Consider the following 72089-nt stretch of genomic DNA (forward strand, 5'->3'; position numbering starts at 1 on the left):
AGATATTAATAATAAATAAGAAAATAAAACTGTTATCATTGTCCCCGTCTCATGTAATTTAAAAATTATATGACTTACTTCCTTCTGCGGAACATAAACGTTTTTTAATTAAATGTTTATTAGGATGTTCTGGTTGCTCTTTTTCATGCATTTGCACTGAATGTTGACTTTAAAAAGGACACAAAAGCATCATAAAAGTAGTTTATACAACTGCCTCTATTAAAAAGAATTTCTCTTTGTGTTTCACAGAAGATAGAAAGTCATACAGCTTTGGAACGTAAAAGGGACGAAAAAATCCTTTATGAGTGAACAATTCCTTTAACACGAACAGAACTATTTCCTCATAATGGGCACCCTCATAAACGAACACACACAAACAGAAAGACATACACACTCACGCTATGGTACTGTAGACATGATCCCACATTGTGTTTTGGCTGTATGACATTTTCCTCTGTGCAGTTCCTCAACTCTCTCAAGTTCTCCAGACACCCTCGCTTTTAGTCGTAGTGCTGTTTAAACATCCAGTCAGCACTGTCTCTGGTCTGGCGCATTGTCATGCTCAGCTTGTTTGCTGCTGTAAACGTTTATGTCGTGGTCTGAAGGATGCCAGACGTGTGTTTTGAGCGTGTTTCAGCATCGCATACTCTTGGTGGGCTCACATATCCACGTCCCCATCATACGCCAGAGCCAGTGCCTTCTGTGGACTGCTGCTGGGACTGTCCTCCGGGTTTTTACTGAAACGCAAAAAACATACAAACATATGTGTAAACTCACAACAACCACCTTATAACTTGTTGCAGTTTAAACTATCACCACTAGAGTGCAGAACATACGTAGCCATGCTTCATATATGGGATTTGCTAATTAGGGAGATTTTTTTAGCCTTAAAAACATGCCAGTTTTAGAGATAATGTTCAGTCAGGCAGTCATTATGGCAAAATAAACTGACGGGATGGTGATTAGGACCCTGATTGTTTGATTATGTGAGACAAAAAGAGAATGATAGAGTCATATGAAGAACATTAAACTAGTACAGCCATGTAAAAATCAGCCTCACCACAGGAGGAAGGACATAATGATGAGGAGGAGGATCACGACAAACCCGGCCGCCATCAGCCCATATACCCACAACTTGACACGGCCATCTGTCAATCAAATAAACATTAATGCTTACAAAGTACAGCTTTTGTAAACCATTCTTGATTCTGGTTGAGAAAACTCACTCTTGACCACTAGCTGTCAATCAAACAATAGAAAAATAAAGTGCTGCAAGGATGACACACATTTTGTAGGCTAAAACCCGGAATCGAGTTAGCATTTTAGCATCGTCCTGACGTCAATGTTTTTTTTTTAAAGAGTTTTTGGTTAAATGTCGGAAATAAGCTCATTTACACATCTTATTCCACAACATAAAATACATCAGTAATACCGCATTATGATTTATTAGAAGCTTAACTGTGGTTGATAACAATTGTGGAAAACAACTGAGGTTGTCGGGACATTAAATAGGTTAACTCATAAGTCTGCTTTTACAGCCTGATTGTGTTTCTAATCCCGTTCTTGCAAACTATTCCAAGTCAAACTTTAAGGGAAAAGGATTTTTAAAGGTTACATATCATGAAAATCTGTCTTCTTTCGTGTTTAAGTGCTATAATCGGGTCCTTGGCGCATCTACCAACCCAGAAAACGTGAAGAAGAAAAACAGTAATTTTTTTTGGTAATCCTTTCTCTGCAAGTGTGAAAAACACTCCCCGTGACGCAGAAAGGGGATTTTATTATAATATTACCAACCCTTAATATGCAAGTTTTCACCCACGGCGTCGCCATTTTGTTATATTACCAATATTATACCATTTCTAACGCCATGGCAAAAGTTCGAGCAAAACATGCTAACTGTTCTGTCTTTGGCTGAACTGATGAGCACAGAACACTATTTAGAGTCCCAGCCTCAGAGGAGACAAGAGAGCAGTGATTTATTGATTTATTAACTGTATATTATGCTGCTGCCACACAGATGTGATATAAACATGCAATTTATTTTCCAGCTGTTTACCTTCACAGACATAACCGACTGTTTTTGTAACGTGTTTTTAATACACTTGTATGTATTTGACAGTTTAAGCGCAACAAGATATTAAAGAGAACTTAGTTTAGTACTCACATGTTATAATGATGTGTGGGATATTTTGAGCTGAAACTTCACAGACATTCTAGGGACACCTGAGAATATTACATAGTGTAAAATGGGGCATAATGGTGCCCTTTAAATAAAGACTCGTTTATTGAAAGAGGCTGAAAGAGTTGTCGGAAGATTAAAGGCGGTAAGGTTGAAATCATGCAACCATGGTGTAGTTTGTTTATCTTTCGTTTAGCTTTTTACTTCAAAATCCTATTGGGTGTGCTACTACATGCTAATGCATAATAATAGACTTTTGTTGGTCACAGAGTTTATTTTCTGCAACTATCCAAAAGCTAATAGAAAGGGTGATGGGTGATGCTAATTCCCTGGGTTGGCCTGAAAAAAACATTGTAGCACTCTGTAGGAAAGCATATGGGTGTTGGTAGTACCTGGTCCAAGAGGCTGCAGCGCCCAGTCCTTAATGTGGTTCTTGTTCTGGGCGTGCTCTGGTCTAAGATGGCCTGCGGTGGTCTTCACATCTGCCTTCTTATGGTCCAGCCCTGGGGTTCTGGTACAGTAGTCAAGGAACCCATGAGAGGTCATGACCTCTGTGAAGCCCTTCTCACAACCACAGACTCCATTCTGACAGAAAGACGGATAGAGTTTATGAGAAACATCATCAGAGTGATGGGGCGGCATGGTGACAGCTGGATAGTGAGATGTGCTACGTTCCACATATGCAGACATACAGTTGTTAATTGCATGGCGTTAGAGGATGTGATGAAATTGTGATATGTGATAATGATGGTATTTGAATGTCACCATAATAGACTGCCAAATGATACCACACTTTATAAACTCTCAGCACCTGTCATAGCTCATCATCCATATAAAAATAGGATTCACTTCTGGTAAATGTTACATTATTGTAATTAAGGCACTGAGTGATGTTACCATTATCCAAAGCCATGGTTTAACAGCAGCTGTATTATCAAAAGTGTGACTCTCAAGAACATGTCCTTATAATATTTCATTGTCCCCATTTCATAATTCCTGAGACATTTTTTCTATTAAATTGTTAACCATATTAACATAATGTAATGTTACTGTAATGAAGAAATATTCTGATTCATGTAAGAAAAAAAGTTAAATGGTTAGTATTACATTTATGCATTATAGCAATGCATCTAACCAAATGAGAATCAAAATGACCAAAATATCCATACACAGAGTATGGAAGGCAGTGTTATTTTAGTATTATTTATATTATACTGTCATAGTATTTATTAATAATTTGAATTGGCTTTTATTTTTATGTTCCATTTTTATTTTAATTTAGTTTAAGTTTTAGTAATTTTGTTATGGTTTTGTCATTTTTATTAGTTTTTTGCAGATATTTCTATAGCTTGAATTAATTTTCATTCATTTTATATTTACAACTTATTTCAGTCAGTTGCAAAGGCAACATTTATGAATTTCATACATTTATAAATTTCATTTAATACATTTATTTCAGCTTTATTTCAATTATGACAATGATTTTTAATCACTTTAGTTTTAATTAATAACTATACTGGGAGGAAGGAGAGGAAAATGTGCTTCATTTTCATAAAAAATTTAATTGGTCACAAATAATAATTAATTAATAAATGATATTTGACATTCTTTGTGAGATTCACTCAATAATGAATGAGATTGTGTGTTGCCAGTGTTCTGGGTGTCACCTGTGTGCAGAAGGAGAAGGGTTTGGTGCATGGAGGGTGACACTGTCGTATGGCAGAGGGCTGGTTCTGAGCAATGCAGCCTCCTAATGTAGAAAAACACTGATTAAAATCTGACGTTATGTTTTCCCAAGTCCTTTACATGCCTATATAAAAAGCTATGAAATAAGATATGATGTTGATTTCTAATGATACTATTTTGAGAATTAATGCATTCTTAATGCAATAGTGCAGACCTGTGACGTTGACGCCATCAGAGCGCTGGCACCACACCAGTCTACGGTTATGCCTCCAATCACCGGTCATCCATTCATAACTAAGACATGTTCCTCCTGGAAAAACAGACACAATTTTTTTTTCAAAAACAGTGCTTTTCTGGTTTAGTGGCTGAACAACACTTCCTGTCTATCACTTCTCTATCTTGGAGCTATTTTCTCAAACAGCTAGAGAGAAAATAACAGTATAGCATTTGGACCAATCAGACACACATTTATTCATTATATTTAATGAATAATCCAGCAAACCCTCTCATTCAACAAACAATCTGTGAGGGTCTATGGACCCTTCCCCCCGAAAGAGCACCCTAAAGGGCTCAGTTACCAGGGCAACCATCTGATAAGACTGTTTTATTGCTCAAAAGTATGTGAGATGTGACATGCCATAAGAACGGACCCTTCTGAAACCCACGCAATGCCCATACAAACAAAACTTTCCTCCTTGTCACTCATAGACAAACCTTTCTACAGATAAACATGCATCCCAGGACATTGGGTGTATGATTTTAACTATCTTGTATAGTGTCTCTTGCATTGTATTTTGTTTTATGCATGCTTTATGAGTGAAGTACTAGTTAATGTAACCCTACCTATATCGTGTCTCCTACCAAATTAATGCTCATTTGATGATGCACACTTTGGTGTACACCACCTTCTCATTGAATTTAAACCTTAAACAACTTTAAACCTTAAATTTCACTTTATTTCACCTTGAAAATGCATTTAACTGTTCATTTGTACTTATCTACTTTTTTTTAACCAAAAAAAAAAAAATAAGAATCCTATTTTTTATTTATAAATATATACGTTTTACAACAAAAAAAAAGAAGATTTTTTTTTTTTTTCAGGGGTTAGGGTCGGTAAGATTTTTTAATGAAGTCTCTATTTAATGAAGTCCATTATCTCCAAGGATTAAGCATTTATTTGCTTAAAACTAAAGTAAAAATTTAATACTGTGAAATATTATTACAATTATTAATACTGTGAAATATTATTACAAACAATTATTACCGTTTAAAACATCAATTTTTTTTATTTGATATTTTAAAATAATTTATTACAACTTTAATTTATTTTAAATAATTGATATATTATTTAGCAGTAGTTTATTTATGTGATGACAAAGCTGAATTTTTAGCAGTCATTACTTCAATTTTCAGTGTCATACGGCTTGGCATTTTTCTGCTGTATGGCTTCCTACAAACCTCGGCATGGCCGTGTTTCATACATCTGTCTGGGACAGGTGTCCTGGTTCTCAGGGACCTGTGTGACTACGGCTCTAGAACGAGCCTGTCGACCCCACGTCTCAAAACTCCGCCCATCCAAACACAGCAGCTGACACGAACTCCATGGTGACCATTTGCTTAGGTGACATTCTCCTGACATGAGACAGAAATTACAGCCAATGAGCAGTTGCCTAAAGCTCCTCAAGAAATATGTGAAAAAATGAAAAGCGATTAACCCCGTCCTCGTCACTAATTAACCCTTCATTTAGATAAAGGTCACCATATCACTGTGTAATTATTTAGCTTTGTGTTTTGTGAGATGCAGACCTGGACAAGGAATTGTGCATGGCTGCAGTAACTCAATCTCGCTGACTTTGCTCTGTGAATTTCCCACACACATTTTATCCTCTGCTGGAACGGGCTGAGGAGGACCTAAAAGAGAACCCCAGTGCACTACACAGGATATTTCCCTCCGACTTGCTCCCTCGCCACAGTCGGCCCCCTGCAAACAGAGAGAGAGCGATTACAGACAGAGCGGAAGAGGATTTCAGCTGTCTGTCACCTTCATGATTAGAAGATCGAAAGATCAAGATAGTGATGTTATTTTGGGCTATTGAGATGTATTATTCATTTTCTGTGCGCTGTTGAAATATATCAAGACATTTTTCTAGATTCTGTTATTTAGAAAGTGTAAATCTGGTGGGTAGAAAGAAACCGCTCCAGATTTAACCATAATATAATTGGCTCATAACACTGTGCTGAGGCCCCCGCATGGGCTTGTGTCCAACACAGCAAATGATTCACAGCCAGAGAGTGTTCTGCTGCTCTGATTGGCTAAGAAAGTGTGTTGCTCCCCTGTCTAATTTTTTTTTTGTAATTATAAACTTTACAGTTGCATATTTTACACCCAAACAATTATATTAATTTGTACTTATTACATTTTTTTATTCATAGTTTTCATTTATAATGATATACTTTTTATGAATATTTTTACTTATTTACTTTTTTTTTCTGCTGACATACACTATCATTGAATAGTTTGAGATTGGTACGTTTTTTTAATGTCTTTGAAAGAAGTCTCTTAACAATTTAAAATGATTTTCTATTTGAATATTTTTTAAATGTAATTAATTCTATGATGCAAAGCTGAATTGTCAGCAGCAATTTCTCCAGTCTTCAGTGCCACATGATCTTTCAGAAATCATGCTGATTTGCTGTTCAAGAAACATTTCTTTTTATTATCAATACTGAAAATGGTTGTGCTGTTTAATATTTTTGTGGAAACCATAATACATTTTTGTCAGGATTCTTTGATGAATAGAAAGTTCAAAAGGACATTTCTATGAAATATAAATATTTACTGTCACTTTTGATCAATTTAATGCATGTTTTTATTTATTTAAATGTTTTAGTTTCTTAATTTGCCCCCCTATACTGTATGCTTTCAGTTGTGAAATGAATCAGTAAGGGACAAATACATCTGTGAATAGGGTTTTGCCATTACTTACTTTAATGTGATGCTGCACCTACATAAAGATCTGAGATTGAGAAAGAGAACTCTATCAGGGCTGTTCATAACGGCATAGTATGGATGATTTTATCTCATATGAGCTCAGGGGAAACCCTGACATGATGCATTCGCTTTGACAGTTTAATGGAAAGCAGTAGCCTTTAGCTATGTGAATTTCTTCAGTCTGTTCATTTGTGCATATAAAGGACAACGTCTCAGCGGCAGCGGCTATTGTTTGAGTTTAACTCAATCAGGTGTACTGCATCCATACTACCTCCACCCTGCATGGTCTCCAGTCCCCCAGTATCCAGCTGTAGCAGGGCCTGATGGGACAAGGGCGAGTTTGGGAGAGCTGAAATGGACAGGGACGACCTCCTTCACCGGCAGGCTGCAAAACGACCCTGGATCGTGTCATTTGACCTGAACATTTACATACAACAAGACAAAAACACATAGGATCAGAAGATAAAGTTCAGTGTGAGAACTGTTTGCATGCTGGAATTTAATAAGCGCTTTGGGAAGAGTTTACTTGTGGGACTGGCAGAGCCTTGAATTGAGATAAATGAGACTGATAAAAGCTTTTAATTAAGCCCCTAACAACAGCCAAGTTCAAGTAAGCATGACTGAACTCTCAAGGGTGTAAACAGCTGTGTGCTATCTTTGCAAAAATACTACATTCATTTTTACAGGCCAGTGTTGAAATGGTAAGCACCACTTATGTTTTCATCAAGTTATATAAATATTATATAAATATTATAAAATAATATTGCAAATGTATTTATTAATATTAAATAACAAAATGTATTATTATTATTATTATTAATTTAGTTTTTCTTTGTGCCAGTATTGAAAAGGAAAGCACCACTTATGTTTATCAAAAAAATAAATAAATTATAAAATAATATTACATATTTATTTATTTTAAATATCCTTATTTATTTATTATTTGTTTGTTTTTGTTTGTCAGTGTTGAGAAGGACCACTTATGATTCTAATAAAAAATAAAAAAGTAAATAAATATTTATCATCATCATCATCTTATTATTATTTTATTATCCAGTTTTAAGAAGAAAAGCACAACTTATGTTTTCTTCAAAAAATACAAATAGTAACAAATAGTTTATTCTTATGCTTCATATAATTATATCAATTGGAGATCATACTTTGGCTTCCACAGGTGTGTGAACATTCTGACCAGGTGGACCACTCTGTAATCAGGCAATTAACAGGGCAGGCCACTTCACAGGGGGCAGAGAGCTTTCCACGCGAAGGACCCAACTAAAAAAAGAGAAGAAAACAATAAAATAACTGGATTCCTATTAGAGCTTTTGTTGAGAAAGAATCCATTGAGAAAAGAACAGTCACCTCTTTGCACATGCTCAGTTCCACCAGCTTCCCATCACTGCGGACACAGTTCAGGAGTCTGGTCTTGATCCCACGGCCACATACTGCATTTTCACTGAGCTGACAGCTGCTCCAGTCTTCACAAAATATACACATAATTCACTTCACTCCATAACGTGGACAGAACACATTATACGTTCTTTAAATTGTGCAAGGGTAAATGATTGTAGCAGCACCTGAGTAAACATAGGAGTATTTGAGACAGGTCGTATTGATACAGGCTTGAGTCTGGTTTAGATCAGGGCAGGTATGATCTCCTTCTGGCCACCTCAAAACACTTCTACTCCTCCACCTCAAATCACCCTCATTACAATCCTGGAGGAATACAGGCATAAATCACACATGCAAATACACCAATACACAATCCTGCGTGTGGATATATAATGTATATATACTGTATATATATATATATATATATGCATATTCTAATCGGGGCTTTCCATTCATCGTTCTTAACAGTAATGCATTTAAATCATAAGTCTAAGGAACAAGAGATTCTGGAGGATTTTAAAGCAGAAATTCATAACTGATTTTGGTAAAGCACTTCTATTAATTGTGTTATTTCAGCTGTAAAGAAACATTCCCTTAATATAAGCTGATTATAATTACTACAGAAAAATCAATGCAGCATTTGGCATTTTTAGATATGAATTAAAATTATTCAATCATTGATGAAGTCCTTTCTTGTAGGGACTCTCAATCATCTAACAGGAAGATGAGGTTTTTCTATGCTCCTGTGGACGATTTTATGAAGTTCAGATTCATAAGTATATTAAAGCTTTGATTTTGTTACCTGTCCTGTATTTTAGCACTACTGTGAATCATTTTGGTAAATCCACTGCAATCTCGTATATTTACTAAGGCAATAAATGCTTCGTTTTAATCATCTCATCATGACAAGCTTCCCTCCATCCTGACATTTTATTATCCATTCATCCATCAGCCAAACTGACCACGGTACATTTGGTCCACTGGCTCCACTCTGATGTCACACAGTGGGCGGGGCACGGCAGTAGACAGGTCTTGACTGTGATTGGCTTTTCCTCCTGGTCACACAGTGAGTCATCCACAACCTCATCCTGGTTTTCTCCTCCTTTTTTCAAGCAGCTTCAGGTCAGAGACAAACAAATGTTCTCTTTTAAACTGAACCATTACGAGGCTAAAATGCAGACGTCTAGGCACCTCTTAAGCAAAGAAAATTCAACCAGAAAACATTGTTATTCAGTTATACCATTACCCGTGGTTTCCCATCATCCCCCCTGACCTCACTTTAGTCTGAAGGGCAGAGTTACGACCTCACTCATCTTTAAGAAGCAGAGTTATGACCCCCATGAATCTGTTTGGCACTGTTGTGACCTCTCCTCGGTTTTGAACGCTGACTTATGAGACAATTTTGCTGTGTGACGCACACAGGATCTGTTTTATCATTGTACCACGGAGGTAAAACACAATATATTGTGCTGCTGTTCTCTGGCATTTTAAAAGACATTCTTTTGAACAGTTTTTGATGACTTCTGAGATTATTTGCTTATTTAAAGGCTCACCGGATTTTGGCGGTCCGGAAGCCCTCTCCGCACACAGGCTGGGGCGGTTCAGCGTTCGTGAGATTGTTTGGTGGGTTTAGGACACACATGGACCAGGACTCCACTTCCCACACATACTGACTGCAGTCAGAGTAACAGGGCAGTACCTCAGACACCTGCTCACAGACAAGATAGCTATGTTTTTATTTACGGCAGCATGCACACAAGTGTGTGTTTTGTGTGTCTCTGTGTATACAAGAATATACAGAAAAAATACAGCATGCAAATGATTATACAAGCAGACACATATACACTTAAAGACAATATATTATAAACACATTCACACACAAAAACATAATTCTCTAGTGTACTCACCTGAGCCTTTGTAGATATTCATATCAGCAGAACATGATCAGCAGCAAAACAACAAAAGGGTTGGAAAGAAGTGGAAAGGAAAAGTAAAGCAAATGAATGAAAATAGAGGAAATTAAAATAATGGGGAAAGGCCAAGGAAAGAAAAGGAATTGGAAAATGAGAAGGAAAGAAATGAGGAATAAAATGGAACAAACATAAAAAGAAAATGACATGAAAAGCACAGGAAATTAATCGGGAAAGAAAAGGAAAACAACAAAAAAGAAAGGGGTGGAAAGAAAAAGTAAAGCAATAGAGACAGGGAAAGTAAAGCAATAATGAAACATGAAAAAAGGAAATAAAATAACAAGGAATTCAAAGAATTTGGAAAGGAAAAGAAGCAGAAATTGAAAATTAAAGGAATGGAATGGGAAAAGGAAAGGAAAAGCAAAGAAAAGGGAAAATGGAACGGATTCAGGAAGAAAATGATATAAAAGGAAGAGGAAAATTAATGGGGAAAAGAAAAGAGGAAAAAAAAGGGAAAGCGAAAGGACATCGGAAAGGAAATGAAAATAAACAGGGAAATGAAAGGAGTGGAAAGGGGAAGAGGAAATAGAGAGGAAACATTCAAAGGGAAATAAAAATTAAATTAATAGGGAAGAAAAGAAAACAAAGATGGAACAGGAAAAAAAGGGGAATGAAAGGGCAAATGAAAAAGGGGAGGGAAAGTAAAGCAAAGCAAATGAATATGGAATATAAAGAAAAAAGGAAAGGAAAAGGAAATAAATTGATTAAGTAAAGAAATGGAAAGGAAATTAAAAGAAAGAAAGGAGGAAGAGGAAGAGGAAGAGGAAAGTAAAAGCAATGTAAAGGAAAGTAAACAAAGATGGAATAGGAAAGGGGGAAAAGAAAAGGAGAAAGGGACAGAAAAAGAAAGGAAAGATTTTTCCATTAGCTTCTATTAGTGAAAGTGAAGTGACATACTGCCAAGTAAGGTGACCCATACTCAGAATTTGTCCTCTGCATTTAACCCATCCAAAGTGCACGCACACACAGAGCAATGAACACACACACACAGAGCAGTGAACACACACACACAGAGCAGTGAACACACACACCGTGAACACACACCCGGAGCAGTGGGCAGCCATCTATGCTGCGGCGCCCGGGGAGCAGTTCGGGGTTCGGTGCCTTGCTCAAGGGCACCTCAGTCGTGGTATTGAGGGTGGAGAGAGCGCTGGATATTCACTCCCCCCACCTACAATCCCTGCCAGCTTGAGACTCAAACCCGCTACCTTTGGATTATGAGTCCAACTCTCTAACCATTAGGCCACGATGTTCACCCCAATCGTAGATTTGTTATTTATTGGTTCATTTATATGAGAGAAACTGAGCTGAAGGAAATGCTTGCAGACTCCACTTCAAATCAATGAAACTTTAATGTTTCTTGACCTGCCCTGATGGAATATAACATTGTGGAAACAGCTCAAAGTGGGAAGCCTGGGGAAGACCCTCAAAGCCAGGCCAAATGAATAATAAATTATACAGTAGGTTTACACACACACTGCTTGTCCTCTGTGACTCCAAAACACAGATGAAGATACAGTACTTATGAATTTATGAACACATATAATTTAAGCATGCAAGTGTGGGCATGTATAATTTCACAGCAGGCAATTTTTCCTCGAGGCTAATTTAAATAGACTGGACAGCTCTATTATCAATAATAGCTAAAGGCCTCTGGATATTTTAAGTTCTCAGAACAACTCATGTCTTATTTGGACTAATTAGTTTCTTCAATTCTTACAAGATCAATGAAGTAGAAGTCGAAGTGAACAATCATTCTCACCTGATTTTTGTAATTAAGTTTTGGGCAGGGTCGGCCTCCATTGAAAGGCTTCTCTCGTAGCCATTGAGAGCGAACTTTCACACCCCCACCACAGGAGGTGCTGCAGGCAGACCAATTCGACCACTCACTCAGCTTACAGTCCGTAGAACAGGGTACATGACACGATTCCTCTTCAAATCCTGTAACAGCATACACGTCCTTAGAGATACAGTAAATGTACTATACAATATAAATGATAAAACTACAAAACAAAACAAAAAATGAAGTTCAAAAGAACAGCATTTATTCAAAATAATTTGTTTTTTTTTACAATATAAGTCTTTACTATCACTCTCTATTCATTTCATTAATAAAAAATTACTGACTCCAAACTTTTGAATAGTAGTGTATAACACAAAATTTATATTTTGAATAAACACTGTTCTTTTTAACTTTTTATTTATGAAAGAATCCTGAAAAAAAGTATCACGGGTCCCAAGAAATATTAAGCAGCACGACTGTTTCCAAAACTTATTATAAATCAGCATATTAGAATGATTTCTGAAGGATCATATGACACTGAAGACTGGAATAATGATGCTGAAAATTCAGCTTTGCGTCACGGGAATTAATTATAAATATATTAAAACAGAAAACTTTAAATTGCAATGATATTTCCCCAAATTAAGTTTTTTTTCCTGTATTTATATATATATATATATATATATATATATATATATATATATATATATATATATATATATATATATTTATTTATTTATTTTTTTGAAAGAGTGCATCACCAGGGCTGCTGCAGACAGCTGGCTCCACCAATCGTCCCATGTGATCCAGACAGGCAAGAGCTCTGAAACGCTTTCCGTGCCCACACTCGCTGTTCTTCCTCTGAGCTCGCCAGCCCTGGACTCCCTTTTGGCTTTTGTGGGAAACTCCTTGGATGAAAGGATGGCCAGCAATGTTCTTTGCTGGTGAGAGCAAACAAGGAGACCAGGGACCCTGAGGCTGGGTATGAAATTCAGAACAAATACAGGCTTCTTTCTCCAGCAGAGGAAAGGACTCCTCCTGTTGGCATCTCCAGCGCTTCTTACTGCGACCTGAGAATTTGAATGGAAGATGGCCTTGGATGGTGCGTGTGCTTTCGGCAAACATTTTGATAATCAGAATAGTTTATGATTGAACATGTTACCTATAAGAGATCGGGAACGAGTGCGCCAACTTCCACAGCCTTGACACTGGCTGAATCTGCTCCAGGACGTGAAGCTACATTCATCTCTGCAGGGCACATGACATTCCCTCACCGGGACGGGCATCAGTCCAGCCCACCTCACACAGTCTGTCATATCTGCCGGAGAATCATCCGCACCAACACACGTTACCTCTGAAAACATGACAGAGAGGGAAAACATGTTAAATAATAGCTATAGTGTTCTAAGCAGAATGCCATTTTTGGACACTTTTGACAGATTTTCTTTTTTGGCTGAACTATCCCTTAAATATGGTGGCTCAGCAGTGCACAACACAACGAAATCTCCACAACCCAATGAAATCGCCACTACACCATGGATAGGAATAATTTTGATGTGTTGCTGGTTTCTGTTGTGTTGCAATTTGTTTCTGTTGTGTTGTGGCTTGTTTCTGTTGTGTTGCAACTTGTTTCTGTTGTGTTGTGACTTGTTTCTGTTGTGTTGTGGCTTGTTTCTGTTGTATTGCAGCTTTTTTCTGTTGTGTTGCGACTTGTTTCTGTTGTGTTGTGGCTTGTTTCTGTTGTGTTGCAACTTGTTTCTGTTGTGTTGTGACTTGTTTCTGTTGTGTTGTGGCTTGTTTCTGTTGTGTTGCAACTTGTTTCTGTTGTGTTGCGACTTGTTTCTGTTGTGTTGTGGCTTGTTTCTGTTGTGTTGCAACTTGTTTCTGTTGTGTTGTGACTTGTTTCTGTTGTGTTGTGGCTTGTTTCTGTTGTGTTGCAACTTGTTTCTGTTGTGTTGTGGCTTGTTTCTGTTGTGTTGCAACTTGTTTCTGTTGTGTTGCGACTTGTTTCTGTTGTGTTGCAGCTTGTTTCTGTTGTGTTGCGACTAATTTCTGTTGTGTTGCAGCTTGTTTCTGTTGTGTTTTGCTAATTTCGTTGTGTTGCAACTTGTTTCTGTAGTGTTGTGACTTGTTTCTGTTGTATTGCAGCTTGTTTCCGTTGTGTTGCAACTTGTTTCTGTTGTATTGCAGCTTGTTTCTGTTGTGTTGAGACTTGTTTCTGTTTTGCTGCAGCTTGTTTCTGTTGTGTTGCGACTTGTTTCTGTTGTGTTGTGGCTTGTTTCTGTTGTGTTGCAACTTGTTTCTGTTGTGTTGCAGCTTGTTTCTGTTGTGTTGCGACTTGTTTCTGTTGTATTGCAGCTTGTTTCCATTGTGTTGCAACTTGTTTCTGTTGTGTTGTGACTTGTTTCTGTTGTGTTGTGGCTTGTTTCTGTTGTGTTGCAACTTGTTTCTGTCGTGTTGTGACTTGTTTCTGTTGTATTGCAGCTTGTTTCCGTTGTGTTGCAACTTGTTTCTGTTGTATTGCAGCTTGTTTCCGTTGTGTTGCAACTTGTTTCTGTTGTGTTGTGCTAATTTAGTTGTGTTGCAACTTGTTTCTGTAGTGTTGTGACTTGTTTCTGTTGTGTTGCAACTTGTTTCTGTTGTGTTGTGACTTGTTTCTGTTGTGTTGTGACTTGTTTCTGTTGTGTTGTGACTTGTTTCTGTTGTGTTGCAGCTTGTTTCTGTTGTGTTGTGGCTTGTTTCTGTTGTATTGCAGCTTGTTTCCGTTGTGTTGCAACTTGTTTCTGTTGTGTTGTGACTTGTTTCTGTTGTGTTGTGGCTTGTTTCTGTTGTGTTGCAACTTGTTTCTGTTGTGTTGTGACTTGTTTCTGTTGTGTTGCAGCTTGTTTCTGTTGTGTTGTGGCTTGTTTCTGTTGTGTTGCGACTTGTTTCTGTTGTGTTGCGGCTTGTTTCTGTTGTATTGCAGCTTGTTTCCGTTGTGTTGCAACTTGTTTCTGTTGTGTTGTGACTTGTTTCTGTTGTGTTGTGGCTTGTTTCTGTTGTGTTGCAACTTGTTTCTGTTGTGTTGTGACTTGTTTCTGTTGTATTGCAGCTTGTTTCTGTTGTGTTGCGACTTGTTTCTGTTGTATTGCAGCTTGTTTCCGTTGTGTTGCAACTTGTTTCTGTTGTGTTGTGCTAATTTCGTTGTGTTGCAACTTGTTTCTGTAGTGTTGTGACTTGTTTCTGTTGTGTTGTGACTTGTTTCTGTTTTGTTGCAGCTTGTTTCTGTTGTGTTGTGGCTTGTTTCTGTTGTGTTGCAACTTGTTTCTGTTGTGTTGTGACTTGTTTCTGTTGTATTGCAGCTTGTTTCCGTTGTGTTGCGACTTGTTTCTGTTGTATTGCAGCTTGTTTCCGTTGTGTTGCAACTTGTTTCTGTTGTATTGCAGCTTGTTTCCGTTGTGTTGCAACTTGTTTCTGTTGTGTTGTGACTTGTTTCTGTTGTGTTGCAACTTGTTTCTGTTGTGTTGTGGCTTGTTTCTGTTGTATTGCAGCTTGTTTCTGTTGTGTTGCGACTTGTTTCTGTTGTATTGCAGCTTGTTTCTGTTGTGTTGCGACTTGTTTCTGTTGTGTTGTGACTTGTTTCTGTTGTGTTGTGGATTGTTTCTGTTGTGTTGCGACTTGTTTCTGTTGTATTGCAGCTTGTTTCCATTGTGTTGCAACTTGTTTCTGTTGTGTTGTGACTTGTTTCTGTTGTGTTGTGGCTTGTTTCTGTTGTGTTGTGGATTGTTTCTGTTGTGTTGCGACTTGTTTCTGTTGTATTGCAGCTTGTTTTTCCGTTGTGTTGCAACTTGTTTCTGTTGTGTTGTGACTTGTTTCTGTTGTGTTGTGGATTGTTTCTGTTGTGTTGCGACTTGTTTCTGTTGTATTGCAGCTTGTTTCCGTTGTGTTGCAACTTGTTTCTGTTGTGTTGTGACTTGTTTCTGTTGTGTTGTGGCTTGTTTCTGTTGTGTTGCAACTTGTTTCTGTTGTGTTGTGACTTGTTTCTGTTGTATTGAAGCTTGTTTCCGTTGTGTTGCAGCTTGTTTCTGTTGTATTGCAGCTTGTTTCTGTTGTGTTGCGACTTGTTTCTGTTGTATTGCAGCTTGTTTCCGTTGTGTTGCAACTTGTTTCTGTTGTGTTGTGACTTGTTTCTGTTGTGTTGTGGATTGTTTCTGTTGTATTGCAGCTTGTTTCTGTTGTGTTGCAGCTTGTTTCTGTAGTGTTGCGACTTGTTTCTGTTGTGTTGTGCTAATTTCGTTGTGTTGCAGCTTGTTTCTGTTGTGTTGTGCTAATTTCGTTGTGTTGCAGCTTGTTTCTGTTGTGTTGCGACTTGTTTCTGTTGAGTAGTGCTAATTTCTTTGTGTTGTGGCTTGATTTCATTGTGTTGCAGATATTTCATTGAGTTGTGCACTTCTAGGCCACTGTACCTAAAGGTGTACAAACACATTTGGAGCCTGATTTAATATGCTGGGCCTCATTCATTCTCAATGAGGAGCAGAACAAATGAGTGTAAAACGTTCGTAAAAACCATCTTATGTAAATTGTTCCACTGAATAATTTCAGTAAGAATGGTTTTACAAATAATTTACATAGATAATCATTCTGCTCATGTTTCCTAAATGAAGCCCACTGTGCACATTTTGAGGGAATCATTTATTTTCAGAGAATACTCTTCTCACTTTCCAAAACTGACAGGCAGAATTTGGTCCTGTACACTGCAAACCACACTTTGAAAGGATCCCTGCTGTGTCTTGATAGGCCAGCACCTTTAAATTTACATGAAGCACCAGCAGGATATTTTAAAAAGGGGCCCGGGGACGGAGATGTCACACCGTGCTGTGTGTCCTCTCTGACATTCTGACAACGTTCTATAAGACGGGAGAGTATGGGGAAAATGGCAAGGATAAAAAAAACCTTCAGGCAGCCAAGAAGTCCCTCTGAATCTCTTAGATAAGTTATCATCCTACTGTAACCCCGGTTTTGCAGAACTTTGCTAATAAAACTTTAAATCATACAGAGATCCTAATCTGTCACTTACCTCTTGTCTCTAGACCAATACCGCATGCCTCTGCGGGCCCACCCACAGCCTGCCTCACTGAATCAGGTACCAGAATGCACTGATGCCAGCGATGGGTCTGCCATCTGCCAGGAAACACCAGTGCACAGAAAACATATTGCGGTGTCTGGGTTACATCCAGTGATACCTTATGAACATTTTGTATTTTATTGGCACATCAAGTAGGGATACACATTACCATGTTTAACGCCACATGTTTGATTACATTTGGGTATTTTTCTAAAGGAGGATTTAAAAAAAAAATGCTCTAAACATTTTAAAGGGTACTTTATAAAAGTACCCTTTAAAAGTCGTGGGGAAGTCGTGGCCTAATGGTTAGCGAGTCGGACTCGTAATCCAAAGGTTGCGGGTTCGAGTCTCGGGCCGGCAGGGATAGTAGGTGGGGGCAGTGAATGTCCAGCGCTCTCTCCACCTTCAATACCACGACTGAGGTGCACTTGAGCAAGGCACCGAACCCCCAACTGCTCCCCGGGCGCCGCAGCATAAAAATGGCTGCCCACTGCTCCGGGTGTATGTTCACGGTGTGTGTGTGTTCACTGCTGTGTGTGTGCACGTTGGATGGGTTAAATGCAGAGCACGAATTCCGAGTATGGGTCACCATACTTGGCAGTATGTCACTTCACTTCACATAAAAGCTTTTTGTTTATTTATTTTTATATGAATTGTTTTTCCTCATTTTTAAGAATGTTCTAGTTTCTCCTATACAGGTGCATCTAAAAAATGTGAATATCGTGAAAAAGTTAATTTTTTATTTTAACATTTCAAAAAGTGAAACTTTCATATATTCTAGATTCATTACATGTAAAGTAAAACATTGCAAAAGTGTTTTGTTTTAAATTTGATGATTAGATCTTACAGCTCACGAAAGTCAAATATCCAGTATCTCAATATTTTAGAATATTTACATTTGAGCTTCATTAAATGACCATCACTACAGTATAAATTCCGCATATCTCTTGTTCTTTGAAGCCACGATAATGGGGAAGACTGCTGACTTGGCAGTGGTCCAGAAGACAATCACTGACACCCTCCACAAAGAGGGTAAGTCACAGACGGTCATTACTGCAAGGGGTGGCTGTTCACAGAGTGCTGTATCAAAGCATATTAAATGTAAAGTTGACTGGAAGGAAGAAACTGAGTAGGAAAAGGTGCACAAGCAACAGGGAGAGCTTCACAAGGAGTGAACTGAAGCTGGAGTCAGTGCATCAAGAGTCACCACACTCAGACGTCTTCAGGAAAAGGTCTACCAAGCCACCTCTGAAACAGAAACATCGTCAGAAGCATCTTACCTGGGCTAAGGAGAAAAATAACTGGACTGTTGCTCAGTGGTCCAAAGTCCTCTTTTCAGATCGAAGTAAATTTTGCATTTCATTTGGAAATCAAGGTCTGGAGTCTGGAGGAAGATTGGAGAGGCACATAATCCAAGCTGCTTGAAGTCCAGTGTGAAGTTTCCGAAGTCTGTGATGATTTGGGGTGCCGTGACGTCTGTTGGTGTTGGTCCATTGTGTTTTATCAAGTCCAAAGTCAATGCACCCGTCTACCAAGAGATTTTGGAGCACTTTATGCTTCCATCTGCTGACAAGCTTTATGGAGATGCTGATTTCCTTTTCCAGCAGGACTTTATCACCTACCCACACAACCGAAACTACTTCCAAGTGGTTTGCTGACCATGATATCACTGTGTTTGATTGGCCAACCAACATGCCTAACTTTATCCCCATATGGAATCTATGGGATATTTTCAAGAGAAAGATGAGAAACAGTTGATCCAACAATACAGACGAGCTGAAGGCTCAATAGTGCCTCAGCAGAGCCACAGGCTGATTGCCTCCATGCCACACCTCACTGATGCTGGAGCTTGTGCTAAAGGAGCCTCGGCCAAGTATTGAGTGCATAAATAAACATACTCTAAAGAACTTGAACTTTTCTGTTTGGCAAATCCTTTTTTTGATTGATCTTAGGAAATATTCTAATATTTTGAGATACTGGATTTTTGACTTTCATGAGCTATAAGCTCTAATCATCAAAAAATTAAAACAAAAAACTTTTGGAATGTTTTACTTTACATTTAATGAATCTAGAATATATGAATGTTTCACTTTTTGAAATGTTAATTTTTTTTTACTTTTTCACGATATTACATTTTTTTGAGATGCACCTGTATATATATATATATATATATATATATATATATATATATATATATATATATAAATCATATAATCACAAACAAAAAAGTTTGTATTTATGTATACACAGTTTGCATTTCTCATGACAATGAATCACTAATAAACCACTGATGATGATATTAAGTCAATATCAAGTTTATTATGATTTACTTGAGAAGTGAGAGATTTTTACATGATCTATATGTAGCTTTGTTGTATATTTTGATCAATAGTATATGTTTTTAGAAATAAATTTATATTTTTGTTCAGAAAGGATGCATAAATTGATTAAATGTGAAAGTAATAACATTTATAGCATAACAAAATATTTCTATTTCAAATAAATGTTTTTTTTTACTTCCTTTTCATTAAAGAATCTTGGAAAAATGCTTTACAATTTAAAATGAATAAATAAATAAATACTGTAAATAAATAAAATCTAAATTAATTAAATACTGTAAATAAATAAAACCAAAATTAATTAATTTAAAAAAGGGTAAAAATACTAAGCAGCATTTTTTTCAACATTGATAATAATAAGAAATGTTATCAACATTGATAATAATAAGAAATGTTTCTTGAGCATCAAATCAGCATATTAGAATAATTTATGATCATGTCACACTGAAGACTGGAGTAATGTTGCTGAAAATTCAGCATCAAATTTGGCATTACAGGAATAAATCACATTTTAAACTATAGTAAAATAGAAAACAGTTATTTTAAATTATAAGAATATTTTACAATATTGCAGTTTTTACTGTATTTTGATCAAATAAATGCTGCATTGGTAAGCATAAGAGACTTCTTTCAAAAACAAGTTACCAACACCAAACTTCTAAACAGCAGTCAATGAATTCTGAAACAACCACACCAAATAGTCAAGCAGTCAGCATATAAGAAATTTGATTAATTTTGTTTTGTATGCTGTAAATTAATTGACTGCTAGCTAACTTGTTGGGTCTTTCCTGGCTTTCCAACTTTTTTTTGCCATTTATCAACATTTCAATTATGAAACTATTTCTCTCTTTACCTGTAAATTGGGCACAGAGGGGGTGGATCACATTCTCTCTCCTCATAAAGAGTATCGGGGCACTCTTGACCTCCATTAGCAGGTCTCTGGATGATGATCCTGTGACGGGACTGGGTTGGTGCAGTAGCATTCACTAGAAAAACAAAGAAATCCACAGTATTGAGAGAAAAAACATGAAGTTCAAACTCGTCAAGGTGTGCCTGGTTAGGACATGTTGTTGCAGATTACAAGTTTACCTGATAAACAGGAAGTGGGACAGGCACTCCATTCGCTAAACAATGTGACGATGCAGTCAATTTTGCAAGGTAAAGGACAAGACCGGATTGATTCTGGACGAGAGGATTCAGGACACCTAAAGTATATTCCAGTATGAGACTATCTGTATGGTGTTCTACACAGAATTTAAGATGAAATATTTTGAGGTGCCTAACCGTTTTGGCAGCACATATCCATTCCCAGCTCTCCTGCACGTGACTTGGCGCATCTGTACCCCTGTACCGCAGGTGGCATCATTCTCCATCTGTGGAGTTGTGCTGTTACCTTCACTCTCTGTGATGGTGTTTGGCATACAGGGATCCCAAGGTGAAGTATCCCAGTTGTATACTGTGCATGAGTGTGTGCCGCAGGGTCTCCACTGCTCCAGCTCAGCGGCCAGAGGACATGGCTTTCCATCTATAACCAGAAAAAAAGGTATTTTTTACATCCCAAACCTGTCACTAGCAACAACAGCTATGTAATTATTTATAACTTCAACAAATCTACTGTGCACTAAAAATACTGCACATTGATTTAATATGGCATCATTGAATCATTTATTAGCCATCCAGCATATTATTATACTGTATATACATATCGATCATTAACTGTGCATATTCATAGTTTGGAGCTCAGTAAGATTTTTTTTTTGTAAAAGTATTAATTTTATTCAGCAATGACATTCAGTTATTCAAAAGTGATACAACCCGAATCCCGCAAATGTTGGGACGTTTTTTTAAATTTTAATAAAATGAAAACTAAAAGACTTTCAAATCACATGAGCCAATATTTTATTCACAATAGAACATAGATAACATAACACGTTTAAACTGAGAAATTTTTACATTTTATGCACAAAATGAGCACATTTCAAATTTGATGCCTGCTAGAGGTCTCAAAATAGTTGGGACGGTGGCATGTTTACCATGGTGTAGCATCTCCTCTTCTTTTCAAAACAGTTTGAAGACATCTGGGCATAGAGGTTATGAGTTTCTGGAGTTTTGTTGTTGGAATTTGGTCCCAATTTTGCCTGATATAGGTTTCCAGCTGCTGAAGAGTTTGTGGTTGTCTTTAACGTATTTTTCCTTTAATCATGGGCCAAATGTTCTCTATAGGGGAAAGATCTGCACTGCAGGCAGGCCAATTCAGCACCTGGACTCTTCTACTACGAAGCCATGCTGTTGTAATAGCTGAAGTATGTGGTTTTGCATTGTCCTGCTGAAATACACGTCGCACATGTTGCTCTAAAACCTTTATATACCGTTCAACATTCATAGTGCCTTCCAAAACATGCAAGCTGCCCATACTGTATGCACTTCGTGGCCTAATGGTTAGCGAGTCGGACTCGTAATCCAAAGGTTGCGGGTTCGAGTCTCAGGCCGGCAGGGATTGTAGGTGGGGGGAGTGAATGTCTAGCGCTCTCTCCACCCTCAATACCACGACTGGGTGCCCTTGAGCAAGGCACCGAACCCCCCAACTGCTCCCTGGGCGCCGCAGCATAAATGGCTGCCCACTGCTCCGGGTGTGTGTTCACGGTGTGTGTGTTCACTGCTGTGTGTGTGCACGATGGATGGGTTAAATGCAGAGCACGAATTCCGAGTATGGGTCACCATACTTGGCAGTATGTCACTTCACTTCACGTATGCACCCCCATACCATCAGAGATGTTGGCTTTTGAACTGAACGCTGAGGAAACGCTGGAAGGTCTCCAGCCTCTTTAGCTCGGAGGACACGTCATACGTGATTTCCAACAAGAATGTCAAATTTGGACTCATCTGACCATAGAACACTTTTCCACTTTGAAACAGTCCATTTTAAATGAGCCTGGGCCCACAGGACACGACGGCGCTTCTGGACCATGTTCACGTATGGCTTCCTTTTTTCATGATAGAGCTTTAGTTGGCATCTGCAGATGGCATGGCGGATTGTGTTTACCGACAGTGGTTTCTGGAAGTATTCCTGGGCCCATTTAGTAATGTCAATGACAGAATCATGCCGATGAGTGATGCAGTATTGTCTGAGGGCCCGAAGACCATGGGCAAAGGTCTTCGGCCTTGTCTCTTATGGACAGTGATTTCTCCAGTTTCTCTGAATCTTTTGATGTTATGCACTGTAGATGATGAGATTTGCAATGCCTTTGCAATCTGACATTGAGGAACGTTGACATACTCTTTCACAGATTGGAGAGCCTCTGCCCATCTTTACTTCTGAGAGACTCTGCCTCTCTAAGACATCCCTTTTATAGCTAATCATGCTACAGACCTGATGTCAATGAACTTAATTAGTTGCTAGATGTTCTCCCAGCTGAATCTTTTCATAATTTCTTGGTTTTTTCAGCCCTTTGTTGCCCTCGTGCCAACTTTTTTGAGACCTGTAGCAGGCATCAAATTTGAAATGAGCTCATTTAGTGGATAAAAGTGTAAACTTTCTCCATTTAAACATTTGTTATGTTATCTATGTTCTATTGTGAATAACATATAGTGCACTCAATAAGTATTGGAACAGTAAAGACAAAATTGCTCTGTTGGCTGTGGAGTCAAGACATTTGCAAATATCATTAAAAGATGAATATGTGACAAAACTACAGAATGTCACATTTTATTATTAGCCGTTTCAACACATATATGTTCTACCAAATAAAAAGAACAGCACTTTTAGAGTTCATCCCACTCATTGATGTGAGTGTAAGTATTGGGACAGTTGAACATAAGGCAGATATAAAAGATTAAAAGCTATTATTTAGTTGCAAATCCCTTGCACACAATCACAGCAGTGAATCTGTGACCCATTGACATCACCAGACTCTTGGTCTCATCCTTTGAAATGCTTTTCCCAGCCTTTAAGCCAATTCTAATTGTTGCTTGTTTTGGGGAGTTTCTGCCTTTACTCTCCTCTCCAGCTGGTGAAATTAATGTTCAATCGGATTTAAATCTGGGGTGGTGATGGCGCAGTGGATAAGACACATACCTTTGGTGTGAGAGACCCGGGTTCGAATCCACTGTGAGACACCAATGTGTCCCTGAGCAAGACACTTAACCCCCTAGTTGCTCCAGAGGCGTGCGACCTCTGACATATATAGCAATTGTAAGTCGCTTTGGATAAAAGCGTCAGCTAAATGAATAAATGTAAATCTGGAGATTGACTTGGGCAATCTGAGACTTTCCATTTCTTTGCCCTTATAAATTTATTGACTGAACTGGCAGGGTGTTTTTGGTCATTGTCCTGATGCAATATGAAGCACTTCCCAATGAATCTGGTGACATTTTCTTGAATATTGGTAGGCAAGATGGTTTTGTACCCTTCCAAATTCATTCTGCTACTGTCATCATGCATTAAGTCATCAGTAAAGTTGAGAGGGCCTGTTCCAGAGGCAGCCATGCATACCCATGCCACGACAACACCTCCACCATGCTTTACAGATGAGGCTGTATGCTTGGGATCATTGCAGTTCCCTTTTTTCTCCACATTTTTGCTTTCCCATCACTTAGATAAAGGTTCATCTTTGTCTCATCAGTCCATAAACACAGTTCCAAAACTCTTCTGGCTTACCTTTGTGCTTTTTTGCAAACTCTAATCTTGCCTTTCTATTTTTGGTGCTGGTCAGAGGTTTGCATCTTGCTGTGTAGCATCTGTAATTCTGTGTCAAAGTCTCCTGAGGACAGTAGATTGTCAGAGCATCACCCCAGCTTTCTGGAAGTTGTTGGTGATTTTACAGACACGTCTTTTAGGATTCATTTTCACAGCTTTTATGATTTGTCTGTCATCAACTACTGTTGTTTTCTCAGCCGATCAGGTCGTTGTTGGTTGCTGGTGTCGCTGGTGGTTTCCAAACTCTTGATTTCTCCATGCCCTTTGTTTTTGCTAGAGCTCTAACTGACTTCCTCTTTTCTTTTAGCATCCAAATTGCTTGCTTTTCTCTCAAAGTCAGCTCCCTCGTCTTCATCCTGGTTTGTGTGTGTCATCATCGAATGCAAGATTCAGAATGCAGAAGTTATGGATATAACTGATACGACACATTCCCTGCTTTTAATATCTGAAGAATTAATGCAACAGGACACAGCTGATCACTTAGAAAGACCTGTGATGCAACTGTCCCAATACTTATGCTCACATCAGATAGAGGATGAAACTCTAAAAGTGCTGAACTTCTTAGCTGGTAAAACATCTATATGTTGAATCACCCAATAATAAAATGTGACATTCTGTAGTTTTGTCTCATATTTATCTTTTAATCATATTTGTAAATGTCTTGACTCCACAGCCAACAGAGCAATTTTGTCTTTACTGTTCCAATACTTTTGAAGGGCACTGTATTGGCTCATGTGATTTGAAAGTCTTTTAGTTTTAATTTTATTCAAATTTAAAAAAACGTCCCAACATTTCCAGAATTCGGTACAGAATACGCTGTTCTTTTAAACTTTCTTTTCTTCAAAGGATCCAGAAAAAAAATTAAGTGTGATTCAGCACCACAAATTAGCATATAAGAATGATTTTTGAAGGATCATGTAACACTGAAGACTGGAGTAATGAATGCTAAAAATTCTGGGAATAAATTACATTTAAAAATATAAATTTTAAATGACTATTGCAATTGTAATATAATTATATATAACGGTATATATAATAATGATATATAACCGTTTTTGATCAAATAAATCCAGCCTTGGTGTACTGAAGAGGCTTCTTTAAAAATGGATATATAACAAAATGTATAAATAACGTGTATACACACACCCACACATATTTAAGGATGAAGGGCCATATGTTTGAGGGGTCAAACAAAGGATATGTCCCGAGTGAATGTGTCATAAAGAAAGTATCTATAATTCATTGGAAAGAGCTGCTTTATGGGCACCAGCATGAAAGAAGGGGATGACAGGACAAAGACTAATAGAACGTCATTTTAAAATGGGGATTAGATATTTGTAAATCAGAGTCTACAGTTTAAAAAGGCATTTGAATAATTAAATCGAAAGAGTCACAAAGAAGGGCCCAGTATGTGAGGCCTGTTGTACCCAGTTTTCATAATTTGTGCTTTGTGTATTTATTAATTATCGTCTTTGAGTGTTCACAATATAACTTGACAAAACATAACCATATCATTATCATCTTTATCATAATGGAAATTTTTAATTGCATGAAAGTCTGAGCTCAACTTGTGCGCTATTCACTTGGCCTGGTGTCCTACGTACGTTGCACATACTAAATGCTTGTGAATCAAATGTTTAATCTGAGCTCACACTTTCCAGGAAGAGCCAGAACAAGACGTGAGCGACTTTGTTTTCCCTCTTGGTGTTTACTGGAGCAGGACTGGGAACAGGAAGTCCAGGGGCTCCAGTGTCCCAGTACACAGTCCCCAGGAAATGGCATCTCACACGGCTGCCGGATTGGAGGAGGATCTCCTGAACACTGATGATTAGGGACTGGATCACCTATAATCCAAAGAGGAAAGCAGACATGTTTGTTGAATGCATCTAATTAGGAAAAGAAATCTCAGTGGTCTTCTTTCTTTATATACTGTATATATATATATATATATATATATATATATATATATATATTGACATACTGTATAATGTTTATCTTTTCACAGTTTCTTTTTTGAATAACACTTATTTTTTCCCAATAAACAAGCATATTTAATTAACATCTTCTTCGAATACAAACAAAGGAAATATGCAATTAAATTTACTGCCAAGAAACAAAATTAGAACATTGAAATAATGATCATGGCTTGTTTTAAGCACAGGAAAATCTCGGTTTACTCTTATCTTGCACCTAACAATCCCTTTTCTTTAATTAAAGTAGAATAATATGCAAATAAGATGTTTAATAGCACTCTGATTGCTCTATTCTTTTCTCAAAGACCATGATTGGACAACGTTAAAGCACTTTTTTAATTAACAGACAGCTTGAAAATAATTATCTGATAATGAATAGTGCAGTAAAACATTAGCGCTAAACTTCACTCAGTTCACAATGGAAAATATTCTAAAGAGTCCTAACTGCTTCAATGCAAAAATAAATATATAAAAATAAATAAATACCAAGGATGAAAGAACATTTCAGTGGCGATTTCTTATTTTTTAAAACATTAATCTCACTAAATGTTGTTAGTTTTATGCTTAAAATAGGAAAAAAAACTTGTAAGTTACAGTATATACAAACAATTTATATATATTTTTATAAATGAGTTTAAGTAGGATCCGCTTTTTCTTGTAATTAGCATAATTTTAACCACAATTGTAAATGTTTTGAACAAGAAAGAAAAGAAAGTTAAATTTTTTAGGTTAGATCAACTCGCATATACAAAACAATCTCACAGAAGATCTTTTTATTTTTGAGACTGGAAAGAACAATGGACAAATATACACAAACACAGAATCAACTAGAACATGCTCTTCAGGTTGTTTGTGAGATAAAAGAACAAAATAAAAGGTGAGTAATAAACATAACTGGTCTGGACAGACTCTCCTCTGAGAATCAGATATTGAGCCGCAATAGTTCATTTCTTCATTACATCTCAGATGCAGCAAGGGCAACGTTTCTCCAATTGATGTTAGGCCTTAAAAATCAATCTCTCTGAATTGTATTCGTTGCCTAAGATATAAATGCACAAACGGAGCTCTTTTTTTTAAAGAGACTGTCTCGTCTGAAGATGCACAGCTCTTAATATGTATTTTTATGACCCCTGTAATCACCACTTTCCTGTTGCGTTATAAGGGTTTATTTCATTTTCTTTTCACATGGCAGACAGGGAGATTTTTTCACCTATTTGTACTGTTAGAAGAAGCAATTTCCCAGAGTGATTATCTTCCTAAAGCATTAAAAACTGCCTTATAGTGTGCCAGAACTTGCAGTGCTGCTGATAGACAGCAGAATTCAACAGCATGCTACTTCATAAACATCGAACTTGCAGTCAGATCACAGAAACTGCAGTGATAACTTTTGCAAATGAAGCTGTGAACCATGTCTGGCCATTGCAAAAACTACACTTTGAGCTTTTTGCTAAGGCCACTAAGCAATTTTCTATAGCAACCATTCAAAATTTAATAGCAAATGCATAGTAATACTTTATCAATACTTTATGTACATGGCAATACAGAAAACACCAACTAAATTTTCATTAGAAAATGTAAAAATCTAGTGTATGATTTATAAACTCACATTGAATAGCTGGGATGTTCAGTTTTATTTTTGATCTAATGTTGTTTAGGGAACGTCAGATAAGGTGACTTTAACCGAGTGTAAAGTGATTATAACTCAAATCTCCAGCAAGAATATATTATCACTTTAAATCAACTGCACTTCAAATTTAATGGAGTTGGCATTTCAGCTTCACTTTGTATTTTTCAGAACATTCCAAGTGCATGTTGGGAAGATGATGCTGTCAGGTTTAATGCAGAAATGTGTGTGTCGGATGTAAAATTCCAGCTCCACCACATCCAGCCATGCCTGACGACTGCCTAGCCACAGACAGACATATTTCAAATACAGCTGTAAACCCCTTAAGACCACTTATATACTTACTACTCATGGACAACACATGCTGGCACTTGATGTGGATGAGTGACGTTACAATGAAAGACCTTAGAGGACACCTAAGGCTCCTTGGCAGTTGTGTGTCAAAACTGCATCTTAAACTCATCTCAATGAGAAGCACAGAAGACAGATAAGAAATATGCCACATACCCGCTGGGAGGAGAGGAGATTAAAAGATAGCTGATCATTTGCTTATGCGAGTAAAAATAACTAATCGCTGAAGAGTTTGAGGATGGGGATAACAGAAGGCTGAAAGTAATTAGAGGGATGAAGGTGAAGAATGATGGGATTGAGGAAGATAATTACAGGGATAGTTCTGTACATGCTGTCCTTATTTAATCACCTTCATGCAGTTTTTTAGAACGATTTTTCTGGAGATTTTTTTGCTAAATGTCTACAATGCCTATGCTTGGGGTCAGTAAGATTTTTAAATGTTTTTAAAATAAGTTTAAGGCTACACGTTTATTTGATAAAAAAATACAGTAAAAACAGTAATATTGTGAAATATTTGCACAATTTAAAATAAATGTTTTTTATTTAATATATTTTAAAATGCAATTTATTCCTGTGATGCAAAGCTGAATTTTCAGCAGCATTAATCCAGTCTTCAGTGTCACACGATCCCTCAGAAATCATTCTGTTAGGCTGATTTGCTGTTCAAGAAACATTATCAATGTTGTAAACAGCTTTTCAAGATTCTTTAATAAATAGAAAGTTCAAAAGAACAACATTTATTTGAAAAATAAACAACGCGTTTACTGCCACTTTTGAACAATTTAATGGTTCCTTGCTGAGTAAAAGAAAACAACAACAATAACAACAAAAAATCTTATTGGCACCAAAACTCTAAAATCATATGGACTGCATGATACTTTTAGGGTGCTTTTTAGTTTCTTTGTATGGAAAAGAGCATATTGGACAATCTACAGAATAACTCCTTTTGTGTTCCATGAAGTAACTTCATGAAGGTAAGAAAATGATGACAGATTTTTCCGTTCTCGGTCAACTATTCCAGTAAAAAAGGAAACGGTGAGCTGCATACCTGTGGCAGACAAACACTCCAGAGTCTGTTCTTGGAATCCTGGGCCACACGATCCATTTTGCGGAACACAGGGCCCCTGTGAGGTCACTCGCCACTGGAAACAGACGGGGTCATCGCAGGTCATCGCTTCGCTGACATGAGGGCAACTGTCGGACTCCACAAAAGACCCCTTAATTACAGAACGAGTTCTCACCCTAAAACCTGTGATGAGTACGCATGCAAAATAACAAAGGAAAAGAACTATCAGGGATGACTCAAACAGTAAACCTGCTCAATGCCAACATTTTTGCAGATACTGTTCCCACACTCTGGTAAAATAAGCAGCGCAACAGTCAAATATCTTGGCCAAATATCTATGCCCATTAAGGAAAGGAGAGAAGAAACAGAAAACGGAATATAAAGAAAAAGGTGTTTATAGCAAGTCTAAATAGAGGAATACAGCTGAGTAGGCGGCACCACAGCTTAGGGTCAGAAATACGCCACACCTGATATTCACACATGATTTACATTACCGAGAGAAGAAACCAAGGACAGGGGGTGTGAATCTAAGTGTGTGTGATTCAGATTTAGATATGTGCGATCTGGTTTGATGGGATGTTTTTGTCTCTCACCTCTTCTCCCTTGAAGTTCCAAACAGTTGTCATGGAGACAGGGTCCCCAGGGTGACCAAGGCGTGAGGGGACAATGTTTCTGACAGGGAATGAAGCAAGACTCAGCCAATAGCGGTAAGGGCCCGGTGCACAAGTTCCTGCCAACAGGCCGATTCACTAATAATAAAAAACAGAGAGATTTACCATAAAAAGTGGTATATTTTCAAAACTATATGAAATGCATTTTTAAAGATCTAACAGAAGCTTGCACAATAATAAATGTAATTCAAATCCGTCTTTCTCACAGTGTGGCCAAAGATTATCATTTAAATAAAAAAACTGAAATGCAGAGGAAACAAAATCTCCCCCTTAGCGTTCTGCCCTGAGACTCAACAGCCTATGAAGGATTAAATAAAATGAAAGCAATCTAGAAAATCTTTTTTTCCCCACAGTGTTTATACCGTCAATGTTTAAAAAAAGACTCTCATCTGTGTTAATCACATTTGCTTATTGTAATGCGAGATGGACATATTTTTAGTGCTCTGATCCAAAACCAGAAAATCTTCCAAGACATCATCCTCACTGAAATGGAATCTTATAAATGACTTGGATCGTGCTTCATAGGCCGCAAACTCTTTACACTCTTCTTGTTTCTAAGCTAACGGCACAATACTTTAATAAGCATCAAGCTATATTATGCCCACATATACAAGGTAGAATTTTTCAATTAGATTGAAACCTTTTTATCATTGTATATTACATTTTTGTACTGAATGACGCATAAGTCTAAACAACTAAACTTGACTTTGTTTGCCACTGAGCTTATTTCAATGTTTTTGCTCATTAAGGCTGCATTTGTTTAAAAAAATACAGTAAAACAGCAATATTGTGAAATATTATTACAATTTAAAATAACTGTGTTGTAAATATATTTAAAATTTTAATTAATTCCTGTCATCATCCTGAAATCATTGTAATATGCTGATTTACTGTTAAAAAAACATTGTGTATTGTTATCATTGTGCTGCTTACAAAGGGAGATATTTCTTTTTAAAAAAATCCCTTTTCTAGAACTACAAGGAACGACTCGTATGGACTACAAAGTTGTTTGAGATGAGAAAAATCTTAGCAGAACAGACCACCGGTGATCACCGCGAGACGCATGCCGGTTAGAAAAGTGTCCAACCCTGTGTCCCAATGCGCATACTATCCACCCTATCTGCCCTAAATAGTATTGAAAATTACTAATGTCACATAGACTATAGGATGGAGAACGGTCTTGCCAAGCATCCTCGAAGAACGAACTGGGAAGGATGCGAGGGCACAGAACGCACACTTATGAGAATTGAGATGTACTGCGTTCTTGCTTAACTTTTTTTTTTTTTGCGGATCAAACGCTGTTTGTGTTTTTTTTTTTTATTAACAATATCATAAAGAAACAGATAAACATTAGAACAAGAACATAAGAGCATAAAGACATATGAACATATGAGGGATACAATAAATTTTTTTAAGTAATAAGTAAAAAAATAAAATAATTTAAATAAGTAAATAAATTGTATACAGTCATAAACAGTTATACAAATATTTTACAACTATAAAAGTTATAACTAGTTAATAAATTTTTTTTTATAATATTGGATGTTTTTAAGGCTTTTTTACTAGAGGAGATTCTTTGAAGTGATGAGTAAAGCAAAAGTAAATCAGAAGAGAAAATTTTACAATTAGGTTTAAAGTTAAGGCATCGCTCTTTGTGAATGTGGAATTTTCCCATCATACAAATACAATCCAGGGCATCCTCTAGTTCCCTACTGTCAGAAACCACTGAATGAAAGAGAACCTTAACCGCAGAAATGTTACACAGTCGAAAGAATACAAGAAGTAAAGATGCTGAAATTTGAAGCCAGAATCGTTTAGTATAGGGACAGAAATAGAATAAATGTGAAAGAGAGTTAATAATCATATTTCTATGTTAATAATCTATAGATAGTTCTTACTATGGGATGGTACTGTGTTGTCATGGATCCTGACACAATATGCCTCTCGGGTCCGGATCCCACGTCCACACAGGATGCTGGTATTGTTATGGCGATGGTCCTGCTGACTCAAAAGTGGGGTCACCTGGCATGGTTTCCAATTGGTCACCCTCCACTCATACCTGTATTTCCAGCCAATTAAAAAAACATTAATTTGAAGTCAAATTAAATAGTCATCTATTCCTCTCTTTATCTCCTTGCACTGGCTCCAGTGGCAGCTCGCATCAAGTTCAAGACACTGATGCTTGCATAAACTACCACAGGCTCAGCACCCTCCTACTTCCACTCACTATTACTAACCTACATCCCCTCCAGAAGTCTGAGATCTGCTAGTGAACGACGCCTTGTGGTACCATCACAGAGAGGCTCAAAATCACTCTCCAGAACATTCTTGTTCACCATTCCTGGCTGGTGGAATAATCTTCCCACCCCTCTCCGGAATGCTGGATCCCTGTCAATCTTCAAGCAACAACTGAAAACTCATCTCTTTCGACACTACTTGACTTCATCCTAAACTTAAAAAAAAAAAAAAATCTCTTTATTTATTCCTTCCCTTGCTAGCTTGTACTTATTTGAACAATGCCTGAGACTTGGTGTTACCAGCACTTCCTCTGTCTGATTGCCTTTTCAAGATGAATTGCTTTATGTGTTCCCCAATTGTAAGTCGCTTTGGATAAAAGCATCAGCAAAATGACTAAATATAAATGTAAATCTATTCAGTCTTTTCAAAGTCACAATGAAATTGAAGTAGCAACATATCTTTTCTTCTATATTATGACAGGACTCCAAGCTAAACGGATTATAAAAAAATAAATACAAAGCAGAGTAACATTTGATTAAAAGTTATGTGGTCAATTTAAAAAAAAAGAAATTAAACCTAAGCATGGGTTAATCATTCACAAAATCAATAACATGCATTTATGGTGAATTTTATTTTCATGCTGAGTTTAAGAACTACAACATTTGAAAAGATTTGGATGCACAATTCTGGCAATGCTGTCTCTTCACCTTGGGCACAGTGGCAGAGTGTCTTCTAAAACATTACAGTTTGCTTTTTCCTCCAGGGCAGGGCATGGCTCTCCTCCACCAATGGCTGCTCTCTCCAGGCTGCGGCTCCTGATTCTGAAGCCAGGGGATTGGTCAGATGTCCGACACGTCTTTGAACACGGACTCCACTGTAACCAATCAGACACTTTACAGTCTCTGGGCATCACGCATGAACGAAAGTTCACTGGGCTGATGTCATGGTCGCAAAGGCTGGGGGTGAGAAGGAAATTTACAGTGTCATCTTTTTTTACCGCATTTCTATGACATTGTAAAATGAAGAACTGTACTGCTGTAAAAAGATGATTGATATTTTGTGGCCCTCTGCTACCCTTTACTGGGTTAACTGGCTGGTTTAGCTCTCCTCTATCCATATTTGATATATATATATGCACAGAGAGAGAGATTACAATCCAGCAGTTACTGTTTAGTTACTTTCAAAGGATTTCATGTTTATGTATCGCCTTAACTTAAAAAGAGGTTTCATCTGCCTGTTCTGAAGCTGCTGGCATGCATTTAGCCTCTGGCTAGTATGACAAAAAAGGTAGCAACATAAACAGAACATTTTTCAAGCTGTCTCTCGAACTCTCCAAGGCTTTAGCGTTGCTGCTTATTCTCGCTGAATATATTGGCATAGAAAACAAACAAAAGCAAACTATGAAATCCTGCGAGAGAGAGAGAGTTGGGATGGTCTGTGGGTGTTCAATTTATTCAGAAGTTTAGTCTGGCTTAATACGGATACGAAAAAGTTTGCAAACCGCATGGGTTATTTTATAATCTGAAGACATAAAATTATGTTAATTTATTATGCAGACAAATAAAGACTGGCATTAGCATCTTATTGTTGATAACACTATTGATGCTACTGCACAGACAACAAAACATCGCTTGCAAAATATTGATTGCAACTGACACTGAATAAACATTAGTGGATTAGTTAAATAGGGGACCACAAAGTGCTAATCTTCAGTGTCCTATTATAAAGGTATTATTCATAAAATAGAAAGCAAAGAATTAGATTAAATAATATTACAGTGTTTCACTGGGATAATGAGTTTGATACGCAAATGCTTAAAAAAAACTTGAAAATTTCACTTGGTGATGGGAATTAAAACACATCCCACTCAGGTGGGATGTTTAAATTCAGATTTATATGGACATTTTAAAACCTTAAAGGGCACCTATTATGCTAAATTCCCTTTGTGTACACAGCCACCCTATTATGATAAAAATCCATAACTGTTTTTTAACTTGTGTATTTTTAACATAAACTTTTGTGTATTTGACATTTTAAGTGCAATAAGACATGAAAGAGAACTTAGTGTGACAGAGAACTATGTGTTTCTGTGCGCTTGCTTGTGCTCAGAAAACTGTATATCAGACGTTTAAACTAATATGGTTTAAAATGCATAATTTCAGCACAATAGACATGATAATCAAAAGCAAATAGATGCTGAGTATCTTTTCTTTTTCCGTTGAGCTTTAGACATTTTGTCAGTAGATGTTTCTCAATGGGTGCTAAGAACTATGATTAAATCAAATAAAAATACACAGAATTTGAACATGTTTGCAGCGAATCAAAAAACATAGCTTACTTGTCTCACTGGATTTCTGCTGTCCTATAGCATGCTCGACAGGATGTGGATATTTTCAGAAACGTTTCTTCATTTTTCATATTTACTACAACACACGGCAGTCCTGCACTCTCGCTGGAGCTTATTATTGTAGTTTTCTAGGAGCAACAAGTACTATTTATTTTAAAATCGAATGAAAAATTAATAATAAGCAGCCAGCTTTGGATCTTCCCTCAGCTGGAGAAAGAAAAGTTTGGAAAGTCTTTTCTCTTTTTTGTCTCACCCACAACAGAAGGTAAAATTTAGATTCTGTTATTTGAGAGTGTTACCAGTAATGCATACATAAATATCAGCATGTTCTTTGATGCAAACAGCATCTTATGGTAAAACGGGAATCCATCTGCACTCGCAGGATGGCAGTGCTTAATACAGAAGACACTAATATCCTCACTGTGGGGAGGCATTTAATAAAACAAGTAAATTTATTGCATAACATTGTTGCATAACTGTCTGCTAATAGGCCTGTATCATTTATTCATGGTCAGATGACCACAGCCGATCTACATTAGTTCTTTAAAAGCTTTTATTACTCAACTCTCTCTTCATTCTGTCTAATTGCAGCAGTCTGTGGACTTTTTTGTATTTTTGCAAAATGCCAAACTGTAAAATTGGCCAGTTTCTTACATAGTTGTGCTAGTTTCATGTCTCTTGTCTCACTTTAACATTGTCTTTTTTCTTACAACTGAAATCAATGTTTTAGAGGTCTTTTTTTTTTTTCTTGGTAAGTAGCCTTGGGTTCTGAATCACCCTGTCTGGGTTGAGAACTAAACTAAATGAAACTAAACTACAACATAAACAAAATAATGTATAAAAATTTATAAAAAAATATTAAAATAAAATATATAAAGACAAATAACAGAAATAAAACTCAAATAAAAATATGACAAGTATAAAAACTAAACAAAAATAACGAAGTGATGTAAAAATATGAAAAATATATAACATAAAAACCTAATCAAATTAAATAAAATAATTTAATTCATTAATTAAATATTAAATTAAAATGAATAAAAATATGGACATTAGATTGATTGGTAGATGGGTTAATAAATGGATGAATTCATTAACTTATTCATTCATCCGTTCATTTCTACATTCATAGAATTACCACCTTAGCATGGCGTTTTTCCCATCACTCCTCGTACAGCGCAGTTGCCGAGTCTGATAGCCAGTGTTGATTTCCCAGGATACTTTGTAGCCTCTTTCATCATAATGATTTTGATGGTAATTAATCTCAGCGTGGTGTTTGATGGTGTATGAAGCTTTGACTGTTTTTTTCCCATCAAGCCCAAAACCAAAGTCCACTGTCGTCTTTCCAGCAGGCGCTGTCCCTTTAAGTCTGCAAGGGCTCCAGGGCCCCACCCACAAACTGTAACTATATTCCTGTTGGTCGGAGGGACAAAGGGCAGGGTGGGCTTTCTCATAGTTACAGGGACGTGTCTGGGTGAGGCTGGGACAGTCTGCTCCTCCATACAGGGGTGCTGCCAGCACGTGTCTGGTGCGCTGCTGGAGGGCCGACCCGCAGGTGCGACTGCAGGTGGACCAGTGTGTGAAGGCAGAGACGACACAGTCGATTGGGCAGGGTAACAAACACGCCTGTTCTCGTTCCGGCACTGCAGAAAACGCTTCACACACATGCCGGCTCATCGTGGTGCCATTGGTACGCTTCACACACACCACATCTCGGCTTTGTACTCCACGCTGAGCGGTCACACATCGACTGGCTGGGAGGAGAGGACTCAGGGTGCAGGGGCCCCAAGGAGACAAGCGCCACTCAAACAGATCCTTTTGCCACTCACACATCTTCACACACACTCTCTGGTGCGCTGGGCGATCAGATGGAAAGCAATTGGACTGATGTGTGCTCCAGCCTTCAGAATGGACACACCACACCAAGCGACTCTGAAGCCCAACCGAACCGCAGTCATTGGCCACACATACACCCCATACACCTAGAGGAAAAGAAAAGGAGAGGAAGACAGGATATGAAGTGAATTATATTGCTATTGTAATCACTGTCTATAAAAGCCCAAAACAGGCACAATGATGAGCCACTATTCATCTCACTTTAGCACAGAAATACTATACATGTGGATTCAGCCACACAAGAAGGATAATCATCTTTAATCATTTTAGAACGGCGCTGTCAAAAGAAATGAACTGGAGGGGGAAAAAAAAGTGAAAAACATGACAAAAATCTGGATTTTGCAACCCGCTAAGAATATGAAAATAGGGAGCGATTCTAACAGGCTACTGTTCTCTTTTGGAACAGTGTATATAATAGAATAGAATAGAATAGAATAGAATAGAATAGAATAGAATAGAACATTTAAAAGTTTGGGGTCAGCAAGATTTATTTGAAAAGAAAAAAATTTATTAAATTGATCATGAATGACAGCAAAGTTATTTATAATGTTAAAACTATTTTTGTTTCAAATAAACAAATAAATGTTATTTTAATATTTTCACAATATTAGTGTTTTTACTGTTGTGTTTCTTCCTAAGACTTCTTTCAAAAATATAAAAAAAAATCTTCCTGAACCTAAATTTGTAGTGTTTAATATAATATAATATAATATAATATAATATAATATAATATAATATAATATAATATAATATAATATAAACCATTTACAAGTTTGGGGCCAGTAAGATTTCTTAAAATAAATAATAAATAATAAACAATAAACAAAAGTGACCATAAAAGCATGCATAATGTTATCAAATATTTCTGTTTCAAATAAATTGTTATTTTAATATATTTACAATATTAGTGTTTTTGCTGTATTTTTGATTAAAGCCTTAGTAAGCATAAAAGACATCTCTTAAAACCATTAAAAAATCTTGCCTGAACCCAAACTTTTGTATATAATAATATAATATAATATAATATAATATAGGGGTGTCCCCGACTAAGGATTTTCATAGTGGAATCGGAATTTTCGAATCTTGCCGATGGTCGACAAAATATATTACCAAGAGTCAAGTCAGACATTCAACAGTCATAATTATTGATGTTAACACACAGGGAAAATGTGTAACGGATGCCTCGCAGATACAAAAATAATGTTTTATGTTTTCATTAAAAGATAGTTAACATTAAACTTCAGCGAAACACTAAGAATTCACAACATTCTTTACAATAGTGCTCCCATTATAACATTTTGTTTATGACAGTAGGCCTAGTTATTAATGTTCTGCATTTGAGCGGCGAGCGCTGAAGATGACCAGTAGAGTGAAGCATTTGATAGCAGGCTTTTAATCAATAGTACGGTGCCCGGGAGGGGACGTCTTCGGTTCACTTAGTTTTGTCGTAGCCACAACATATTATCATGTTCCTACGAATTAATGTGTCGTGGCCACGACAAAACTAAGTGAACCGAAGACGTCCCCTCCCTCCTGGAACCCCCATGCCGTTCCAAATCCGTAAAAGCTTCGGAACACAATTTAAGATATTTTAGATGAAAACCGAGATCCCATTGACTGCCAAGTAATTACCACTGTCATTGCACAGAAAAGTATGAAAGGCATCGTCAGGATAGTCCATCTGCCCTCAGTGGTTCAATCTGAATTTTATGATGCGACGAGAATACTTTTTGTATGCAAAGAAAATAAAAATAACGACTTTTTTCCAACAACTCGTCTCCTCTCTGTCTCTCCGCGTCACCGTAGCGCCATTTTAGAGATTATCCACTGGACGCAAACTGTGTACGCTCTTCTGTATCAGCCACAACACAAGGATACGCTATTCTACGTTATTTACGCTTTGATTTGAACAAAAATAGTGCATTCTTGTGTTTCATTTTGGGATGGAGTAACCCTTTAAGTTTATCATGAATAGGCTAAATTTTACATAAAGTACATCAAATAAAATAAACCTACAAGAAATTTTTTTTTTCCATCCCACAGTCTTGCTAGCTGTGTGTGTCCATTAACTGATTGTCGTTTTCCATAATATTTGTATATTATCATTAGCTATTATTATCATCATCATTATTATTAGCCTAATATTATATTTTTATATTCGTTTTTTCCCTTCATTTCGATCTCTTTACATAACTCTGACTAGTTTTGTAAATAAGCCTATACTGTAATGCTCGACATGCCAATAAAGCTTTGATTATGCTGACTGGAATTTATAGCCTATTGGAAATGCAGTTTAAAGGTTGAATTTAACATACTTTTTTTTCCTGCGAATGAATAATTATTAATATTATAGCCTACTGCCTAGTGTTTCCTTGAGGAATGAATCATTCACGTAGTTTCATTTGTAAATGAAAACACAACACGCTCATTTATCATCACGCACTAGCATAAATATCCTACATTTATGAAGTACTGGCATAATTGTCAGGAGTTTACAGTATTTGCTAAATACATGGTAGCAAATAGCATAATTATACAGAACGTTAATTATGCATTAAACTCGTGGCCATGAGAAAAAAATATGTCGTTCCCTCAACATAACATCTCCAGGCCACGACATAAGGATGTCGTTACCGCGACAAAATTATCTCGTCAAAACTAAGTGAACTGAAGACGGCCCACCGTACAATAGGATTCTTATTTACAACATTATCTTAATAGGCTGTATATTAACTTATTGGGAGAAAAACGGTAGTTTTACAGTTGTTTCGACCTCACAGTCATGAAAAAATCCTTTGTGATCAGTCATGTTAAATTTTACTCAACAACCTAGTAATCTTTCAATTCAAAGTTAGCAAAACTTGCCACTTGTTACAACCGCTTCCATTATCCCCTATTACAAAAGAGGGGACAGAAAGAAAAAGAAGCAATGGGAACAGAGAGAGGAAAGGCAGAGGGAGCAGATGCTTCAAACAGACAGTAAAAGTCTGACATCATTGCTGCTGTTCCTCAGGGGATGTCAAATGCCATGTTCTCAACACTCCACTGGTGAGGTCACCAAAGAGACGTGCCATCCTCCAAATGCCACCTAATGCACAACGGAGCAGGCAAAAACCATGTGACAGAGCCATATGGGGTGACATCAGTACTGTATGAGCACCGAGGTCAGCCAAAGCCCTCCAGTCAAAGCCGAACACACATTTGATCATTAGACTGTCGATCCTCACAGCGTGCTAATTACTGCTTGTGTGCTCATCCTCCTTACTCAAATATAAATTTACTCGGAGGCAGGGGGTTCAGGTAAAACTGTAACCGCAGAGGCCTCTCCTACAGAGATCTCCCGGCTAATAAGGATTCTGATGGATGGCATGCTGATTAAAGACTTTAGATGTGGGAATAATCGCTTTGAACTGAGGCGATGAGAGAAAAAGCGCCAGGAAAGAGAATTTTTTTAGTTGTTGTGTTGTTCTCTGTCTGAACTGACATTTTTGGGGGAGAAAATGGAAAAACAAGGAAATTGTGAAGCTTTTAACTCTGAAGAGTGGTACATTTACTCTACCTTTCAACTGGAAGATAGTTTAAACCATGTAACCCAAAAATGCAGATCTATATGCTTATGAAGATTATATATTGATTTGGTTTACACATTTAGATCTTTGAGGTTGGTACGATTTTTATGCTCACCAAGGCTATTTGATCAAAAATTCAGTAAAACAGTATATTGTGAGTGTTATAAAATAGCTGTTTTTTTATTTTAATATATTGCAAAATGTAATTTATTCCTGTGATGCAAAGCTGAATTTTCAGCATCAATACTCCAGTCTTCAGTATCATATGGTCCTTCAGAAATCATTCTATGCTGATTTGCTGCTCAAGAAACATTTGCTGATCATTTCTTATTATTATCAGTGTTGAAAACAGTTGTGCTGCTTACATTTTTTTTTTTTTTTTGTGGAAACCATGTTGATTTTTTTTCAAAAGAACAGCATGTATTTTAAATTGAATTCTTTGTTGTCATTTTCACAATTTAATGCATCCTTGCTGAAAAAAGCTTATTAATTTCTTTCCAAAAACATAAAGACGTTGTGTTTTTCTGCTAAAATGCATCTAACCAATGGAGAACACAATATATAATTTATTGTTATTTTTTTAAGTATGACCATGATAACAAATATCCCACAAAGTAAGAAAATAAAAATTGTAGGGGGTGTTTACACAACACCGTTTTCAACTAAAAACTGTAATTTTTTACATTTAGACAACAATTCTGTTTTGGGAGCCTGAAAAGCAAACTTTTGAAAATGGGTTTCAAAGTGTACGTTTTTGAAAACAATATCATTACCTTCTCCGTGTAAACTACAAAAATGGGAGTATATGAAAACGGTGATGTCATGTGCATGCGTATTTTGTGTTTGTGTAGTGCTTCTTTACAAAGTGACATTGCCAACCACTCGCCTGGCATGCATTATACAGCATTAAGTCACTTTCACACCTCCAAGTGAATGTGGATCGTTTTGGCAATGTTGTTGTCTGTACGTGAAAAATGCAAAGGAAAAACATTTCCGTTTTTAGTACATTGTTGTCGTGTAAACAAACCCTTATTACAATTCCACAGTAATTGTAGTGGATACATGTAGTATTTTAAAACTTAAAGGGACAGCAGCAGCACACGCATGTGTCATGACACTTTAGTGAAAAAAAATTGTTTAATAAAGTCGTTGTTTTTGTTTTTGCACAAAAAGTAATCTCGTAGCTTCGTAAAATTAACAGCTGATGTCACATGGCTTATTTTAACGATGTCCTTACTATGTTTCTGTGCCTTGACCGTGGCAGTTGCATTGCTGTCTATGTATGGTCAGAAAGCTCTCGGATTTCATCAAAAATATCATAATTTGTGTTCTGAAGAAGAATGGTCTTACAGGTTTGGAATGACACGAGGGTCAGTAATGACAGAATTTTCATTTTTGGGTAAACTATCCCCATAAGCCCTAATTACATTATGTATAAATTGCCCAGCAAAAAAAAAAAAAGAAAATCATCAAGCCAATTTGCCTTTTGTTTTTTGAGCATCTACTGTTGCATTAATACACTGTGTCAAGTTAGAAGTAGTTGCATTCCATCTAAATGCCCCCTAAGAAACAGACATCTGATCATGAGCAAATGAACCTGAAACCAGTACAGGTCTTCCCTAAAACCAACCAGTTTACTAATTCAGGAAAGCCACAGACTAACTGATTTTTAAAAATTTGAAATTGTTCACATACAGTATTTGTGACGGGGTTGTGGTTTTTCTCTTAAAATTGCCACTGCTCCTCATGTAGTTAGGAGAGTAGACCAAATATGGCAGCAATAAAATAAGTACATTGTTTATACTTATGGACTAAAATAAAAAGTTGAAAAATAATCATTTCCATCTTAATTTTATGTGACGGGGGTTGAGTTGTTAAGATGGACAGTACCCTCCCTATAATACGACTCAAAAATATCAATGAAAAGTATGGTAATACTAACCATTTTCTGCACCACTATTAAAGAGGTCTGGATGATGTCATCTCTGGTAAATTATGTCACATATGTGTGGAGACTAAATTATTATGGGCGAACAATGGCTAGTGTGGTGGGATTGAGTTCAGACTGTGGGACATAACTTTAATATTTGTTTTTTTATAAAATATTTAGCTTTTTTTTTAAATATTTTTCACAAGAAAGGAAAACAAATAAATTCTCACATTATTGCCAAAAAAATCATAGAAACTATGCACAGTTTGTTAATACTTTTCTAAGGAAAAACTCAGTGAAGTGCCTCAGGGACTTGACAAAACCCTTGTTAAAGATAGACATAAGACATTATTTTATGCTAAAAATGATTAAAATTCAATAATTATTTTTATTCATTATAATGGGCATACCAAATTATTGTGAAAAGCAATTGATTTTGCTAAACCACCACTTTAGAAATTGGGGACAGGGGGACTGAAATATTACAGAATCCCAGGAATGACCCATAATCCACTAATCCACTACAATTTTGCAATCATAAAGTGTTTTTGCAGTGCACCAATTTTGTGAAAAGTGTGCATGTGCTATTTGTCTTTAAAATAAATACATGCCTCTATTCGGACGGTAATTGTTTCTCATATGGACGTCTGTAAAAATAAATTTACATATAAAGACCCATTTCGAATTTTAAGCGCTTTTCTTTTCTTTCTGCTCTCACTTGCTGTGATGGAGCAGTTATGAAGTGTTGTTCTTTTAAATACTTTCCAGCATTTCAGAAATAAATATGTGTGCAAATTACACAAAAGTACACAAGTTACTGTACGGTGTTTGGGAGTGCTCAAAAAGAGTTTAAACGCTGAATTTTGAATCGATTTCTTCTCGTAAACTCAGAGATGTGGATTCGGACGGCAATTCAATTACCACACGACCTTGGTGTTTGTCAAAAAACAGTAGGTAATTCGGCTGGGGATTTTTACAGGGGTGGTGAGAGAAAAACACCAACGTCCTGGATTCGGACGGCAATTAAATCACCAGCTACCCCCTGTATATGGTGAAAATCACTTACGTCCCCCTGAGAAACAATTACCGTCTGAATCGGACTTTTTAATTTGGTATTCTGATATCTAATACAACAACATTGACATTTTAAAAAATCCACATATTTTTAGGTAGCCTACATATTGTTGGAAGACACACACACACACACACACACACACACACACACACACAATCACCCTCACAGCTGTGACAAGCTTCTTCCAACTTTCAGACTGACTTGTATGTCTCACGGGGAGTTGATCTCCCACCGTCTCTCATGTGGTCATCATTGAAACGCAGCAGACAGACGGACAGAAACAGAACTGAGATACGAGCAGGACCCTGTCCCATGGTGTCACAGCAACTTAAAGCTGTGAGATGGGAGGAGGTCACTCCCAGGGCATCACAAGCAAAGTCACAGTCGGCAAGATCGGGAGTGGTTTTACTCAATTTTGGCAGCACAAAGACAGAGATACAGTTTGAAGTACATTATCTTATCTGGGAGAATCCACGTTATCAATTTCTATTAACTTGGAAAAAGCAAATTTTAAGTGAAAACTGAAATTGCTTTTCATTCCTGCAGGTTTTTTTTTTGTTGCCCTAGGCAAAACCCATTGGCCTCCACTGTTGGATACATTTCATTAGCACCAATCAGATGCTTTTGTTCAAACACACCCGAGACAGGTTATTTTCCGCTATTCAAAATTTCAAAAGCTTTAATTACCCACAATACACAAGCCTCCCCGAGTTCCCTCTATGGTGGGATTCCTCAGTGGCTGTACTTCCATTATAAAGACCTCTGGCAAACAACAGCACTGTACTGCTGTATCACCTCACTACAGCATGCTGAAAACAGCTGTCTATTGGTCTCTTTACATTTTTTTTTTCATTTACTTTTTGTTTTGCATTTGGCAGATACTTCTAGTCCAAAATAACTTTAAACAATGCAAAATTATACATATTCATCAGCACATGCATTCCCAGGCAATCTAAACTGTGATCTTAGCATTGTTAGCTGCATACTCTGAGATGAAGTCTTCTCCAGCCTATAAAAATACCAAGCTAACAGCTGTGGAAAGTTTTTTAGTGCTCTAGAGCAATAATATTACCATACTGCAAACAACAGCACTGCAACAAAACTATATCACTCTCATTCTTAGAAATATAGTTAGCATACATTATAATCAACAAGATCTTAAACACTTCTGTAATATGACTCTAAACAAAATTTATGCATCTGAGAACAATTCATATTTTAAACAGTATATGTTAACATTTAAGATTTTGAGGTTGATAAGTTAAAAAAAGTCTCTAATGCTCAACAAGGCTGCATTTATTTGATAAAAAATACAGTAAAAACTTGTGAAATATTATTATGAAAATAACAGTTTTCTATTTTAAAGGGGTCATCGGATGCCCATTTTACACAAGTTGATATGATTCTTTAGGGTCTTAATGAAAAGTCTATAACATACTGTAGTATCGGAGGTATAAGTTGACTATGCCGCCTCCTAATAAAGGCAAGAGAAGCCTCCCCACATCACAAAACTCTGTTACACAAGAATCAAACTCAAATGTAGCAACAATATCACAACTTTATTGTTCTAGCATGGACCATCAAAATGAAAACACTAATTAAAACATCTATGCGTCAATAATAAAATCCATAAAAGTAAGAACTCTCCTCAGGGCTCCAAGAAGGGTCGGGCGATCATATCACACGTATTCAGCACAAACAAGATCACACAATTTACTCGCATACCTGTATGAAAAGGTGTAAAAGTGAGAAAAGGCTGCACATTAAGCATAACTTCGGTAACAAACCAAACTCACCGCACGTGGCCATCACTATTTATGCCTTCTTAGTCATTTGACTAGCTACCCACACCTGAAACTCATTACACTAGCTATATCCCTCCCACAATACTTTGGTTAAAATTTCTCAGTGGTAGTGTAAAAAACACCTCCTTTACACTGTCAAAATCAGTTCTGTTTTCATCAAGCCATTTTTTTCATCAAGTCCATGTTGTTTTAAATGCTAATGAGCTCTGCTTGCCCCGGCCCTCTCTTCCGTGGGGTGATGATCAGACTGTAAACTACAGCCGCAAAACTGGCTAACTAGCACATTACTAGGAAAAAGCATATTTCAAACAAAAATTTCAGGCTTCTGAAAAGTATGTTCATTTCTATACACTCAATACTTGGTTGGGCCTTCTTTTACATGAATTACTGCATCAATGCAGCGTGGCATGGAGACAATCAGCCTGTGGCACTGCTCAGGTGTAATGGAAGCCCAGGTTGCTTTGATAGCTGCCTTCAGGTCATCTGCATTGTTGGGTCTGGTGTCTCTCATCTTCCTCTTGACCATAGATTCTCTATGGGGTTCAGGTCAGGTGAGTTTGCTGGCCAATCAAGCACAGTAACACCATGGTCATTGAACCAGCTTTTGGTACCTTTGGCAGTGTGGGCAGGTGCCAAGTCCTGCTGGAAAATGAAATCAGCATCTCCATAAAGCTTGTCAGCAGAAGGAAGCATGAAGTGCTCTAAAATTTCCTGGTAGATGGCTGCGTTGACTGTGGACTTCAGAAAACACAGTGGACCAACACCAGCAGATGACATGGCAGCCCAAATCATCACTGACTGTGGAAACTTCACACTGGACTTCAAGCAACATGGATTCTGTGCCTCTCCACTCTTCCTCCAGACTCTGGGACCTTGATTTCCAAATGAAATGCAAAATTGACTTTCATCTGAGAAGAGGACTTTGTTAAAATAACAGTCCAGTTATTTTTCTCCACAGCCCAGGTAAGATGCTTCTGACGTTGTCAGCCCTTTTCCTGAAGACGTCTGAGCGTGGTGACTCTTGATGCACTGACTCCAGCTTCAGTCCACTACTTGTGAAGCTCTCCCAAGTGTTTGAATCAGCTTTGCTTGACAATATTCTCAAGCTTGCGGTCATTCCTGTTGCTTGTGCACCTTTTCCTACCCAAATTCTTCCTTCCAGTCAACTTTGTATTTAATATGCTTTGATACAGCACTCTGTAAACAGCCACACCTTTCAGTAATGACCCTCTGTGACTTACCCTCTTTGTGGAGGGCGTCAATGTTCGTCTTCTGGATCATTGCCAAGTCAGCAGTCTTCTCCATTATTGTGATTTCAAAGAACAAGAGATACCCGGAATTTATACTGTAAGGATGGTCATTAATTGAAACTCAAATGTAAATATTCTAATATTTTGAGATACTGATTTTTGATTTTCATGAGCTGTAAGCTTTAATCATCAAAATTAAAACAAAAAACTTTTGAAATGTTTTACTTTACATGTAATGAATCTAAAATATATGAAAGTCACGATATTGTAATTTTTTGAGATGTACCTGTATATACGTAGATGTAATGCTAAACCAAATTACATTCTGTTTAGCTGAATTAGAGAGTTAAGTATAATTGGAGATTGGCTACTGTGCCTAATGAACAAGTGCATTGGTACATATGCTACTCAGCATGACTCAACAATGCAACCATTGTTTATGCCGATAGAAATCAAATTATGTATTTATGATGTCTGAAAGTGTCAGTGCCATTAGTGTTGTTTGCACATAAAAAAAAAACACATTTCCTGACCCAGAGGTCTCGGGAGACTGCAATATCCTCCCTCAACAGCGCAAAGAAATGTTCTAGTCTGACACTCACACACTTTTTGGATGCACCCTGGGTGAAACAATAGGGCACATGACAGATTAATTACTTGCTGATGGTCACAGATGCAATTACAGTCCTTTTCTGCCTATCACGGATGCTTTAGCAAAGGAAATGGAGCTGTTTTTGGCCTGTCACAATTCGGTTCGAGTCTGGGGTTAGGAATGGTGGATTATGATGTCTTAAATGTGAGAGGCTTTGGATCTTTCTCTGGAAAGCAACAATTCTGTGGCATATTTTTGTTTGCTTGAATGTAAAACATGAATGACGTGAGTTTACCGTCGAGGTACACAGGTGTCCTTGCAAATGAAGTTCATTACATTAACTATTGTATGAACATGTTCCAATAACATCTGACAACTGAAACGTTCAAGTACTTCCATTTTGAGCAACATATCTATTGTTTTATCACTTAAAACCTGCAATGCAAAGCATTTTGCTTGTGCTCATTTTAAAGTGTGGAATACCTTCATCCAAAATGTATCATTCCAAACCTGAATGACTTACTTTCTCTTTTTGTCCATAAAATGGAAATCAATAGAGCCCAAAGCACTGAACTCTATTGATAAAAATGCATTTCCTGTGAATGTATGTGTAAATGTATACACTTTGGAGCTACTATTTAAATACTGTATGAAAGAAAGAAATGTAGTTAGCCAGATGTAGAGATAAAGGTCATAAAGATAATGCAATTATCCATTCTAGTCTCTATGTAATTCCAACCTTTTGATAGTCTTTTGTGAACGAGAACTCCCCTATGAGAACAATGACTTATGATTTAACAGGAATCCTATTCATCCCATGACCACCGACTATGATTTTGTGAAAGGCTCTATGAGTGTGTGTACATGGTGCTGGTTTCTCCTCGTTCACCCAGTAAATCAATCGAACCGAAAGAATTAAATAAATTAGTACTTACATAAATTGATGAATTAAACAGAAAACAAAAGAAAAACAGATAATTGAAACTCAATATTCACTGCTGAAGAAGTGCTCAGTTCTTTTCTGTGGGCATTTTCTTATAATAGAAAAAAAGATTAACTGAAAAAGGAGAAAAAGATTATCTTTTTCCCCCCTCATATGCTAGGCTCAAACATGTTTACAGAGTTTATAGAGTGAGAGGTCACATAGGCAGTCATATTTCATTCTTGGTTCTGTTCATGCCATGTAAAAAGCTTTTTGTGCATTTAATTTTTACCATCATGGTGATGTGTTATTTGGGCTTTCACTGTATAAAGTGAATCCTAAGGCACTTGTGAAGCACTTGTGAGTTGCATTTTATGTATGAAGAAATTCATTAAATGCATTTAATGTAGCTGAATAGGTTGAGTGTGGCTGATGCATTAAAGTAATTCCTGCATTAAAGCGCCTTTATGGCTTTTAGTATGTCTGTTAGCTATGAGACCCCCTTATGCTAGCCATCTTCATCTCTCTCTTGAAGGTTAATTTTCACCTTCTTTTTTTGCGAGACAGAGTCATTATCTGTTCAGCTTGTGACGTCAGATAGAAGAACTCCAGGGAAACTGGTTCAAAATGAGGTTTTCACGCCACCAGAGTGCTTTAAACTCAAGAATTTGCTTTCATGCCTGCACACAGTTCTCTCATTCCCAGAAGAGGGAAACTGAACAAAATTAAGCACAAAATAGGTGAAGAAAATTAGACCTTGAGTACAAAAGCAAGTGTGTAGATGGACAAATGAGCATTTCTTCATAGACAGTACGAAAGTGGACCCACTCCTTCAGGATGAAACCAGTATCGATTTTACATTCCAGGAATCATCACCCCTGTGGCCCTGCAGAGCTGCTCTTCGATCCACACACAGCACGTGAGGAAACTCACTCAGAGTCTCCGAGAACTGACCACCGCTTCACACAAAACTTCTGCATCCTGATCATCAACACTTTGTCCATAAAGCTTGCCTTCATCTGCACTGGACACCTTTTGATCCATCCATCCATCTATCCATCCAGTGTTTGAATTTTACAATAAGGGAGTCAACCTTTTAAAAGAGACTGTCAATTGGAGGCCATAGTTCAAAGTTGTCATCTTTTAAAACCAAACTGTGATATTTATTTTTATATATATATATAAAAAAAATAATCTTGTTGAAATATAAACATACTAAAACAAAATGTTTTTGGTGAGTATGATTTTTTTTATGTTTTTGGAAGAAGTCTCTTATGCTCACCAGAGCCGCATTTGTTTGCATTTATGTATTTATTTACAGTAAAAACAGTATTATTCTGAAATAGTTTTACAACTTGAAATAACTGTTTTCTATTTGAATATAGTATATTTAAAAATGCAATTTAGTGATGTCAAAGTTGAATTTTCTATTTTTGTCAACTTTTTTATTTTAATTTTCAATTTTGGATTTGCTACTCAAGAAACATTTCTTATTATTTTCAATGTTGAAAACAGTTGCACTGCTTAATATTTTTGTGAAAAGCATGATTCAGGATTCTTTGATGAATAGAAAGTTGAGAAGTTCAAAACAGCATTTGTTTAAAATAGTTTTTTTCCCAACAATTTAAAAGTCTTTCCTGTCACTTTCAATTTAATGCATCCTTGCTGAATAAAAGTATTTATTTCTTTCAAAGAAAATTATATGAGAGAATTCATTATTTCATATATTATTTTTCTTCTTAAAAAATGCTTTACATATAAAGAAATGCATAGTAAAAATATTTAAAATGTTAACACCGACATAAAATGAACATGCTAAACATACCAAAGGCTGTTTTGGTGGCCTCCGTGTTCAGATCTCATGAGTCATGACCATCCGAATACTTCCTCTCCCTGTTACTGGATTTCTTTTCTTATAGAATAATTTAATCTGAACAAGGGCTGTCAGCTCACCTAAACCTCCCACAATTTGGTCCCTGCATCCAGCCAGAGAAACTGAGGGATACTCTGTATTTATTTATTGAGAATGACAGTTGCCAGATATGAACCTGAGGTCATCACGTTGCACAGCCATATGTTACAAGTTTTGCAGAAGTGCTTAATTGCTGCATCTTGAAATGTAAGCTCACAGTATCTTGGATGAGCCGGACAGCATCAATAGGCCAAGTAATAATCTTCAGTTTTTTTGCGAGCTGTCAATCTCACACTTAACAATTGTTGCCATGGCGACATGAGGAATTCTCAGTGCAACTCCAGCTGGATATAAGATTGATCAGACTTCACAGATAACACAGACAGATGGTCTCACAGTTTTCTGAAGTGCTGTACATATATGCCTGCTGATCCAAGATCTGCGACAACAAGGATCAATATCCAACCTGAACCATTTTTTATTTACCACTTCAAATCAAATACAGACCAGAAATGTGCATTACCTGGCTTCACGACTGCCTGTACTGTACCAAACACTCTCATTCACACATTTGATTGCGCAATCCTAATAAGTGACTTCTTCAACTGGATCTGACCACAGAGAAACGACAAAAATGTGTCATAATTCTCTGGCTCATTCTGTGGATGGATCTTACAAACACAAGCTGTGTGTTTAGCATTTCTCAAAACCTTGAAATAATTGCATTTTTGTCTGGGTGAATATTTACCCTGTGCACTGTTAAAGAAACAATTAATGCAAAAATGAAAATGATGTCACTTTTGTTTTCTTCTGTAGAGCTCAGAAACGTGATCTTGGCCATTCTTAAAAGCAAATGAGGACTGGGGTGTTAGGATCCAAAAATTACCAAAAAAAAAGCAGCATAAAAGTATCTTGTGTGCTATATTCCCAAGTTATGACATGATTGCTTTGGTCTGACAAAAGACCAAATATTAGATATTCATGGAAAGTTCCCTATGAGAGAAGTATCTGAACAAATCTTTTGAGTCATATCTTTTCAATGAATCACTTTCATATGGAAAACAGTGGCTATTTTCCAAAAATTCCCCTTTTGTGTTCTACAGAAGAAAGAAAGTCATAGGTTTGTACTGTTGCAACATGACAGTGAGTGAATGATGACAGAAACAAGTAACCATGGTAGAAAAACACTAAATTCAGCTAGGGGCCACATAAATTAATTTCATTCTGTCGCCCAAAAAATAAAGCTACTGTTGGAAATATTGGCAACTCACCTGTTTTCCAGATGTACTGGCTTCTTTTTGGTGCCTCTGCCCCCAGTGGAAGGGACATTAGTGCTACATAAAGGAGGGAAGCCCACAAGGAGAAGACAAAGGTAATCTCACCCTTCAGAAATGCCATCTTTTGTCAGCCTGTTGGTATCTAACCTGCAGAGAAGAAATATACACAATAGCTAGTTAGTTAGTTTGAGATATTTAAGACGTCTTATGTTTTGTAGAAAATTAGACACCAGGTACAAGAGGTCTGAAGAACACTTCATTGGTCGAAATCTGTCAAATTTTAGTTTCTAGACCCTCTTTTAATCTATACACAAATTTATCCATCAAGCTAGGGGTGGGCAAAATGTTTATCCATTGTATAAAGTAATCAAATATATAAACACTGCATATTCTTCACTGTGTAAATTAAATATATATTTCTTATATTAAAGTTACAAACGTGATTTAGTCAAGAGCAGCGAGAGACTTTCTCTTTTGTTGTTTGATTAACATGAATGACTGAGAGCAGGAATATAGACTGCTGTCACTTTAAGAGCTGCCCGGATCCAATTTACTGTTACACTTGTGTTTTCTTTCTCTGCTGTTTGCTTTCACTTAAGACCAAAATTACTGTGTTTACAAGGATACTTGCAAAGACAGGCATTTTTACACATACAAGTGTGTGTACTGTTTAACGCATATAAAGTGGCAAAAAAACTCCTGCGGTCTATGAGCACCATCTTCACATGTGCACACCTCTCAGACATGCTTAGACATCGCATGCTAATAGCGAAATGAGTTCTCTTTCGCTGCTGATTGCATTTCGACAGCTTAAAATTACTTGTTTTTAAACCGCAATGCTTAAAACATATGCAAACGATAAGACTTCGCAACCACGTAGCACAGCAATGTCATGTGAGAGTGTAACTGCGATAGAGACGATAGTCCAAAATCTCTACTAGTTGACAAATTTCTACCGGTTAATCATACCGGTATATCGCTCACCCCAACATCAAGCATAACACACCCAATTCATCCTACAATTTAGGACCTTTCACGTCTATTGATAATAATTCTATATTTTTTTGCTAACAATTGTCATTAGAAATATATGGAAGCCCGTTTCCGCCACTGAATAATAAAAAAAAAAGGTTATTGCGACTTTTTATCTCACAATTCTGACTTTTTTTCACAGAATTGTAAGATATAAACTTGCAATTGTGAGTTATAAAGTCAGAATTGCGAGATATAAACTCGCCGTTAAATTCCAGTTTTGAGGGGGGGGGGGGGTGATATGTTATAATGATATAATTGCGACTTTATATCTCACAATTCTGATAAAAAAAAGTCAGAATTGCGAGATATAAAAGTCAGAATTGTGAGTTTATATCTCACAGTTCTGACTTTATTTCTCAGAATTGTGACTTCATCCCCTGGTTTCACAGACAAGGCTTAAGCCTAGTCCCAGACTAAAGTGTAAGTCTGAGCTGTTTTAACTGAAAAAAACTTGCACTGACTTATCTTAAAATATATCAGTGCCTTTGTTTTGTCTCAAGATGCACACCAGTAATGTTTTTTTCTAAGGCATGTTACTAAAAATTACTTAAATTTCCCAATTGAACAATGGCCTAATCCTGGCTTAGTCTAAACCCTGTCTGTGAAACCGGGCCTATGTCTCGCAATTGCGAGTTTATATCACGCAATTCTCACTTTATTTCTCAGAATTGGAGTTTATATCTCAGAATTATGACTTTTAACTCGCAATTGCGAGTTTGTATCACGCAATTCTGAGAAAAAAAGTCAGAATTGTGAGATAAAGCCTCGCAATAACCTTATTTTATTTTTTATTCAGTGGCGGTATCACATTTTATCCATCAAGAGAAATCATATTATAATCTCACAGAAATATTTTGTGCAACCTGCATTTCATGTTTTTTTATGTCTCTTACATTAGTTTTTGCAGTGTCCGTTTTTGCAACAAGTAGTTCATGAATTATAATAATAAATTAAAATGGTAACTTCAATATATATTAAATTATGTCTAAATAGCCATTTTTTCCATAAAGTAGCTTTTTAGAGTTTAAATTTAATTCAAGAACATAATTAATTTGCATAAGTTACTAATCAAACAATCCATTGCAACAAAAATCGAAAGTTAAAAAAAGTTAAACGTTTTTATGATTTTAAGTCAAATTTGAGGTTAACCTGCAAGTCAAAATGGTGAAATATTATGCAATAATACATAAAAATGCTTTTATACAAAATCCCAGTGCTTCAGCTTTTATTTTACTGATTATGTACATTACTAATTAACTTCCAGCCACAGATCTAGATGTGTTTCATTACCTAGATGTTGGTTTAAAATCTATGTATAAAAGTTTTAGCACAATCAATCAGAGAAAGTGAGAAGAAGCAGAAGAATACACCCCTGGAGACACTGAACACATTTACACGAAAAGCTAAACCTGTGAAATGCTTACTCCGTATCTGTTTCGCTCCCTCTTTGTTTCGTTTTATCCATCTGTCTCTAAGGCACACATAAAGACCTTCCTGAGGGGGGAAAATATATCCATGCAGGCTCTTGAAGGGAATTCATTGGCGCTTGTTAGAGCTGACTGAACGAAGCGTGAGCTCTGTTCGAGGAGAACATTTAAAGAAATGAACAGGACACTCGGTGCTTTGCTGCACAAAGAGCCGTGGCTGATTCCACTCAGCTAAATTACGTCTGCCACATTCCCGACATGTCAAATACGTTACTTAGGAGAGAGAAGAGGAGGGGAATAGAGAACAGACAGAAGGTGATAAAAAGCAGAAGAGATAAAGACAAAATACTGTATAGTGACAGAGAGAGAAGACACTTAACTGATCCACTTAATAATTGTAGATCTGAACTGGAACATCTGTTTCAGACAAACAGTAGTCAATTAACCCTCTCAGATGGATGAGAGATATTTTTGAAGAATGAGAGAGGTCCTCAGCTCAGTCAAACCACTCCAAATGTGCCTATAAATTGTGTGTGTGTTTCTGTTTGTATGTACTGCTCCATTACTACCATGATAATGTGGTTTGGAATAGTACAGTATTGCATGGCATATGGTTCAATGTAGAATGGTATGGTACTGTACAACATAGTGTGTAATGGAAAAAAAGTAAATAAATAAAATGTCAACAAAAGAAAGCTAATATTGTTTTCTAATAATATGACACATTTAAAACGGTTATATTTTATATTGATTTATTGATTTTATATTCATTTATATGTAAGATTCAAATTAACAATAGAAAGAAGAATGCTCGGTCCCACTTTATATTAGGTGGCCTTAACTACTATGTACTTACATTTCAATTAATCATTTGGTACAATGCACTTATTGTGTACATGCGTGTTTTTACATTGTACTTATATTTTTTAAAATACCTATATGTAATTACATCTGTAATTAATTTCTGTAATTACATTTATATTTACACCGTAACCCACCCTTAAACCTACCCATACCACCAAACCTGTCCATAACCTTACCCGTATCCCACCTCAATAGCAGCAAATGTGTTTTTCAATACTATATGACCACAATAAGTACATTGTACTTATTTTTTTTAAGTAAGTACATAGTAGTTAAGGCCACCTAATATAAAGTGGGACCGAATGCTCTTATTTAGAAAGGATGCTGGTCACACTTTATTTTAAGATCCAATTCTTGCTATTAACAAACCATTAACTATGACTTTTGCTTCAATAACCTCTTAATTTGCTGCTTATTAATAGTTAATAAGGCAGTTGTTAAGTTTAGGTCTTGGGTAGGATTAGAGATGTAGGATATGGTTATGCAGAATATGTGCTTTATAAGTGCTAATAAACAGCCAATATGTTAATAATATGCATGCTAATAAGCAATAGTGAGAATTGGTCCCTATATTAAAGTTACAGTAAAGAGACTTCAAATGTAACAAAATATATATATATATATATATTTTTTTAAATGCTGTTCTAAACTTTCTAGTAAAAAAAGAATCCTGAAAACAATGTATCACATTTCCACAAAATATTAAACAACCCTTTTCAACAAAAAAAAATATATTTTTTTTGATTTTACATTTATTCATTTAGCTGACGCTTTCATCCAAAGCGACTTACAATTGCTATATATGTCAGAGGTCGCACGCCTCTGGAGCAACTAGGGGTTAAGTGTCTTGCTCAGGGACACATTGGTGTCTCACAGTGGATTCGAACCCAGGTCTCTCACACCAAAGGCATGTGTCTTATCCACTGCACCATCACCACCCCGTATCAGCAAAATAGCAACATACGAAATTGATCAGCAAAATAGCAACATACGAAATTGATCAGCAAAATAGCAACATACGAAATTATTTCTGAAGGCTCATGTCAACACTAAAGACTGGAGTAATGATGCTTAAAATTCAGCTTTGCGTCACAAGAATAAATTACATTTTAAAATATATTAAAATAGAAAACCATTATTTTAAATTGTAATAATATTTTACAATATTACTGTTTTCACTGTTTTTACCTTTTATGCACGTGTGTGAAGATGTGTATGTATATCATGCATATAATAATGATGATGTGACATCCAATCACTATAGTTTTATGATGATGATTAATTAATAATTAAGGATTAATTATTATTCAACTGCACATTTCACAACACACACTTGAATGGCATTTTACTGAAGCTTCACTGGCTGTAATAGTCTGCAAACCGCTCTTATTTCAGCTTCCAATACACTCATGTTAATTAGCTACTCAGCTCCATAACTTCCCATTCTATTTCCCCTCATGTTGCTGAGAGATAATTCCTCCTTTTTCTCCACATCTGTCTCTTCCCTTTGCCATAATCTCCACATCACTCCAATTTCCATCCAAAAATGTAAATCGCGTTCCATTCAGCGGTACTACAACACTGACTGGATCTGCATCAAATGTTTGGTTATAGCTGCTTCAGCTTTGTCATACAGTTTGAAAAGCCTGTCACAACTGAAGTGAGCTTCGAGACAGTTCTCTCCGCTGCGTTCAACCAAGTGCTGTTATCTCAGAATTCCCTGCTCGCTTCATCTTGAGACTGTAGATTGACGCATAGCATTAAACATGTCTGTTAGCGCTGACCGGAGACCGGAGAGTAATTACAAAGCTAATCAGTTCCGACAGGACTCCATTCACTCACGGGCTCTCACACATGTGCAGACTCCAATGCTTCCGCACACACGCAAAGTAGAAATAGTGATCTACAAATGGCTGTCTGATTAAAACACTCGTTTTTCAAGAAGACTGGATTGATTTGAGGAATTGCGGGGCTCAAGAATTCACAGAAAAGTTTAATTAAATAGTTTGTTTGGCTGATTAAATGGGTGCATCCTTTTCATCAAACCTAGAAATCTTCAGCTCTGTTTTTGAGGTTTGAGAGGTTGTAAAGAAAAGAATAATGAACAAATTTGTCTTAATCTCCAGCATACAGACATAATTAGACCTGCAGGAAACACACAAACACCCCCTTCCTAATAGGTGTTTCAGGGTAATCCGTTTAATAGGCTACATATGCATGCATTTAGACAGCTTTTTCCAGGTTTATTCATACCAAGCACATTCATCTCCGCAGCAATTTTCAGGTGGGTTTGCAGGACGTCTCACCACTTAAAATCACTTTTCACCCACTAGAAGTGCAATGACATTTTCATAATACCAGCCTTGGAACAACTTCTCATTTAAAACATTTAACTCCTGCGTTAAAATTCACCCTTCCTTCATAGCATCTCCCACGCTTGAGATTTAGAGTTGACTCAAATTTTCTCGCTCCTGCTGAGGAGGAACTCAGATATCTAAGCTAAATGCCAACAAGACTCACCTTTGTTTAACCTTTGCTTCAGCGGTATTGTAGTAATTAACCTAGAGGACGACAGAGCTAATCTTGAGTTATTGCAGCGGCTGCTCTCACAGATGTTGCCTCTTTATGAATCGGAGATCTTATTTTCTCTATTAATACATAATTAATGTGCAAATGCATAGGTTGCATTAATGAAGAGAGAGCAACTTCAAAAAAGATCCACAGGCCTGCACTTTCAAGTGACGCTCATTTGGCATTTAACAATGCTCTTTCACACAGTGCAAACATATTGACTATGGATTGCATTTTGTAGTGCATGGTTAATGATGCTAGGTTTTATTCTGGAAACACTGAGATACTCTGTTCCTATGATATTTTAAAATGTGCAGTGTTTATGCAATGGTATGTTCAGATCAGTTTGCCAATTACTCTATTGTTCAAATGTTTGAGGTCATTAAGGTTTTTTGAAGTTTTTTTTTCTGAAATAAATATATATATATATATATATATATATATATATATATATATATATATATCCTTAGAAAGATGTGCTAGACACTGAGTAATGTAACATAAAAATACTATATATATTTTTATATTTTGCTATTGTATTGTGGAGTGACACTTTCATAAACTTTTCTATGCTCCTCTGATTATATAATGGTAAATATTGCAATATCATAGCACAACAACAGTGATCAGCAATAATAAGCCTAATACTCACAATAAAAATAATAAGGTTATATAGATCATAACACAGTCAGAGGTAAGAAGTGGATTATCCTTCACCTGAAATTTCTTTTCATCCTGAAATGTGAGGCAAATGTTGGATCACAATAATTAGGAACCACGGTTTCCACAAATCCCTCGATTGGGATGTTCTCTTTTACTCTGGGCAGTGGGCAGTGACTGTAACATTGAGCGTATTTTGCAGTATTAAACACGTATTTATACCGATTTTATCAGGCTCTGAAAATTCTTCAAAAAGAACACACAGAATGGCTTTCTCAGCTGCCATAGTTGCAACACTTGCGTCATCAGAACAGGGTGTTCAATGCACCACCGTTTCCATTTAATAAACGTTTTGCATCGTTTTTTCGGGGCTGAACGCAGCCCTGTTTTCTGTTCCTCCCTGATTACGTTCAGTGTTTAAAGCCTGTGTTCTCCTATGTTCCTTTGTCTGCTATCGTTTTGGATTTGTGTTTGGTTGTGCTCTGCTCAGTCTGTGGATTATTAAAAAAACTCTTTGTTATACCCTTTTGTTGTGCGTTTTGCTTTACACACCAGACAAGTAACATATATATATACAGTATATATATATATATATATATATATACAGTATATATATATATATATATTACAATTTAAAATGACAGTTTTATGTTTTAAAATATAATTTATTCTTGTGTTGGCAAAACTGAATTGAAAAATGTTTAGCTGCTTAATATTTTTAAATATTATAAATTATTTTACTACTCTCAATTTAATGCATCCTTGCTAAATACAAGTATTAATAATAATAATAAAAAAGAATATACATATATATATATTACTGACCCCGAAGATTTGAAGTTGCTGTAAATAAAAAAATACATACATAAATAAAATAGGGCAAATATACATGTTTCCCTCCAGAACAGAACGTGTTGTATAGGATAGCCAGGATAGTGAGGACAGTAAAATTCCTGTTGTCTTTAATTAGTGTTCACATATAAGACAGAAAGCCAAGAATCAATGGCGTCAGCTACATTAGGTAATTACTTTAGTGTCAGTGTTAATCCACATGTCACTGAGTATGTTTTATCTACTTCACTTGATATGGTTCTTCTGTGTGTGCGTTCCTAATTAAGCATCAGTTTCATGTTTTATCTTGTAAAAAGAGTATCTCAGAGCCTGTGGAATGAGTCATGACTGGTCAGATCAGGTAACAGGGCTGGACGACTTATTGTATGCAGTGCTCAGTGACAAACTGACCTTCCCTGCTGCTGAGTCAATTACAGTTCAATTAGGACACAGACCCTGCTGTGGCCCTGAGCTCTGCAGCAGGAAGCATATGGCAGCTATATAAGGCCAAACCAGCTCCGGCTCAGCACGAAACTGTCGCACATACACTTATGAAACCAAGTGGAAATGGAAGAATCAATAAAAACGTAGTTTCTATAGGGTTCAAATAAGAGCTGTGCATAGCTGCTGGATTGAACATCTGTTCTTGTAATTTCCTTGGTGGCTGGAGACAGCTAGGTTTAAAATAAGATGAGGTGTAGACCTTTAATTGGTAAAGTGTATGGAAAATGGAGTGAGTGCAATTACAGATATGTCCAAGGGCTCTGAAATTGGCTTTCAGGCTTCAATACAGTCCACTTGTATGACGTTCAGGGCCCTAAATTTGCATTCACTAAACACCAAATGCAAGTAAAATTAATTATTTTCTTTTAATAGGAACTGCAACATAATACATGGTTTAATTCAAATGTATGAATTGATAGTCTAACACTGATGAAAAGGACATGAACAATTATGTCTAACATAAAAAAAACATCTAATATATTTATTCCAGTGAAAATTATAAAATAATATTTATTTATTTACAGTAATTTAAAATAAATTTTGCACTATTAAAAATAATCAATAAATTAAACAACAACATCAACATTGTTTATAATAATAATAATAATAATATAAATTATTATTATTATTGTCACCACTTGTTGACAAACAATTTCTTTAAAAAATAAAAAAAATGATCTCAGTGAAAAATATTTAAAATAATAATAATAATAATAACAATAATACATTATTATTATTATTGTCAGCACCATTGTTGTTGACACAATTTATTAAAAAAAAAAGAAGCCAGGACTTGTACATCTTCTGACAACATTTATCTGAAAATTATCAATAATATTAATAATAATTATAAATATTATTATTCAAGATTATGGGACACAATGAAAAAAGCAACTAATATGAAATTAACAAAGAAGTCCTTGCATGTTACAGATGAACTGGCAAAAGCAAATGAATTGAATTACTTTTTTGGGAGGTTTGACAATTATGATTTCTCTGCTGAATGTGATATGGTGCTTGATAGTATTGCTATCGATGATGCTGATAGGTTAGAGATTGACCCTAAATCCATCACTAAGGTCTTTAAGCAAGTTAATGCAACTAAGGCCACAGGTCCAGATGGAATTTCTCCTTTTCTAATAAGAACATGTGCAGATGAATTGACATCAGCTTGGTGCCCTATTTTCCAGTGGTCCCTTTACTCTCACACTGTACCAACTTTATGGAAAAAGGCAATTATTACCCCTGTTCCTAAAAAATCTTGTCCACAGGAGAATAATGATTTTAGACCTATTGCCTTAACTTCTGTTGTGATGAAGTGTATGGAAAAGCTCATTGTGAGCCAATTAAAACTGGAAGTATGTCCACAGTTAGATCCCTATCAGTTTGCATATAAACGTCAAAGAGGCACTGATGATGCTATCAACAGTTTAGTGCACCTAGTGACTAAACACCTTGAGAATCCTAGGGCATATGCTAAACTGTTGTTTGTAGATTTTAGTTCGGCCTTTAACACCTTGCAGCCTCATATTATTCTGAAAACAATGCAGCGGATGAATGTCATTCCCTTTATTATTAAGTGGTTCTACTCATTTCTGATCAATCGTAGCCAGCAGGTTAGGGTGAACAGGACGCTGTCTGAATCTACGATTATCAGCACTGGCGCCCCACAGGGGTGTGTCAGTTCCCCAGTCCTGTTCACATTATATACTAATGAATGTACATGTAGTACTTTTAATAATTATATGATTAAGTTCTCTGACGATACAGTTATTTTAGGTCTCATATCTGAAACATCAGATGTTACTATTTACAAACAGGAGGTTCAGAACTTTGTTCAGTAGTGTGATAAACATTTTTTTAGTATTAACACAAAAAAAAAACAGTGGAGATGATGTTTGACCCCAAATCCATTGGTGACCATTTACCAGTGGTCATTAATGGTCAGAATATAGCCCAGGTGGACTCTTGCAGATATCTGGGCATTCACATTGATAATAAACTGGCATGGAGTGTCCAGGTTGAAAATGTCTGCATTAGGGTCCAACAGCGATTGTATTTTCTTCGCAGGTTGAGGGTCTTTGGCGTTAACCAGAAAGTGCTGCTTCTCTTTTATCATGCTGTAATCGAGAGCATTTTGCGATACGGCATCTCAGCCTGGTTTGGCAACCTTAGTGTACATTGGAAAGCCCAGATTACGCGGCTAATACAGAGAGCCATGAAAATTATGGGAGTTAAGCAGTATCCCACACTTCAGGCTCTTTTTGAAGAAACAGTTTCTATACTGGCTCAAAAAATTATTTCAGATCCCACTCATGTCCTTCACTCTGAGTACCAACTTCTTCCCGCGGGAAGGCGCTTCAGAGTTCCTAAGTGTAGGCTTAATCGTTTTAAGAACTCCTTTGTCCCACTGTCCATTAAAGCATTAAATGATAAGTTAGCTAGAGGTCAACAATTATAAAATTGTATTTTTTTTTTTTTTTTTTTTTTTTCCCTTTATCTGGTGTGTGCGAATATATAAAGACATAGGTGTGCAGCACAATAGGTAGGGTGCAGTTTAGTGGTTCACTATATATCATGGGGAGGGAAGAGAGGGGTTGTTGTAGGTATTAAATGTACGTAGTATGTTATTTGTGTAAAAGAGCAGATATTGCATTGTATGTGTCCAACCCAAATTTCCTTCAGGACAATAAAGTTTATCTTATCTTATCTTATCTTATCTTATCTTATTGTTATTGTTGTTATTATTATTATTATTAAATGGCACAAGAAGTACCTGATTGCTTCAAGACCAAAAAGAAGAATCTGCCTGCTGGTCGTACTATAAACAAACAGTAAGTGATTAAACCACCAACATGAAAATATGAGGATCAAAATCAAGTGTCAGATATAGTTTCAGTAGAGATCTCATATATAATGGTGGAGGCACACAATGATATGCACTGGAGAAAACAGTGGAATAATTGCATTGCCTAAGGGATGGAAATATAGCTTTAATATTAAAAATAATGTAAAATACAATTTTGTGGCCAGTAAGGAAGACATTATTTATGGTCATTAAATTTACCCTCCACTGGCCAGTGCGGCAAAAATCTAATATTGGACCTTGTGCGAGTGCATCAAAAATAAAGGATCTATGCCTTCTCCTGTATCTGAGATGAAAGTGAACTGCCATGTTGACAACCTCTCAGTGACAGCATCCTTCATTCAATATCTCAACATCTGACAAACAGTAAAGACTTACAGCAGTAAAACTGAAGACACAGGGGAAGGCACAGAGAGAGAGAGTCTATTAGTCTTTGAGCTAATTTTCACACAGATTGAAATACTGTTGTTTTCATGTGTGCCACACTAATGAGAGTTTCTGAATAAAAACAGCGCGGGAAGTGGGTTTCAAAGTGTTTCACTTAAAGCAAACTCGACATGTTTTTGAGTTGTCTTTGATTGTCTTTTCTTTCATCTGTTCTTCATAGTCCCATTGTGATTCTTAGCCGTGAGGGCTGAAAGCTGGGCTCAGGATCTATGAGAGCTGGAGTCACTGCCTCAACTTTCATATGAAACAACAGAGAGAAATGCTCAGACAATGTCAATGTTTTAACCTTGTTTCTTATAAAGCTTTCTTGTTTTATCTGTGAACGGTGTGGATTTATGAAAGATTAGACAGTGAGCCAGCGCTGATAGATTGGGAAACGGTCCTTCAGATATAGTGATAGGTACAGAAAAATTCAATAAAATTAAACAAAAAATACAAATGTTTTTTATGAACTAATATATACGAATATATATATATATATATATATATATATATATGTGTGTGTGTGTGTGTGTTATGTCACATTGACATGCATTGGGATTTCCAAAGTCACTATTTTGCTTCTAAGAAAACCCCTCAGTGCAGCTTCTGATGCTGGTGACACTTTGAAGGGCCGGACAGGATCAGGTGCTGTCAGTCCTTTGATGCCTCTCTATCATCACTGCAGGATCATCTCTAAAGTTCTCAGACTCCAGCACAAATTCACGAGTTTCACAAAGTCCTGGACTTCTCTATAAGAAGCTCCACAGCAGTATTTTGAGATCAAACAGCAGAATGATGCTGTCTAGTATTCTGGTTAGTAACATTCAATTAGAATGATAGAGAAAAGACAACTTTAGAATATGACGGAGGAAAATTCTAGATGTGTATGTTCCATGCTAGATGTGAACATCAATCGAATGACACTAGGTTAGGCATCTCAAAAGCAATTCTTAGATAAACTGTCAAAAAATAAAATGCACTATTTTATTTTACCTTAAATACAACCGCTTGTTACTGAGGTATACCATCTTACACTGCAAAATATTATGTTGCAAACAACGCAACATAATCAATGCATGCAAATTACATAAGCTGAAAAAAGCAAAAAACATTTAGTCATTTAGCAGACACTTTTATACAAGGCGACTTACAAATGTGGCATTAGAAGCAATCAAAACCAACAAAAGAGCAACAACATAAGTGCTATTACAAGTCTCGGTTAGCCTAACGAGTAGATAGAATAGAAAAAAAGAAAGCTAGTGTTAGTTGTACAAGAAAAGCTAGCAGTTAGAGAAATATGCAATTGATAGAGGGTCAAATGCGTTGTTTTAATAAGATGACAGAGATAACAAAATTAGAATAGAGAGTGCTAGAGTTAGAGGGTCAAATAAAGAAAAACTGTTTATTTGAAAAAAATAAATAAAAATTGATAAAAAAAAAAAAAAGGTACAAATTTGGCTTATAATGTAAATAATAAAAAATAATTCCTTTTGCTGCCTTCAAAAATTAATTGTGTTGTATAATCATTATAAGATTCACTGAGTTTCAATAAAGCATTTTTTGAAAAATATACAAGTGCTGTCACGGTACACACAACGGGGAAGAACGAGGATAAACTCAAATAACAGTCTTTACTTCAAACAAGGCAGGGCAAGACAAGGCAGGGCTGACAAACAGGAACACCGGGGAGTAACAAGTAGACCAGACGAAAACTGAACAGACAGGACTATAAATACATAGGATAATCATAGATTAGACAAACACAGCTGGACAAGAATGAACTGATAAATCCCACTTAATCGTCCCGCGCCCGTAACAGTTCCACTGGGGGGGGGGGGGGGGGGGGGGGTGGATTCTGGAGGCCTCTCAGGACACACACGGACAGGCTTACAGGACGGGGCCCTCCAGAGGCCATGGCAGGTGCAGGGAGCTCAGGAGGCCTTCCAGGTGGTCCTTCCACTCGGCCCGGCCACTACAGCCGGAACCCTTCTACCCCCCCAAAAAAAACTAATTCCATGGGGCAGCTACAGGGTATAAGGAGCCTTCCGCGGCTAGACAAACAGGACAGGACAGCCCACAGGAACAGGAAGCCCTCTTAGGGCTGAGCTCAGATGCTGAAGTTTCCTCTGGGCATGACGAGGAGTCAGGGGCTCTCCCAGGGTCCCTCAGCAACCACCTCCACTTCAGCGACAGGAGAGGCACGACGAGTATCCGTGGACAAGACCAACATGACAAGGTGATTAAAATGTGCCTGTGGGCACAACAAGACTTAAAAACCATGACTCCGGGGACATGGCACTCCTGGCCGTGATGTGTGGAATGGATCCACGGGAACTTGCTGGCGGGCTTGAGTCAGCGGCCGCAAACAGCAGGGTCGATTTCCCGCAAACTGCAGTCTTGAGGGACTCGCGGCGATCCCGCCGAACTCCCACGCTGCATACACGGGCTATGGCGGAAGGACGAGCGGTGACTTCCATGCCACGGGGGAAACAGACCGGCAGGAACAAAACAAAAAGACTTTCAAAAATGAAAAAACAAAACGAGGTGAAGGGGCGCTGCTTACTTTCAGTTTAGGAAAAACACAAACAGTCTTTACTTCAACCAAAACAGGGAAAGACAAGACAAGGCAGGGCAGGGCAGACACACAGCAACACCGGGGCATAACGAGTAGACCAAACAAAAACTAACTGAACAGACAGGACTATAAATACACAGGATAATCATAGATAATTAGACAAACACAGCTGGACAAGAATTAACTGATAATCACACTTAACAAGGACAGGAAACAAACCAAATATGGACACAAGAGGTGGGAACACAACACACACCACAGAGGACTGACAAGTGCATTACAGTCCACCATTACTGGATCCTAGTAAGAAATCAACTGAAGCAAACAGAAATCTCAAACATACTCACTCTACGCCACTTCAGATGTGTCTACTGTAAATCATTCTCACTCTACAACTATTTATGTTTGCACAGCAGATGCTGAGATTTTCTCATATGACGCCTGATACCAGGAACCTTCATGTGTGCAGCAAATCAAATCAGCGATCAAATAAACCAAGAGTCTGGATTTATTGTTTAACACATCTGCCATACTTTCTCACATAAAGCTTGTACCATGAAAGTGACAATGCATTCAAGATATGTTTTTATCAGTATCTGGGTTCCCTGAGAATCAAATCCACAACCAGTGCTAGCAAATCACTATGAATGCATTACCTTTTTCTTCACTACTTTCAGTGGGGAAGTCGTGGCCTAATGGTTAGAGAGTCGGACTTGTAATCCGAAGGTTGCGGGTTCGAGTCTCCGGCCGGCAGGAATTGTAGGTGGGGGGAGTGAATGTTCAGCGCTCTCTCCACCCTCAATACCACGACTGAGGTGCCCTTGAGCAAGGCACCGAACCCCCAACTGCTCCCCGGGCGCTGCAGCATAAAATGGCTGCCCACTGCTCCGGGTGTGTGTTCACGGTGTGTGTGTGTTCACTGCTGTGTGTGTGCACGTTGGATGGGTTAAATGCAGAGCACGAATTCCGAGTATGGGTCACCATACTTGGCTGAATGTCACTTCACTTTTTTAGTTTGTCAAACACTTATTTGTAACCACAGTAATAAGGAATATAATTATTCCCAGAAAGTGCGCAACTTTTCTCCAAAATGGTCATTTACATTTATTCATTTAGCTGACGCTTTTATCCAAAACGACTTACAATTGCTATATATGTCAGAGGTCACACGCCTCTGGAGCAACTAGGGGTTAAGTGTCTTGCTCAGGGACACATTGGTGTCTCACGGTGGATTCGAACCCGGGTCTCTCACACCAAAGGCATGTGTCTTATCCACTGCGCCATCACCACCACCATTTAGAGTCTTTCCCCATGTATGTGAAATGTTATCTGTAGGGCCCCATGATTTCCAGGATGTGGAAAACGCAGACAGAATTGTGGAATCCAGTCATAAAAATAGTATTTATTGTATAATGTGGAATGTCACAGAATTTGCCAAATTTGGATGGATACTTCAAGATTAGGTCAGTACACTTAAATCAAATCACGATATGGACTAGTGTCCATGAATATTGAAATGCAAAAATACCATTTAAATATGAATCCTGTGTGTTCTGCATGAGTGTGTGTGAATGAATGGCACATACGCGCAGATGTACATAACACATAACTTGTTACATCGAAGAATGGCATCTATGCTAATATTAGTCTGTTTCGTTCTTATTCTGAGGTCACCGTAGCCACCCAGATCCAGACAGTATCTGGATCAGATGGAGACCATGTCAACTAGATGAGCCCCAGAGACAGATCCCCTCCAAAGACCTTGTCACCTAGACGACCATTGGGACAAGACCACAGGAGTCCTCTGCACAATCTGACTTTGTTGCAGCCTAGAACTAAACTGCATGGTTTCATCTGGCCAGTGGAGAACGGCACACTATTTCGACACACTAATTCCCTGTTTAATAGTGTAAAGCTGCTTTGACACAATTTGCATTATAAAAAGCGCAATATAAATAACGGTGACTTGACTTGACACATACTGAAGTGCACGTGACACTTGCAGTGTTTTCAGCCTCTGCCGCCTCAATATACTGTATGAGTACATGAACACATGAATGTAATCTCTAGAACTGCTCTGAGAGACACTTCATGAGCATTTTACCATTTCTTTTGAGTAAAATTATATCATATATACAAACAGAAACAGCCACCCATCAAAATAAAAGTTCGGTTTAACTTGAAGAAACCAAATATTACCTAATTAAATGATAGCTAATACTGCTAATAAAATGATTATTAAAGGTATTGCTCACCCAAAAATGAAAATTCTGTCATTAATTACTCATTACCCTCATGTTGTTCCAACCCCGTAAGACCTCAACGGAACACAAATTAAGATGAAATCCGAGAGCTCTCGTTCCCTCCATAGACAGCAAACACAACTGTAATGTTCCCAGGTCCAGAAATGTATCAAGGACATTGGTAAAATTGTCCATGTGACATCAGGGGTTCAACCGTAATTTTACAAAGCTACGAGAATAATTTTTGTGCATCGTGTATGCATCATGAATGATACTCTTTCCACAATGGCAGCGCACCACTGTTGAATAAAGTCATTATTTTTGTTTTCTTTGCGCACAAAAAGTATTCTCCTAGCTTGTAAAATGGTTGAACCCCTGATGACAAATGGACTATTTTAGCGATGTCCTTGCTACGTTTCTGGACCTGGGAACATTGCAGTTGTGTTGCTGTCTATGGAGGGTCAGAAAGCTCTCAGATTTCAGCAAAAATATCTTAATTTGTATTCCAAAGATGAAGGAAGGTCTTACGGGTTTGCAACGACATGAGGGTGAGTAATTAATGACAGAATTTTCATTTTTGGGTGAACTATCGCTCTAAAACATTATTTTTAAACGAATATTAACCAGAAAAATTATTTACCAGAATATACTTAACAGAAAAATATAAATACACAACACAGTATTTCTTGATTGTTTTAATAGATAAAATCAATTAATTAGAGTTATTTAGGATATAATGAAACCATGTTGTAATCCAGAAAATTTATGGAAAACAGAATTTGGTAAAAAAACAAAAAAAACAACAACAACTGAATTTCAGAAGGAATAAAACATATTTCATAGGGCCTTAAAATGTAATTTTGTTAAACTTAATAAATTGCTGTATAATATTATAAGTTTCATGATTTCAATTAATTAGACAAGCTTTTTGATTAATAAAATGTAATTTAACCATTAAAAATAGAGTGTAGAAAAATTTAAATGAGAAAAAAAAAAAAAAAAAAAAAAAAAAAAACTGAATCCAGAAAAAATTAAATGGAAAAAACAGAATTTGGAAAAAATTAAATGCTAACTGCTGCTAAATAGTATCAGTCAAGCCTGTTTTTGAATAAGTGCAATTTTCAGTCTTTTATATGAGCTGCCAAAGCTGAAAGACCACCATCATTGTGTCTTGCAAAAAAATATTTTTTTTTTTTACTAGATTTAGTGTGGTTTGAGCTTGCGTTCTGATGTTTTGTTACATGATCAGGCTTTGTGTAAATCTACAGAAGGCTTGTATTGCATACTTTGTGTGGTGATGGGCATAATCTTAGTTGCATGGGTCATGTTTTTGGCAGCCGGCAGTTTACAGAGGTCTGTGTCTGTTTGGATTATTTACAGCATATCTATCTGGACCAAAATGACCACTTGGCCTCTGTTTAGTGAGATGCTGAGGGCGACCCAACGGTATTAATTATTCACTCATGGGCTTTTCATAATTAAACTGGAGAAGCAGTCTGCATTGAGTTTGTGAAGTTTTCATGTGGAATCTATGTGTGTATGAGCGTATGCTTTGGTTTCACTGGATCCCCTGCAGGCTGAACGTCGTAATGAGGTTAATTAGAAGATTTAAAGATATGATACAGACAGCCGCATGTGTGAATAGCAATGAGCACTCCAGCACTCCATGTTTGGATTGATTTCCGCAGAGAGGAAACAACACAACGTCGTTCTTGCTCTCACAAACATGCGTACACATACACTTTAGTCTCTCTTATACAGCCATTTTCACCTGATTCTCCTTTCCCAAACCAAATCAATACTTTTCCCAGTGGAGAACTGTAGTTGAGAAACGTTGCTGAAAAATAACGTTAATTATAATTATATCCATTAATTATTGAACGGAACAACCCAAGCGTGCAGTCAGAGGTGTTCACAACATGGCAACACACTTGACATTAAATACAACACTGCACTGAAATCATTTCTTGACAATAATGGCATAAATGCTTCCTCTGAGTTAAAAAATAAACTCATTTACTTTCAACTGTTAAAAGACCAGTTTGCATATGTGAAATGGTGTGCCTGACCCTTTTGTAAAGCAATTAACATAATTTCCCCAGCAAAACCTTGATTACTATGTGCCCCCCAACTACTGTACCCATTCATATAAATTATGAAAATAATAGCATTAATTATGAATCACACACTGGCCACATCACACTCCGGTCCACAGCACACACTCATTCAATCTTTCGTCACTAATGTGCACTTGTAACATGGGAATCGCATGTTCTCTGCACACATGCACACTGCATTCTTCTCTCCCAATGGATCTGAACAAAGCACCGATGGGCCCATTCCAAATTCATGACCCTCGGAGGCATAAAATGGACGCACAAATATTTTATGGCTGTATATAGATGGAAACACACGCAAATCCATCAAAACATAGATCTGTCAAAGTGACAGCGAGATTCCAGCCGTTGTGAAAAGAAAGGGAAATGACAAAGGAAGAGTGGGACATAAAGGGGGACATGGAAAAAAAAGAAGGACAGAGATGGAGATAATGTTAAAGAGAACAAAAAATAAGTAATAAGACACGGAAAAAGAAACTTTTATACGTGGAGGAGTTAAAAGGATGATAGAAGGAAAAGTAGACACAAACAGACAGATAGAAAGAACAATAGAGAGAACGGCAGGCAGACAGACAGACAGACAGACAGATAGACAGACATATAGATAGATAGAATCAGAATCAGAACCAGAATCAGAGGGAGCTTTTATTGCCAAGTATGCTTGCGCATACAAGGAATTTGTTTTAGTGTCATAAGCTTCCAGTTCACGGAGACGACAACGACACACAGACAATAAAAATAAGATGAGAATAAAAAAATACACATATGTAAGTATAAATAAACCAAAAATTGAAAAAGAATAATTTAAACATAAATGATTGTATATACAGTTGTCCAATAGATGATAGAATGGGATAGAATAAAAGGAGATACAGGGATGGGATGGGATGGGATGGGATGGGATGGGATGGGATGGGGGGGGGGGGGGCATTTAACTGTTCATAAATTGTATTGCCTGGGGGAAGAAACTGTTCTTGTGCCTGGCTGTCCTGGTAATTGTGGCTCTGTAGCGCCAGCCAGATGGCAAAAGTTCAAAAAGGGGATGACTTGGATGTGAGGGATCTAGAGTGATTTTCTGAGCCCTTTTTTTTCTCACTCTGGATGTATACAGTTCTTGGAGGGTGGGCAGGGGGGCACCGATAATCCGTTCAGCAATTCAAACCATTCTCTGTAGTCTTCTGATCCCTGATTTTGTAGCTGAGCCAAACCAGACAGTTATTGATGTGCACAGGACAAACTCAATGACGGCTGAGAAGAACTGTTTCAGCAGCTCCTGTGGCAGGTTAAACTGCCTTTGTTGTACAACCTTTGTTGGGCTTTTTTTTTACAATGGAGTTGATGTGAGTGTCCCAATTCAGGTCCTGAGAGATGATGGATCCCAGGAACTTGAATGTATCCACTGCAGTCACAGTGCTGTCTATGATGGTGAGTGGGGAGAGTGCAGGGGGGTTTCTCCTGAAGTCCACTATCATCTCCACTGTTTTGAGCGTGTTGAGCTCCAGGTTGTTTAGACTGCACCGGACAGCCAGCTCTTTAACCTCCTGTCTGTAGCCAGACTCGTCACCGTCCTGGATGAGGCCGATGAGTGTGGTGGCGTCTGCAAACTTCAGGAGCTTGACAGAGGGATCTTTAGAGGTGCAGTCGTTGGTGTACAGAGAGAAGAGCAGTGGGGAGAGAACACAGCCCTGAAGGGCATCAGTGTTGATGGAGCGGCTGTTTGACATGAATTTCCCCAGTCTCATTAGTTGCTGCCTATCTGTCAGAAAGCTGGTGATCCACTGACAGATAGAGCTAGGGACAGAGAGCTGGGTTAGTTTGGTCTGTAGGAGTGTAGGGATGATGGCGTTGAAGGCCGAATTAAAGTCCACAAACAGGATCCTCACATAAGTCCCTGATTTGTCCAGGTGTTGCAGGATGTAATGTAGTCCCATGTTGACTGCATCCTCCATGGACCTGTTTGCTCTGTAAGCAAACTGCAGGGGGTCCAGTAAGGGTCCAGTGATGTCCTTCAGATAAGCCAGAACCAGTTTTTCAAGTGACTTCATGACGACAGACGTTAGAGCCACATGTCTGTAGACATTTTAAGTCCTGTTATCTTGGGTTTCTTTGGAACAGGGATGATGGTGGAGCGTTTGAAGCAGGAAGTGACTTCACACAGCTCCAGTGATCTGTTGAAGATCTGTGTGAATATGCTGGCCAGCTGGTCAGCACAGGTTTTCAAGCAGGCTGGTGTCACACCGTCTGGGCCTGGTGCCTTCCTTCTCTTGTTCCTCCTGAAGACCTGGCGCACATCTTCTTCACTGATCTGAAGTACAGGAGTTGGGGAGAGGGGGTTGCAGGAGGTGTTAACAGTTGTGTAGAGGGATGGTCAGTACGGGTGTGGGGGGTTTCAAATCTACAATAAAACTCATTCAGATCTTCAGCAAGTTGTTGATTCACCTCAGTGCTGGGGGATGGTGTCCTGTACTTGGTGATGGCTTTCAGACCTTTCCACACTGAAGTGGAGTCATTGGAATTGAACTGATCTTCCAGGTTTTTAGAGTAGGTCCTTTTAGCCACTCTAATCGCCTTATTCAGTGTGTTCCTGGCCTGATTGTACAAGACTCTGTCCCCATTTCTATAGGCGTCCTCTTTGGCCTGAAGAAGGTGTCTGAGTTTTGCTGTAAAACATGGCTTATCATTGTTGAATGTTACATAAGTCCTGGTGGGAATGCATATATCCTTGCAGTAACTGATATATGAAGTTACAGTCTCTGTGAGCTCGTCCAGATTGGTGGCAGCAGCTTCAAAAATACTCCAATCAGTAAGGTCGAGACAGGCTTGTAAAACCCGCTCTGTCTCGTTGGTCCATCTCTTTACAGTCCTTACTACAGGTTTAGAAGATTTAAGTTTTTGCCTGTAGGTTGGTATAAGATGAACCAGGCAGTGATCAGAGAGCCCCAAAGCTGCACATGGAACAGAGTGATATGCATTCTTTTTTGCTGTGTATCAGTGATCCTATATATTACTTTCTCTGGTGGGACATGTAACATGCTGTCTGTATTTTGGCAGTTCACGTGGGAGATTTGCTTGGTTAAAGTCCCCAAGAATGATTAAAACAGAGTCTGGGTGTTGTTGTTCTGTGTCTGTGATCAGATCAGCGAGTTTCTGTAGAGCTGAGCTCACATGCGCTTGCGGTGGAATGTAAATACTCACGAGAATGAAAGAGCAAATCTCCCACAGTGAATAGAAAGGCCTACAGTTGATGAAAATCATTTCTAGATCTGAACAGCACATCTTCTTTAACACTGTTACATCTGTACACCACCTTTCATTGATGTAAATGCAC

The 72089-nt window shown here is 37.2% G+C and overlaps 1 protein-coding gene across 1 annotated transcript; it reads right to left on the reverse strand.

Annotated features, from left to right (window-relative positions):
* Window positions 1–658: 658 nt before the first annotated feature.
* LOC306854936 (thrombospondin type-1 domain-containing protein 7B-like) lies at window positions 659–50760 on the reverse strand (the record flags this gene model as incomplete). The annotated part of the gene is made up of 27 exons (XM_079393255.1): window positions 659–737; window positions 1061–1148; window positions 2572–2764; window positions 3847–3929; window positions 4080–4175; window positions 5324–5497; window positions 5672–5846; window positions 7129–7274; window positions 8018–8132; window positions 8220–8335; window positions 8435–8573; window positions 9212–9365; window positions 9803–9957; window positions 11982–12160; window positions 12764–13072; window positions 13165–13356; window positions 17059–17162; window positions 20299–20431; window positions 20535–20650; window positions 20730–20970; window positions 25794–25985; window positions 29138–29338; window positions 29749–29904; window positions 31725–31885; window positions 32772–33020; window positions 35553–36393; window positions 50634–50760. 27 exons carry the CDS (start codon window positions 50758–50760, stop codon window positions 659–661), a joined length of 4914 nt encoding a protein of 1637 aa, XP_079249381.1.
* Window positions 50761–72089: the final 21329 nt, after the last annotated feature.

Source organism: Barbus barbus (assembly GCF_936440315.1).
Source record: "Barbus barbus genome assembly, chromosome: 35".
NCBI lineage: Eukaryota > Metazoa > Chordata > Actinopteri > Cypriniformes > Cyprinidae > Barbus > Barbus barbus.